The sequence below is a fragment of the Vulpes lagopus genome, chromosome 2 (genome assembly GCF_018345385.1).
Source record: "Vulpes lagopus strain Blue_001 chromosome 2, ASM1834538v1, whole genome shotgun sequence".
Lineage (NCBI taxonomy): Eukaryota > Metazoa > Chordata > Mammalia > Carnivora > Canidae > Vulpes > Vulpes lagopus.
In genome coordinates, this window is record NC_054825.1 from 174,466,684 (window position 1) to 174,521,894 (window position 55,211).

The following is a 55,211-nucleotide window of genomic DNA, read 5'->3' on the forward strand; positions in this document are numbered from 1 at the left end:
ACCCCCCCCCCCCCAACAAGGAATACAGGCCAGGGATGTGAACAGGCACTCGCAAAGGAAATGCATATGACCAATAAACATTACAATGTGTAATCAAAGAATTGTAAAACCGTGCTTAAGTCCTTTTCACCTGTGAATCCAGCAAAAGAAAAAGTGTGGCATTCCGTGTGGTCAAAGGATAGGAAAACAAGCACTCCCGTAGCTATAGGTAAGGATTCTTTTTTTTTTTTTTTTCCAAGATTTTAATTTATTTATCCATGAGAGTGTAACAGGCAGAGGGAGAAGCAGGCTCTATGCAGGCAGCCGGAGGTGGGACTCATCCTGGGTCTCCAGGATCATGCCCTGGGCTGAAGGCAGCACCAAACCACTGAGCCACCCAGGTTGCCCAGATAAGGATTCTGAAGCAAAGCTTTCCTAGAGGGTGTTAAAATATAAACTGAGGCATATTTTTAAAATGTGTTTATTGGAGCAAACCTCAATTCCAATTGAGCACCATTCAACCTAGGAGACAGAAAAGAGCTCTGAGGAGCGGTACAAAGACTTTCATGGCTGCAAGGGAGAAGGAGCAAGGAAGTCCTACAAGTATGGGGTCTGTTACTACAAGGTTACTTTCCTTCTATCAGGTAATTACCTAACTTTAAAAAATTTTAAATATATATTTATTTACATAATCTCCACACACAATGTGGGGCTCAAACTCAACAACCCTGCAAGACCAAGAGTCACACAATCTTCTGACTGACGCACCCAGGTGCCCCTGATCAGGCGATTCCTGATTGACTGGTTTAAGATTCCATTTCTGGGAGAGCCTGAAACTGTAAGTAAGTCTGCTTGGTGATGTGAGACTTAGCCTAACCAACCCAATTTTGGGCTTGTCTTTTTTTTTTTTTTTTTTTTTTAATAAGAGTAATTTGGAAATATTCAAAAATCATCACAACATAATGCAATATAATGTTAAAAGATACAAAACTTTATATGATTAAATTTTGTAAAAACAAAAATATATTAAAAAGCAGTTAGAAAGTCAGTTAACATTTTTCTGTATCTGTGTGTGGTTGAATTGTGGATAATTTTATTTCTTCTGTAGGCTTTTTTGTATTTCCAGATGCTCATGCTCCTCAAAGAGAATGTTACTTCTAAAATTAAAAAAAAAAAAATTATCCCAAATACTAAAGAGAAAGATAATTATGTAATGTGATAGAGGTACCTGTAAAAAAGAAAAGGCTAAAAATGGAGTCACTTGTGCTAAGCCCCAAACGAGCAAACCAAGAGATAATACCTAACCTAATTGCAATTTTGGCCTTTCCTAGGAGTGGAATTTTAAACCAGTCTGGAAATTCCCCATCAGCACTAGTGATTTCATCTGGCTGATAAGACCCTCATAGGAAGGTTAGGTAACTTCCTGCCCCACCATCCTTCTGCCTATAAACACTTCTATTTTGAACAACTCAGAACTTTCTACTTGCTAGATGGGATGCTGTCAGACTCATGAATCATTGACTAAAGCCAGTTAGATCTTTACACTCAGTTGAACAGTTGAACTTTGTTTTTTTAACATGCTAAATATTGCTACAACAGCAATCATCTCACAATATGTAAATGTATGAAGTTAACACATAGCACACTGTACACTTACACAATGTTATACATACAAAATATATTCAGTAAGAAAAAATTATTGGAAAAGGTAAAGAGAAAACAGGAAAATGCTTTTAGACTTCTGTGGTCTTTCTCATCAGCTGCATGGCTCACCACCCACATGCCAAGTTGGTCTGGTCCTTGCAGGAGTGCAGGAAGTGCACGGGAGGCACCCCTGCAAGTGGGCTGCCGATGTTGCTTCCCTACACAGGGTTAGCTTTTACAAAGACCCCATCATGGCAGTTAAATCTAAAGAAGACCCTTCCCAGGATGCTGATCTTACTTATCCCTCTAGACACTCAGTGAATGGGAACCACCTTTCCTTGCTTCTCTGCCTCACTTCTCTTCCCCTAGGCCAGGCTGGGCCAAAAATTACCTAATTTTGAGGGATTTATCTTTTTCTTTGTGGATTTGTGTGTGTGAGTATAAAGTGTAAAATGCCTGCATGCCTTAACAAATTCAAATAGGATGCAAGTGCTGGAAGTGAAAGCTCTAAAGGCCCACCCATGCCTAATCCCACTCCTCAGGGCTCTTGATGGCCTTTGTCTTTTTATTTTTTTGTTTTTAAGTAATCACTACACCTTGTGTGGGGTTCAAACTCAACCCCAAGATGAGATAAAGACTCACATACTCTTCTGGCTGAGCCACCCAGGTGCATATCCCCTCTCCCCCCACACACCTCTTTCTTGATCTATGTCTCCTAAGTAAAAACAGGCAGTTTTTCTGTTTATTTTTATTTATTTATTTATGATAGTCACAGAGAGAGAGAGGCAGAGACGCAGGCGGAGGGAGAAGCAGGCTCCATGCACCGGGAGCCCGATGTGGGATTCGATCCCGGGTCTCCAGGATCGCGCCCTGGGCCAAAGGTAGGCGCCAAATCGCTGAGCCACCCAGGGATCCCCAAGTTTTTCATTCATTCATTCATGCATTCAATTCCTTTGGTTTTATTTAAGTAATCTCTATACCCAATGTGAGGCTAGAACTCAAGAGCTTTTCTGACTGAGCCAGGCAGGCACCCCCGCAGTTTTACATTTGAATGGGTTCATGTTGGACTTACTTTCTCATTATCTTCTTTCCCTGACAATATTTAACAATGCTATCCTTGTTTGCTATGTGTTGCCTGATAACTTCTTGTGACCGGTCTGTGCACCCCACATCTCTCTTTTGTCTTTAGCTGAAGGTGGTATGTGATGTAATAGCTCGGGCCATTTTGAGAAGGTACTCGGTTTTGCTGGATATCTCCCATCTATATAGGAGGTATACATATACTTCTCTTTTTCTTCTGTCAATCTGTCTTTTCTTACAGATTCTCAGTAAGTACCTAGAAGGGTAAAGAGAAAATTATTCCTCTTCTCCTATGTGCTGAAAGCCTCACTGCCAGCAAGTTCAGTTTGAACCCAGCCAGCCACTTTCCTCCAGGTGCCCTGGGAGGCAGGACCAGGTGGCGTTCCCACCAGTCACACACTGCCCAGGAGAACCCCACGTCATGATAATCTGGACCTAATGTGTTATTTGCCAGAAGTAGCAATTCAAATTGTTTATACCAGTTTCCTCATCTCTGCAGGCAAATAGCAAGTCTGTACACAGTCGGTGGGCATGTCTTCATACCGCTGTCAAAGTAGGAGAATGGAGGAGTTGACATAAAAACTAAAAGGAGAAAGGAGACTGGAAAAGTGAACATCTGAAAGGAGGGACAATAATCCGAATAGAGAAAGGACTCCTTTGCTGTGAAGCTGCACGGGCAGAAGGTAGGACAGGGTAAGGGTGGGGAGGATGCCAGGCCGATCTAAACAGTAAGTGTCACAGGGTAGGGGCCTTAAGAAACTGGGGAGAGGCGCGTGATTTGATCAGCATGCAGGGACTGCAACAGAGCGCAGTGGGAAGAGGCTGACAGCTGCCCCTGGCTCTTCAGCTGCTCTCCTTCCTACAAAGCCCACTAGGCTGCCTGTGCAGGGAACACCTGACCTCTGGGCTGGAGAGGAGCCACGCTTGGAGCAGTCACTGTGGAGAAAAGCAACTGACCCTGGGAGGAGAGCCCAGCTCACAGCCAGAAGGTTCTAAATCTTGCTGTAGCCACAGCACAGGTGCCATACAGCAAAAAGGAAAGCAATTAAACAGTTAATAATCTGTGGGTCAAAATGAAGGAAAAATACACAAATCCACACATTAAAATTTGTTTTAATTTATATAAATAAAAGGAAACGCTCTACTTAAATAATGATTCATCTGGGTCTTCTTGTATAATACAAAGTTCTTCCATGGGAGTCTGATGATTTTGAGGCCAGCAACTCTTCTCACATGTGTAAATTAGAATTGTTCCAAATTCTACAGAAAGACCTGAAAGATACAACATATTCAGGAGTCTAACAGAGAAAGTGTTAGGAGATAATCAATATTTGAAGGTTTCCTTAGTGGAAAGAGCCCAGAGTCTGGAGTAAGACTACCTGAGTTAAAATCCCAGCTCCACCACCCGACCAAGGGACTTCACTGCTCTGTGATAATGACTGTATTTATCATGGTAAGATTACTGTGAAGAGGATTAAATAAACTAGCACAGGTAAGATACTTAGAACAGAGCCTGACATATCTTAAGTGCTCATTATAAAACAAAGAGGTTAAGCAATGAGAAGATAATAGAAGGAAGGAGAAAGATGATGCAGTATCAAGGTAGCTTGTGTTGCTACAGGAGTGATTTTACCTGATAAGCTGAAAAAATAATTAGGAAAAGCAAAACCAGTGCTCACTAACTTTTGGTCACACTCTTTCCCACAGTAATGGGGACCACTGATGATGAAAAGCAGACTTAACAGGAAAATATACTTTTAAGTCTTTATTACAACTGTCTAGGATACTGGAAATCATTTAAAATATATCATGGGGTGGGAGAGGCTGCCTGGTGGCTCAGTTGGTTAAGCATCTGACTTGACATCAACTCAGGTCTTGATTTCAGGGTGGTGAGTTCAAACCCCCTGTTGGGCTAGATGCTGGGGGTGGAGCCTACTTAAAAAAAATTGAGGGGACGCCTGATGGCTCTCAGTCGGTTAAGTGTTCATCTCTTGATCTTGGCCCAGGTCATGAACTCAGGGTCCTGAGATTGAGCCCTGCATTGGGCTCCATGCTCAGCGTGGAATCTGCTTGAGATTCTCTCCCTCTCCCACTGCCCCTTCCCCTGCTCTCTCTCAAATAAATAAAATCCTTTAAAAAAAAAAAATGTCATGGGGCTCTTGGCTGGCTCACTCAGTAAATTTAGCATATGACTCTTGATCTCGGGATTGTGAGTTTGTGACCCACATTGGGTATAGAAATTAAACAAATACACTTTAAATAAATAAATGAATGAATAAATAAATGCCACGCTAATAGAACACAACACTATCTTCAAGCGTGCGCGCGCACACACACACACAATCCTAAGAGCTGAGAAGAATAACACCAAGAAAACAGGATCAACAAGAACTCCTACTGATACCAGAATAGGAAAACTAGAGTCAATAGGAGGAGTTGGACAACAGGTTTGGAGCAACAGAGGAAAAAACACCTTGAAAGGAAAATGCAGGCAGGTATAATGGAAAAAAAAGCATCAAAAATAGAAGCAACAAGGCCAAAATAGAGCTGACCTGGGAGGAATCACCTGGCAAATCTGAGGTAGTTTCCAACCAGGATGTGCAACATGCAGTTTGCCAATGATCAGAAGGCTGGGGTCTTGGAACTGGTAGTCACCAGGGTAGGAAAGGAGAAGAGGCAAGGAATCAGAACAAGATACCAAAGAGCAGAGTACTGTACATGAAGCCTGAGCCCAGGAACCTAGCACAGCAGAAGGGCGAGGAAGGGGCAGGAGAAAGAGGAAACTATATATATATAGGTCAAGGGATCCCTGGGTGGTGCAGTGGTTTGGTGCCTGCCTTTGGCCCAGGGCGCGATCCTGGAGACCCGGGATCGAATCCCACGTCGGGGTCCCAGTGCATGAGGCCTGCTTCTCCCTCTGCTTGTGTCTCTGCCTCTCTCTCTCTCTGTGACTATCATAAATAAATAAAAATTAAAAATATATATATAGGTCAAAACAGCCCCATTACAAATCTAATGAAAAACAGGGATGTTTGGGTGGCTCAGCGGTTAAGCGTCTGCCTTTGTTTGGTTCAGGTCGTGATCCTGGAGTCCTAGGATTGAGTCCCACATCGGGCTCCCTGCATGAAGCCTGTGTCTCCCTCTGCCTGTGTCTCTGCCTCTCTCTCTCTCTCTCTCTCTCTCTCTCTCTTTCTCTGTCTCTCATGAATAAATAAATAAAATCAAAAAAGAAAAGAAAAACACCAGAAGCCACAAGGAACGCAAAAGACAGGTGAAACCTCATTACAAGTAGAAAGGAAAGGCTTGAGAGAATCTCAGCAAATGCAGAAGGAAAGAGGAAAGATGTGAGCACAAGAGAGGAAAAAGGTGACCAACGCAACTGCTACTGCTTCAGTAGAAAAGCTACAAATGCAACAGAAAAAATATTCAGAAAATTAAAAAAGAAAAAAAAGAAGTTTACAAAAGAAAAGAAAAATTAAATGCAGGTCCGAAAATCCACTGTGTCCCTGGATGAAAGAATTATGGAACATTACAATAGCACGCCATGTTAGTTCAAGTGACTGGACCTCACAAATAAAGAAAAATCTACAGGTGCTAGCACAAATGTTAGTGGGAGGGAAATCAGGCCAACCTCAGACTTCACTCAATGCCAAAGGTATCAATATAAAAGATCTTAGGGATTTGGAGAAAAATGTACTTGCCCATGAGACGGGGGCTCTGGGCAATAACAAGAGAACCAGAGGGGCTCTCACTGTGAGGGGACCATAGCATCAGGTCTACCTACCATCATTCGGAAGAAAGAAAGTACGACCTCAAGATTTCATACTGGGTTGTCCTTCAGTTCAGAGGCAGACATTCAGAAGTAAGAATAAGCCTTATAAGCCCTCCTTGAGGCGATATATCACTTGACAGACTGTAGCTACCAGAGAAAAATCAAAATAAAAGATTCAGGAATGGAAAAGCTCACAGAAAAGAATAGTGTGAGCACACGAACCATTTAAACATAGAACAAAAGCTTATCAGCTATGACAATCATGGTGACAGAGTATAGACTTACAGACCTCAATGAAGTAAAAATAATACTAAAATGGGGCACCCAGCTGGTTTAGTTGGGGCAGCATGGGACTCCTGATCTCGGGATTATAAATTCAAGCTCCATGATGGGTGCAGAGATTAGTTTAAGAAATTAAAAAACCTTAAAGAAAGTACTAAAATATTTGGAGGTGGAACAAGGCATAAATTTCCTTACTTACAGTAAAGAGCCAAGTACATATAATCTAAAATTGAAAAATGGAATGAATATAATTCTCCTAGCTTCATGAGGATCTTTTAGAAACTAGGTAAAAAGAATCCATTCCAGCATCCCATTTTTCTAGCCATCTATCTAAACTTTTTATCTGTATTAATGTCAAGAATGATGACTAAACTTATGTTGAAAAATGCTGTAATAGTGATTTCCAAAGTTCACCAGACATTTACCAAAAAACTCCAACATAATATTCGAGGATCAGAGAAATTGCAGAAGGGATGTCTGGATTCAGTCAGTGGAGCACACAACTCTTGGTCTTGGGGCTATAGGTTTAAGTCCCATGTTGGGTATACAGATTACTTAAAAATAAACTATTTTAAAAAATTGCAAAAAATAGACAATGTAGGTAATAAGTGAAAACTAAAAAAAACAAACCACTTCTTTTTTGGGGACTTGAACTCATGACCCTGAGATCAAAACCTGAGCTAAGATGAAGAGTAGGACACTTGACTGACTGAGCCACCCAGGTGCCCCTGGACCACTTCTTAAAGATATGAAAGAAATCATAAAACAAAACAAAACACAACAAAAAGATGGAATGAAAAAGTTTCAGAGAACAAGGAAGAGCTTTTGAAAAATAAAAATTGAACAGCCAAACTAAATTCAAAAGAAGGGTTAGAAGATAAAACTAACAAAGATGTAATGTTAAACAGAAGCACTCAGGCCCAAAAGTCACACACCATAGGATTCCATTTGGGTGAAGTTCCAGGACAGGCAAAATTCCTAAGAGAACAGTGGAGACTGATAACCTCAGAGAGGGAAGCAGACCCAAGGGGCTTTCTGGGACACTGCAAACACTCTCTATCTTGGTCTGGAAGGTGATTACAGGAGTGTATTTACGTAAAAAAAAAAAATTTTTTATGTAAAAATTAATCAAGCTGTAGGCTTAAGACTGGATACTTTACTGTGTGCCTTTTTTTTTTTTTTTTTAAAGTAAATGGGGGCACCTGGGTGGCTCAGTGTTTGAGCGTCTGCCTTTAGCTCAGGTCGTGATTCCAGGGTGCTGGGATCGAGTCCTGCACTGGGCTCCCTGCACGGAGCCTGCTTCTCCCTCTGCCTATATCTCTCCCTCTCTTTCTGTGTGTCTCATGAATAAATAGGTAAAATCTTAAAAAAAAAAAAAAAAAAGGAAAAAAAAGGAAGCAAATGGTAAGAATTTCCTGAATATGAAACCAAAGCACAGGTAACAGAAGTGAAAATAGACAAAATGGAATATATCAAAATTAAAAACTTAGATGAACCAAGTGATACAATTAACAGTGAAAAGGCAACCTACAAAATAGAAGAAAACATTTGCAAATCACATCTGATAAGGGGTTCATATCCAGAATATAAAAAGAACTCTTACAGCTCAACAACAAAAAGTCAAATAACCTGACTACAAAATGAACAGTAAGACTTGAGTAGACATTTCTCCTAAAATGATATGTAAATGGCTAACAAGCAATTCATATGAAAAGGTGCTCAACATCATTAATCATTAGGGAAATGCAAACTGTAACCAAAATAGATACATCACATCCATTAGGATGCTTACTATAAAAAAACAAAACAAAACAAAAACAGAGAACAAGTGTTGGTGAGGATGTGGAGAAACTGGAATTCTTGTATACTGTTGACTAGAAATATAAAATGCCGCAGTCACTATGGAAAATGTTATAGTGGTTCCTCAAAGAATTAAAAATAAAATGACCATATGATCTAGCAATTCTGTTTCTGGTATATATATATATATATCCAAAAGAACTGAAAACAGGATCTTGAAGAGATATTTGCCATATGCATAGCAACAATATTCACAATAGCCAAGAAGCAGCAACCCAAGTGTTCAACAAATGAACAGATGAACGAAATGTGGTAGATCCATATGAAAGACTATTATTCAGCTTTAAAAAGGAAGGAAATTCTAACACATAATACAACATGGATGAACCTCAAAGACATTAGGCTAAGTGATATACGGCATTCTCAATGGGTAAATTCTATGATTCCATTTATATGAGGTATCTAAAGTAGCCAAATTCATAGAAACAGAAGGTAGAATGGTGGTTGCCAAGGGCTGAGGAAAGGGGGAAATGGGGAGTTACCACTTATAGAGTTTCAGTTTTGCAAAAGAAAAAGTTCTTAAAGACTGGCTACACAACAATGTGAATAAACTTAACATTACTAAGTTGCCTAATAATAAATGATTAATATGTTAAATTTTATGTTATATATTTTTTAACCACAACTAAAAAGATGAATAAAGAACAAAGTTGAAGAAAATTCCTAGCAAGTTAGGCAAAAATCAGAACAAAAGAGAACAGAATCAAAACAGAAGTTCCCATAAAGGGGGATCCCTGGGTGGCTCAGCGGTTTGGCGCCTGCCTTTGGCCCGGGGCGCAATCCTGGAGTCCTGGGATCGAGTCCCGCATCGGGCTCCGGCATGGAGCCTGCTTCTCCCTCCTCCTGTGTCTCTGCCTCTCTTTCTCTCTATGTCTATCATAAATAAAAATAAATAAATAAATAATAAATAAATAAATAAATAAATAAATAAATAAATAAATAGAAGTTCCCATAAAGGCACAACAAGAAAAATGGAAGAAAATCATCCTAGTAGTTGAAGGACAGGAGTTTCTGAACTGAAAACACCACCTACTAAGTACTTAGCACAATATATACAATTTCAGAATAACAAAGAGAAAGTGAAGATTTTAAAAGTAACCTGGAAGCAAGGAGGTTCTCATTCAAAGGACTACCAGTCGGAACGAGACTGCTTTCTATAGCAACACAGGATGCTAATATGGGGCATCTGGTGGGCTCCGTAGGAGCAGCATGCAAGTTTGGATCCTGGGGTTGTAAGTTCAAGCCTCACATTGGGTGTAGAGTAGTTTAAAAAAAAAAAAAAAAAAGAATGAGGTGAAATCTTTAAAATTCTGAAAAAAAAAAAAAAAAACTATTAATGGCTTAGGATCCCATATCTGACTATATTATGAACATAAAGATAGAATAAATATATTTTAAGACCCATAGGATACTTTAATTATCTATCTCCCATGATCCATTCTCAGGAAACTACTAGAGGAAGTGCTATATCAAAACTGAAAGGACAAGCTGAGAAAAGAGGAAGATAAGAGTCCTAGGAAACAGGGGGACTCACTTGGCAGGGAGCCAAAGAGATACCAAAATAAAGGCAGAAGGTGACCCAGGATGACAGCAATGCTAGCGGTGTGGGTCTAGAGCTCAGACTAGTTCAGGAGAACCAGGCACACAGGAGACGTCTTCAGGGAAATAAACATGGAGCCAGGTCGTTCAATTGTGAGGAAAATAATATTGAGAACCTTCAGGAGGGTGTGAGAACTGGCCATAAGAATCAAACAGGTAGGGATCCCTGGGTGGCGCAGTGGTTTAGCGCCTGCCTTTGGCCCAGGGCGCGATCCTGGAGACCCGGGATCGAATCCCACGTCGGGCTCCCGGTGCATGGGGCCTGCTTCTCCCTCTGCTTGTGTCTCTGCCTCTCTCTCTCTCTCTCTGTGACTATCATAAACTAAAAAAAAAAAAAAAAAAAAAAGGAACAAGGTAGGGATCCCTGGGTGGCTCAGTGGCTGAGTGTCTCGTCTGCCTTGGGCCCAGGGCATGATCCTGGAGACCTGGGATCGAGTCCCACATCGGGGTCCCTGCGAGGAGCCTGCTTCTCCCTCTGCCTGTGTCTCTGCCTCTCTCTGTGTCTCTCATGAATAAATAAAATCTTAAAAAAACAAAAAACACAAAGCACAAGCCTATTAAGCAGACAAAAGAATACACCAAGATAAAATTTCTTTTTGCATGTGTCAGAGAAGTTTGCTAAAAACTTCATATCCTCTATTTTTTTTTAAGATTTTTTTTTAACTTGTGGGATCCCTGGGTGGCGCAGTGGTTTAGCGCCTGCCTTTGGCCCAGGGCGCGATCCTGGAGACCCAGGATCGAATCCCACGTCGGGCTCCCGGTGCATGGGGCCTGCTTCTCCCTCTGCCTGTGTCTCTGCCTCCCTCTCTCTCTCTCTCTCTCTGTGTGACTATCATAAATAAAAAAAATTAAAAAATAAATAAAAAAATAAAAAATAAAAAAAAGATTTTTTTTAACTTGTTAATGAGAGACAGAGAGAGACACCCTTTTTTTTTTTTTTAATGTAAACTTTGCACCCAATGTGGGTCTCAAACTCACAACCCTCAGAGTAACAGTAACATTCTCTACTGACTGAGCCACTCAAGTGCCCCTAAAAAGTTTATACCCTTTGGTAAAAAGATTCTACTTCTAAGATTCAACACTGAAGAAATACTCAAAATTACAAAAAAGACTTTATAGAAAGGGTACTAATTGTCATTTATGCTAAAGAAAAATTTAAAAAGAAACAGTTGAAATGTATAAACTTTGGAAATCGCTAGATAAAATGGAAATTCCACTGGACAAAGTATTCAATGACGCTGGAAATTCTGGAACAAGTATAAGAACAAGAACAATTTTATCCGACTTTTATCTCTATGTGTATAGAAACAAGAAGAGAAAATAATGGGTATCAGCAGCAATAATCTCTGGGTAACTGGATTTCTGAAGTAAGCATTACACATACACTTTAAAAAATATTTTTAAAGGGGTGCCTGGGTGGCTCAGTCAGTTGGGTGTCTGCCTTTCGCTTGGAGTCTGGGATTGAGGCCCAGTCAGACTCCCCACTCAGTGGGGAGTCTACTTCTCCATCTCCCTCTGCCCCTCCCCCGTTCCTACACTTGTATGCTTGTGTGTGCTCTTTCAAATAAATAAAATCTTAAAAAGAATAATATATTTTGACTATAATATGCTATGAAAAAAAATTTTTTAAGTAAGTAAACTTTACCCCCAATGGGGGCTTAACTCATAATCCTGAGATCAAGAATCACACGATCCACCAAACTAGCCAGGCAGGGACCCCTGCTATAAAAATAACTTTAAGGCTAAAAAATAGCTTGCTTGCTTGCTTGATTTACTTATTTAAGATTTTTATTTATTTATTCATGAGAGACACAGAGACAGAGAGAGAGGCAGAGACACAGGCAGAGGGAGAAGCTCCTTGCATGGAGCCTGACATGGGACTCGATCTCGGGTCTCCAGGATAACGCCCTGGGCTGAAGGCTGTGCTAAACCGCTGAGCCACCTGGGCTGCCCAATAGCTAAGCTTTAAACCAATCAAATGGTATCCATGATTGTTATGATTGATTGGATTATAAATTTCCCCAATTTTCTGTAATATGCTTCTATTTGATAAGTAAACAGAAACAAAATGAGAGCCTTTCCTTTTAAAATAATTCCATTGGGATCCCTGGGTGGCTCAGCGGTTTAGTGCCTGCCTTTGGCCCAGGGTGTGATCCAGGAGTCCTGGGATCGAGTCCCGCATTGGGCTCCCTGCATGGAGCCTGCTTCTCCCTCCGCCTGTGTCTCTGCCTCTCTTTCTCCGTGTCTCTCATGAATGAATGAATGAATGAATGAATGAATGAATAAATAAATAAATAAATAAACAAACAAACAAATAAATAAATCCTTTTAAAAAAATAAAATAATTCCATTACTGGTGCAATAGGTCCACAAATTCAAATTTAAAAAGGGCTTATTACCTAAATTAGTGCTTCTGAGCATGCTGACCAGTGCTGGCATAAGCTGAAACTCAAATGTCCTTCGGCCTCCACAGTGGCTGCAGGCTGGGAGCTGAGTGACTTCTGATGGAGGGCAGGTCAGAAAAAGTGGTTCTCCACTCCAGGAATACCTAGGGCAAGGAAACAAAGAACCCTAAAGGACCACATACAAATCACATTCCAACACCAGAGGCCATGCTTTGCAAACTTTGTTTCCTTCTTACAGAGTACCAGGAGTAAAACCAGAGAGCAAAGAAAATCCAAAGGCCCAAAATCTAGTAGCAAGCCTGTAGAGCTCAGCTGAAGTCTTGCTATCAGCTCAGCTGAAGATATCTGAAGTCTTGTCAATGTTTGATTCAAAGTCTGGATGAAGGGACACCTGGGTGGCTCAGCAGCTGAGCATCTGCCTTTGGCTCAGGACCTGATCCAGGGTATGGGGATCAAGTCCTGTATTAGGCTCCCTGCAAAGAGCCTGCTTCTCCCTCTGTGTCTCTGCCTCTCTCTCGAATAAATAAAGAAAATCTTAAAAAAAAAAAAGTCTGGATGAACGTACTAAAGCCAATGCTGAACTGAATCTAACTAAAATTGCAACAAAGTCCAGACTCAGCTCAATCACAGAGTAAGCTCATTACTAGCCTTACAGAAGAAGGGGCATACCCTTCTAAGGAGTAAATATTTACTTCAGTATCTACTGTTCTTCAACATACCATCTCTGGTAAACAATAAAAGAAACAAAATACAGGCACGCCTGGGTGGCTCAGTCGGTTAAGTGTCTGCCTTCAGCTCAAGTCATGATCCCAGGGTTCCAGAAATGAGTCCTGCATCAGGCTCTCTGCTGGGAGTCTGCTTGTCTCTCTGCCCCTCCTCCTGAAGTTGCTTTCTCTCTCAAATAAATAAATAAATAAATAAATAAATAAATAAATAAATAAAATCTTTTAAAAATACCCACAGATAAGATAATGGAGGTTATCAGAAAAAGACTAAAATATCAGTGGAGGGAGAATAAAACAAACAAAAAAGTAACAGAATATCAATGATAAACATATAACAATCAAGCAGAAAAGGTGGACGTGCATAAACAGACCAGGAAGTTAGCACAGAAATAGAAACTAAAAGATCAAAAGAGAAATGCTAAAAACAAATAATGCTGTAGCAAAATAAAGAACTTCAGTCAATAAAAGTTAACAGTAGGTAGGAAACAACAACAAAAATCTGTGAATCTGGGCAGCCCCAGTGGCTCAGGGGTTTAGCACCGCCTTCGGCCCGGGGCAGGATCCTGGAGATCCAGGATCGAGTCCCATGTCAGGCTCCATGCAGGCTGGGAGCAAAGGCTGCTCCCTTTGCCTGTGTCTCTGCCTCTCTCTCTGTCTCTCATGAATAAATAAATAAAAATCTTAAATAAATAAATAAATAAATAAATTGAAGCTATTTTTTATCCTTAAAATTATTTTTATAGCAGGAGTCCCTGCCTGGCTAGTTTGGTGGATCATGTGATTCTTGATCTCAGGATTATGAGTTAAGCCCCCATTGGGGGTAAAGTTTAATAATTTTTTTCATTGGCAAGTTCATAAAGTAGCAAACAACTGTGCATAAAATACAGTAAATCAAAGATGCACATTATAATCACTTGAGCAAACACTTTTTATGGCAACAAAAAAGACATAAAATCATCAACTAAAAATATTCAATTCACTGAAAAAGAAGGTTAAAGGAAAAGAGGGACAAGAAAACTAAAAAGGAAAAATCCAATACCAGGATGATAAAATTAACCCACCACTACCAATAATTACATTAAATGGGCTCAAGAGACACTGCAAAAAGCAGTCTGGATAAAATAAAGGCAAGATATATATATATATATATATATATATATATATATATATATATATGCGCTCTTTAAAAAGTATACTTTAAATATTTTATTTTTTTATTTTTTTATTTATGATAGTCACACACAGAGAGAGAGAGGCAGAGACACAGGCAGAGGGAGAAGCAGGCTCCATGCACCGGGAGCCCGACGTGGGATTCGATCCCGGGTCTCCAGGATCGTGCCCTGGGCCAAAGGCAGGCGCCAAACCGCTGCGCCACCCAGAGATCCCCTAAAAAGTACACTTTAGATATTACCTCACACCCATTAGAATGGCGATTATCCAAAAGACAAGAAATAACAAATATTGGCAAAGGTGTAAAGAAAAGGGAACCCTTGTGTACTGTTTGTGGGAATGTAAATTGGTGTAGCCACTACAAAAAAACAGTATGGGGATCCCTGGGTGGTTCAGCGGTTTAGCGCCTGCCTTTGGCCTGGGGCGCGATCCTGGAGTCCCTGGATCGAGCCCCATGTCGGGCTCCCAGCATGGAGCCTGCTTCTCCCTCTGCCTGTGTCCCTGCCCCTCTCCCCCATGTCTATCGTGAATAAATAAATAAAATCTTACAAAAAAACCCCCCAAAAAAACAGTATGGAGGTTCCTCAAAAACTTGGGAACAGAATTACCATATGATCCAGCAATCTCATTTCTGGGTATTTACTCAAAGGAGACAAAAACACTAACTCAAAAAAGATACCTACCCTCATGTTCACTGCAGCATTATTTACAATAGCAAAGACACGTAAGTAACCCATGTTCCATCGACAGATAAATGGATAAAGTGTACTGTGCATGTACGTGTGTTATATGTGTGTGTGTATGCATATATACAGAATATACATAAACAACAGAACACTCAGCCATAAAGAAGGAAGTCTTGACATTTACAACAGCAGGGATGGGATTCAAGGGCATGATGCTAAGTGAAGTAAGTCAGAGAAAGACTGTGAAATTACTTACATGCAGGACCTAAAAAAGCCAAAAACCAAACCAAACTCATAGAGAAAAAATTAGTGGTTCCCAGAGGCTAGGATCAGGGGTGGGAGAAATAAGTGAACTGTTTTTTTTCTTTTTTAGTTTAAATAAATCAAATAATTTATCCAAAAAATCCCAAACAAACCCACTTTATATTTAAAGGAAGAGTATAAAAATCAACCATACAAAAACTAAACAAAAGAAAGCTAGTGTGGCTATACTGACATCAGATCAAATACACTCCAAGGAAGGAGTATCATCAGAAATAAATAGGAACATTTATTTATAACAGGATCGATTCTTCAGATAAATATAATAATCCTGCACATGCATACATCTTAAAACAGTACTAAAATGCATGAGACAAACTTTAAGAAGGAGAAAATGACATATCTATAATCATAGTTGAAGGTTTTAACACTCTTTTAATTTTAATTTTTTTTAAAGATTATTTTTTATTTATTCATGAGAGACACAGAGTGAAAGAGGCAGAGACACAGGCAGAGGGAGAAGCAGGCTCCCTGCAGGCAGCCCCATGACTCAATCCTGAATCACGAGATCATGCCCTGAGCTGAAGGTAGACGCTCAACCACTGAGCCACCCAGGTGTCTCAACAGCCCTCTTCTTTAAAGATTTTATTTATTTGAGAGAGACAAAGAAAGTACATGCATACACATGAGAACGCACAAGCAGAGGGGAGGGGCAGAGGGAGAGAGAGAAGCAGACTCCTCGCTGAGCGGAGAGCCCGATGCATGGCTCTGTCCCAGGACACTGGGATCATAAGGCAGATGCTTAACTGACTGAGCCACCCAGATACCCAACACTCCCCTCTCAGTAAATGATAAGCAAGACAAAAGTGATCAGTAATAGAAACTGGTGTTGCCACAACTGGATATTCATACAAAAAAAAAACCTCAACCCTCATATATTATATACAAAAATTAACTCAAAATGGATCACAGACCTAAATGTAAGAACTAAAACAGAACTCCTATAAGAAAACACAGGAAATCAAATGCAGCAAATTCTGTTACCTTTGGTTAGATAGAAATTTCTGAGGAAATTAAAAGTTGAACTACCAAATAAAAAAAACTGTTCAGTTGGACTTGATCAAAATGTAAAACATCTCTTCAAAAGACCCTATTAATAAATGAAAGGCAGGGAAGCCTGGGTGTTTCAGTTGGCTAAGTATCTCTAACTTCAGCTCAGGTCAGGATTTCAGGGTCCTGGGATTGATTCCCATGCCAGGCTCCATGCTCAGTGGGGAGTCAGCCTGGCCCTCTACCTCTTACCCTGTGATCATGTGCTCTTTCTCTAATAAATAAAATCTTTAAAAAATAATAAAAATCGGGGCGCCTGGGGGTGGCTCAGTGGTTGAGCACCTGTCTGTGGCTCAGGTTGTGATCCCAGGGTTCTGGGACTGAGTCCTGCATCGGGCTCCCTGCAGGAAGCCTGCTTCTTCCTCTGCCCATCTCCATGTCTCTCATGAATAAATAAATAATATCTTAAAAAAAAAAAATCAAAATAAAATAAATAAAAGGCAAGCCACAGACAGGGAGAAAATATGGGAAAAGCATAGATCCCAAAAAGGACCCATATCCTTGGGGCACCAGAGTGCTTTAGTTAGTTGGGCCTCCAATTCTTGATTTTGGCTCAGGTCATGATCTCATGATCATAGGATCAAGTCCAGCATTGGGCTCCCTGCTCAGCAAGGAGTCTACTTGTCTCTCTCTCTCTGTTCCTCCCCCCGCTCATGCTCTTTCTCTCTCTCAAATAAATAATAAATAAAATCTTAAAAATAAAATAAGAACTTATATCCTGAACATATAAAGAATTCCTCTTAGTAACAAAAGATAAACAGCCTAATAAAAATGTGGGCAAGATTTGAACAGACACACTCACAAAGATGACAGATATAGATGGAAAACAAGCACTTGAAAAGATGTTCGTCATCACTAGTCATTAGAGAAACACAAACTAAGACCACAAGGAAATATTGCTACTCCACATCTTCTAGAACGGCTAAAATTAAACACTGTATCCTGTACTGCCAAAGGCACAGAGGAACTAGAACTCTTACACACTACTGAAGTGAATATTTTTTGTTTAAAGACTTATTTATTTATTCATGAGAGACACAGAGAGAGAGGCAGAGACACAGGTAGAGGGAGAAGCAGGCTCTTCACAGGGAGCCTGATGTGGGACTTGATACCAAATCCCGGGATCACGACCTGAGCCGGAGGCAGCCACCCAATGGCTGAGCCACTCAGGTGTCCCTACTGAAGTGAATGTTACCAGTACAGCCACTTTGAAAACCAGTTTGGCTGTTTCTAAGAAGTTAAACACATACATATCATAAGATCTAACCATTTCGATCCCAGATATTTACCCAGGAGAAATGAAAGCATATGCCCATACAAAGATTTATGTATATAGCACTAATGTATATAGCAGCTTTATTTATAATAACCCAAACACCCATCAACACGTGCACGGATAAACACGTGAATGGATAAACAACTCGTGGTATATTTATACAACGGAATATTACACAGCAGTAAAAACCAATAAACCACTGACACACACAAGGATGAATCTTGAAATTATACCAAGTGAAAGAGACCAGACGCCCCCCACCAAAACGTATACCCTTTATGATTTCATTTATAGAAATTTGTAAAAAAATACACTAAGGTATAATGACAAGAAGGTCCGTGGTTGCCTGGGGATGGGGAAGACACAGGGTGAGAAGATTTACGTATGAGTACAAAGAAACTTCTGAGGCGGGGTCCCTGAACGGCTCAGTTAAGCATACAACTCTTGATTTCAGCTCAGGTCATGGTCTCAGGGTTTTGAGATCGAGCTCCGCTTCAGGCTCCGTAGTGGATATGGAGCCTGCTTAAGATTGTCTCTCATCCTCTCCCTCTGACTCTCCCCACCCCACAGAAAAAGAAAAAAAAAATTTTCGGCAAGGTATGCGTGTGTGTGTGTGTGTGTGTGTGTGTGTGTGTACAAATAAGTGTGTGAGCTAGATGCTCATTACCTTGATTGTGGCAATGTTTTCATGGGTGTACGCATATCAAAACTTAAAGTGTACATTTTTAATATGGGCTGTTTACTGTATCTCAACTGCACCTCATCAAAGGCATTTAAGAATGGATGTACATGGGCAGTCCCGGTGGCTCGGCGGCTTAGTGCCGCCTTCGGCCCAGGATGTGATCCTGGAGACTGGGGATCCAGTCCCACGTCAGGCTCCCTGCATGGAGCCTGCTTCTCCCTCTGCCTATGTCTCTGCCTCTCTCTCTCTCTGGATCTCTCATGAAAAAATAAATAAAATCTTAAAAAAAGAGAAAAAAGAAGATATGCAGATGCCAAATAAGTACATGTAAAAATGCTTAACGTTATTAGTTATTAGGAAAATGAAAATTAAAACCACAATGAAATACTACTACCACCTATTAGAATGGTTAAAAATTTTAAAAGTGACACTATTTTTAAAACTAGCACCAGGGGGACTCCTGGTTGGCTCAGCAGTTGAGCACCTGCCTTCGGCCCAGAGCAAAATCCTAGAGTCCCGGGATCAAGTCCCGCATCGGGCTCCCTGCGTGGAGCCTGCTTCTCCCTCTGCCTGTTTCTCTCCCCCTCTGTGTATCTCTCATGAATAAATAAAATCTTAAAAAAAAAAAAAAAAAAAAAAAAAAAAGCACTACCACCAGGCTAAGCCTCTTTGCTGTCAATCACTCTTGAACTCAATGTACTTTGCAGATTTGGTTCATATTTCATTTGTTGGAGGAAATTTCCTATTTTATCTCTGAATACTGTTTTTGATCCATTTGCTAGGTTCTCTATTTTGGACACCAATTATCCTAATAGTAATGACTTTTTATCAACCTTCCACAGATATCAGCTCCTGATTGCTTAGTCTTTTTCTTCTGGACTCACTGGATTATTTCAAGTCTTTTCTCTGTGGCAGTGCTTTGATTTTTAGCTAAGTCTATTATGTTCCTTATATTCCAAATTTATTAGATCTGTAATGCTGTACACAGCAATGCAAGTTTCTTCTGACATCTCATAGTTATTTTCTCACCTTTGAGCTCTAGGTTGCATCGGATTCATTTTCTTATGAAGTTCTTATCTTGAAGAATCTCCTGGGAATTAGGTGTTCCTGAGAACACTGAACAGCCATGGGTGGCTCAGTGGTTAAGCGTCTGCCTTTGGTCCAGGGCGTGATCCTGGGGTCCCGGATCGAGTCCCACATTGGGCTCCCTGCATGGAGCCTGCTTCTCTCTCTGCCTATATCTCTGCCTCTCTCTCTTTGTGTCTCTCATGAATAAATAAAATCTTAAAAACAAAACAAAACAAAAAGCACACAATTCCTGGGGCACTGGGATGGCAGTCTGTGAAGCCTCCAACTCTTGGTTTTGAGTCAGGTCATGATCTCAGGGTCATGAGATCGAGCCTTGCATTAGGCTCAGTGCTCGGCATGGAGTCTGTCTGAGATTCTCTCTCTCCCTCAGCCCCTTCTGCTCATCCTCTCTCTCCCTAAAGTAAAGAAATAGGGATGCCTGAGTGGTTCAGTTGGTTACATGTTTGCCTTCAGCTCAGGTTATGATCCCAGATCTTGGGATCGAACCTCATGTTGGGCTTCCTGCTCAGTGGGGAGTCTGCTTTTCCCTCTCCCTCTGCTGTTCCCCCTCGCTTGTGCTTGATCACTCTCTCTGTCAAATAAATAAATAAATTCTTTAAATTAATCTTTAAAGCACAAACAAAAAAAACCCACATAAGTCCTACTCACATGATGTATCCAAATGCATAAAAAATAGGTGAACATAATATATCAAAATCTTAGCCTCTAGGTTTGTGGAATATTACAGGTTTTGGTTTTCCCATTATATTTCCCAGTATTTTCCAAATACTGGATTGCTTTTATAATCAAGAAAACCAATAAAAGAAAATATGCTTTTGGGACGCCTGGGTGACTCAGTGGTTGAGTATCTGCCTTTAGCTCAGGTTATAATCCTGGGGTCCTGGGATCGAGTCCTCTCCCTCTGCCTGTGTCTCTGCTTCTGTGTGTCTCTCATGGATAAATAAATAAAATCTTAAAAAAAATAAAAGAAGAAAATATGTTTTTTTTAATTTTTTTAAAATTTTTATTTATTTATGATAGTCACAGAGAGAGAGGGGCAGAGACACAGGCAGAGGGAGAAGCAGGCTCCATGCTCAGGGAGCCCGATGTGGGATTCGATCCCAGGTCTCCAGGATCGTGCCCCGGGCCAAAGGCAGGTGCCAAACCGCTGTGCCACCCAGGGATCCCGAAAATATGCTTTTTATAATGAAAAAAACCAATAAAAGAAAATATGCCTTTACCTCAAAATCTGCTCCTGACAAGCGGCAATTCTCTTCATGAATTTGTAAAATGTCTTATCTCCACTTTTAATTATGGTCTTCTCATATTTTTCATCACCATCACTAGGAAGACTGAAAAGCAGAAAAACACTTTTGAGTGTCTATATCCAGAGAACTACAATTAGAAGAGCAAACAAGATATTTAAAAACTATCAATTTAAGCAGTGCCTGGGTGGTGAATTTAAATGCCTGACCCTTGGTTTCGACACAAGTCACGGTGTCAGGATTGTGGGATCAAGTCTCGAATTGGGCTTGAAACAGAGTCTGCTTGCAATTCTCTCTCTCCCTCTGTCCCTTCTCCCTTCTGCCTTGCTTGGTTTAAAATAGATAAACTTTGGGATGCCTGGGTGGCTCAGCGGTTGAGCAGACGCCTGCCTTTGGCTCAGGGTGTGATCCTGGAGTCCCGGAATGGGGTCCTGCATTGGGCTCCCTGCATGGAGCCTGCTTCTCCCTCTGCGCCTCTCTCTCTCTCTCTCTCTCTCTCTCTGTGTGTCATGAATAAATAAATAAAATCTTAAAAAATAAATAAATAAATAAATAAAACCATCTGATGAGACAGACAAGGGAGGTATCAACACCACTCTCACTTCACTGGTGACACCTGAGGTTCTGGGCATGTCTCTGACATCCCAGGCCAGTTTTTGAGCCACAGCCAAGAGACAAAAAAACAAATGGCATTTCTCCAACTTGTCTGACCTATATCTTTAAAAACAGAAAATAAAGTTAAAGAGATATTAAACACATGTTCTTCTGTAAAAGTTGTCACCACTAACTACTTTGCTCATTTTCTTGAGGGTACGTAAAAACAGAGCAAAGGGTTTTCAAGCTGACTCAACGGTGGCTGATAAGATCCCCTTGTCTGTTTTCCTTTCTCATCCAAGAGGAGCAAAGGAGAAAGGGTCCAGACATACCAGTTCTGCCTGAAAAGGTTTCCCCGAGTACTAGAGTCAAACCAAAGGGTACCTACTGTGGCAGCCTACTGATCAAGTCCCTTCTCAGACTCAGCAGCACACATTCTCACCTTTGAGAAAGCAACTGGTCCATATCCATTCCTTCTTTCTGTTGATATTCCCTCAGAAGGCTATGTGCGTGATCCAGACTGACAAAGTCCCTGTAATCCTCCTCCTCTACAACACAGATGTAGTAGGGCAGGAACTGTGGCACCACAGAGGGCAAGGCCATCTCTTCACCAGGAGAAACACGAGGAGCAGCGCCCAAGACAGTGTCCTGCAGGTGGAGATCCTGGAGCTGGGCAGTAAAGTCTCTGTCTTTGGCTCCGATGGAATCATTCCCAAAATCCAAGGTAAGCTGTGGTGGTGGTGCGGCCTCACTGTCACTTCCCCAGTCATCTGCACCTTCGCACCAATCGTCAGCTGCAAGGCCATTTTCCTGTTTCTGGAAGAACATCCAGTGAATGAAGTCCAAGCACACTTGGGTGCTCTCACTTATTCCCTTGGCTGGAGCTACTCATTCCTTCACCTTCCCCAGGGAGCTTTCATACAGCACCTTCCTCCCTTGCACACTCTGATTCACCTTTCTGGACCCCGTGTACTCAACCATGTGGGAGGTAACAAAAATTCCCTTCCCTTTGCAAGGGCAGCGTGGCAAATGTAATACAGTGGTTTCTTCAAACATCTATTCTAAACTCTTTCAGGGGATCCCTGGGTGGCGCAGCGGTTTAGCGCCTGCCTTTGGCCCAGGGCGCGATCCTGGAGACCCGGGATCAAATCCCACGTCGGGCTCCCGGTGCATGGAGCCTGCTTCTCCCTCTGCCTATGTCTCTGCCTCTCTCTCTCTCTGTGTGTGCGACTATCATAAATAAAAATAAAAATTAAAAAATAAAAAAATAAACTCAGATGTGCTTCACGTATTACATAAGCTAGCAGGACAGAACTACATTTCCCAGACGCCTTAGCAGCTAGGCCGGCAGATATGATCAACGGCTGGCTAATCAGGTCCACCAGGGAGACAAACTTGAGAAACAATTTTTCTGTTGTGATACAGCAAAAGTCTATAGGTGGGTATCAAGCAAGGATCTGGAACCACAAGATCTGAAAAGGGCAGCTTCCAGTTTACCAGATCACATGTCAGCTCTCTGCAGGTGCGGTGGGTGGTGTAACAGCTCTTTGACAGGCCAGTTCACTCTGAGGTGTGGTTCTGAAGGTCATTCCTGGAGTGGCCCCCTCCAACTTTTTTTTTTTAAGATTTTATTTATTAATGAGAGACAGAGAGAGAAAGAGAGGAAAGACAGGCAGAGGGAGAAGCAGGCTCCATGCAGGGAGCCTGACATGGGACTTGATCTGGGGTCTCCAGGATCAGGCTCTGGGCTGAAGGTGGCGCTAAACCGCTGAGCCACCTGGGCTGCCCGGCCCCCTCCAACTTATTCAGTGTCAGTAAAGTCCTAATTTGAAGTCTGTCTGGGCTTTATTTTTTTTTTTAATTTTTATTTATTTATGATAGTCACACACACACACAGAGAGAGAGAGAGAGAGAGAGAGGCAGAGACACAGGCAGAGGGAGAAGCAGGCTCCATGCACCGGGAGCCGGACGTGGGACTCGATCCTAGGTCTCCAGGATCGCGCCCTGGGCCAAAGGCAGGCTCCAAACCGCTGCACCACCCAGGGATCCCTGTCTGGGCTTTAAAAGATCAGTGCTTTTCTATTATCTGCAATGGAACCCTGAGAAATACAGGTACACACCTGTGCCTTCAGCTTTTCATTCCTGGTAACAGTAGCAGGGTAGCAGGCACACGTTAAGAGCTCAGTGTACACAGAAGCCAACATTCACAGCCACAGGGAGACCGAGTTTCATTCTGCAGCTACCAACCTGCCCAACTTTCTAATTCAATAAATTCTGATTCTTTAATTAAATGCTAGACACATGAACACGTATCACATGAACTAGATTTACTATAACCATATTTATCTGTCACACACAAGCGCGGACGTGTACACATCCACACTTTTTCCCAAACAGAAACACCAGCGAGTTATGTGCCTCAAGACCTTCAGTATATATATACTTTTAAGGATTTTATTTATTCATGAGAGACACAGAGAGAGAGAGGCAGAGACACGGGCAGAGGGAGAAGCAGGCTCCACGCAGGGAGCCCGACGTGGGACTCGATCCAGGGTCTCCAGCATCATGCCCCGGGCCGAAGGCGGTGCTAAACCGCTGAACCACCAGGGCTGCCCCCTTCAGTATATATTAAAATAAACAAACGAAACCTTAAGGAGGCAGCCCTTCACCGTTCAGAAAAAAAAGTGCAAAACCCATTCCAACGTACCTCCAAGGTCACGGCTTAAGGTCTACGTTAGACAACAGTCTGGAAAACACTCTCAAATCGCAGCAAGTCCTAAGAAGCTAACTGCAACCGGTTTACCTGAGCATCGTGCGCCCCCGTCTCTCGCATCTGCAGGCACTGGGAACGGAACACCTTCCAGCTGCGGGGTGAAAATAAAGGACAGTGAGGCTCCGAGCGGACCACCGGGCCAGCCGGCAGGGCCCCTCCCGGGCGGCCCCCAGCGCGCGGGCTGCCCCGCCTACCTGCGCGCCCCGGCCGCCGCCGCCGCCGCCGCACCCGGGCAGGGGGCAGGCGAACACGTGCAGGAGCCGGTGGAACCGGGAGCCTTCCAGCGGGCAGTACACCTGCACGACCAGGGCAAGAGGCTGCCTGCAACGTTCACACGCCGGCCTCGGCGCCGCCACCGCCGGCAACGCGTCCTGAGGGCGAGGGGGCGCGCTCAGCGGGCGGGCGGCTCGGGGGCCTCGCCCGCGCCCTCACCCCGGCCCCCGCCCCGCCCCGCCGCCCCCGCCGCGGCGCCCGCCTCACCGGGAGGCCGCCCAGCTTGCTCGCAGTCCAGGCGCCCGGCCCCGTGGGGCGGCCGCGCACTGCGGCGTCCCGAAGCCCGAGCAGCACGGCCGCCCGAGCAGCCGCCATGCCCACGAGGCCCCCGCGTGCCGCGGCGGACTACGGCAGCCGAGAGGCCGCGCCGCTGTGCGCACGCGCGCCGCCCCCTGCCAGACGGCCCCGCCCCCTTAGGGTCCTCGGGAGGAGTTAGGGCCCTGAGGCGCGCGGGCGGCCGCTGCGGGCGGGAGCTGCAAACCCCGAGCCCCGGATGCGTGCCTGGGACCGCGCGAGGAAGGAAGGGGGCAGCGTCTGCTGTGAAGTAGTCTTGCCGAAAGGCTTTACCCGAAGTGGAATAATGATTAAAAAAAAAAAAGTTTGATTTTTATAGGTACACGTCAAAATGCTTACTTAGGAAATTATGGAGCAAAAAAAATAAAAATAAAAAATAAAAAAGGAAATTATGGAGCAGGGCATGAGTTGATCACTTGAAATTTGGCATCAAACAGCAGACATCAGGGCAGCCCGGGGGGCTCAGCGGTTTAGCATCGCCTTCAGTCCAGGGCGCGGTCCTGGAGGCCTAGGGTCGAGTCCCGCATCGGGATCCCTGCATGGAGCCTGCTCCTCCCTCTGTGTCTCAGTCTCTCTCTCTCTCTCTCTGCATCTCTCATGAATAGATAAATAAAATCTTTAAAAAAAAAATGTAGACCTCTTTTTTTTTTTTGTAGACATTATGCTACTTGACTTATACATGGTTGGAATTTTCTGTAAGGGAACTTCTTTTTTTTTTTTCTTTTAATCTCGCACAACCTAGGTTTATTTATTTTTTTAAAGATTTGAAAATCTTTAGGCTCCCTGCAGGGAGCCTGACGTGAGACTAGATCCCGGGACTCCAGGATCACCCCCTGGGCTGAAGACGGTGCCAAACCGCTGAGCCACCAGGCTGCCCCTTTTTTATTTTTTTAAAGATTTTATTTATTGAGCTTTCAAAAAGTTAATTGCTACCACATTCTGGAATTCCAGAGGCAGTAGGACATCATATTTGAAACTACCATTATTGTGGGGTCCTTGGAATAATGTTAACAAAAATGTGCTGGCGTGTGTGAGATTTGAAGCATTCCACTTAATTTTATAGGTTGGACTTCCCGGACAAACTCACACAAATCATCAAGTTGCTAATATTTATTTTTGTAAGTAATCTCTGCTCCTGATGTAGGGCTTGAACTCACGACCCAGAGATCAAGAGTCACATGTTCCTCTGACTGAGCCAGCTAGTTGTTTCAGTTTGTGTTGAGCAAGTACAGAATGAAGGTGTTGAAAGCTGTTTTACTCTCACAGTGAAGAGCTGTTCACGATGGTTTATGTACCAACTTAACAGGGCTAGGAGGTGCCTAGATAGCTGGTGAAACGTTATTTCTCAGATTGTCTGTGAGGGTGTTTCCAGAAGAGAATAGCATTTGAATCAGTAGACTGAGAAAAGAAGGGTGCCTGGTTGGTTCAGTTGGTTAAGCACCTGCCTTCGGCTTGGGTCTTGATCCCAAGGTGCTGGATTGGAGCCTCACATTGGGCTCCCCCCTCCACAGAGAGCCTGTTTCTCCCTCTCCCTCTGCCACTCATGAATAAATAAAATCTTTAAAAATCTTTTTTTTTTTTTTAAAGATCTGCCCTCAAAAAAATAAATAAAAATAAATAATAAATAAATAAATAAATAAATAAATAAATAAATAAAAGATCTGCCCTCACCGGTGTGGATGGGCATGATCCAGTCTGTTGAGGGCCCTAAGAGAAAGGCAGAGAAGGGGTGAATTCTCTCTTCTTGAGCTGGGATATCCATCTTCTCCTGCCCTCAGATATCAGATCTTGATTCTTAGGCCTTCAGACTTGGGGACTAACACCAGTGACCTCTGGGTTCTCAAGCTGAACCACCTGTCTCGGTTTTCCTGGTTCTTCAGCTGGTGGTAAACAGTGTATTGTGGGACTTCTCAGCCTCCATACTCACATTTGCCAATTCTCCTGATACATCTCACATGTATCTACATCCTATTGGTTATGTTTCTCTGGAGAACCCTAAATAATACTGTTCCAGAATTTGCAACAAGTGGAAGCCACAAGTGATAGTGGTGGTGATGGGGGGAGCGGAACAAGATAGGGCCAAGGGATGTGTGGCCATCTAATTGACACGTGCCAGTTCCTCCTGCATAAGGCAAGACAGGAGACTTGGCAGCTGGCCCAGAGGAGCAGAGGTCCCACTCCTAAGAAAGCCTTCACGTGAAGCTCAGCTAGTCACAGGGGCTCTGCTACCTAAAATTTTTCTCTCTACAGTTTTTTGTGTGCTTGCTCTTTTGTAAGAGGAAGTGCTTCTAATAGGAAAAGACCTTCACTTTTCATCAGCTACATTAAGAAAGGAGGTGGGTTGGGGTGCGTAGGGGACGCAGTTGGTTAGGCGTACAACTTGGCTTCAGCTCAGGTCATGATATCGAGCCCCATGTAGGGCTCTGTGCTCAGCAGTCTTCTTGAATTTCTCTCTCCCTCTCCCTCTGCCCCTCCTGCTCATGTTCTCTCTCTCTAAAAAAAAAAATGTTTTTTAAATGTAGTGAGGAAAGGAGGGGGGTTACCAGGAGCCTCAACAGAGCCTGACTGTGGAAGAACATCTTTATATCACGTCTGCCAAAGTGAGAAGTGGGCATTTGTTTTTGGAATTCACACAGAGAAGTGCTAACAATTTCTGAGTATTATCTTAAGCAGACATTTACACCTGTATGGTCACTTTCTGTAATTAGGATATTCCTAATTAGGGTGAAGGCAGCTGTGATGGTGGGGGGGCAGTAGGGCTTTGTGAAAGGGGAGCAGTCTTTCTGTCTAGATTCTGTATCATGATCTAGGGTGTAGATCCTGGGAGCTCAGCCCTCTAGTCTGCTCATCAATTCTGCTCACTGACTTTTTGGAATAAATTTCCCTTTCTGCCAAGTTGGCCAAAAATATTATTTAGGATCTTGAATAGACAATAAATGGGTGGTCTGTTCAAAATCCTCTTTTTTTTTTTTCAATGTCTCTCTTAGGAAAGAATTACTTGAGCATCTGGCCAGAAAGATGATCACCACCCTTGATCCAGACTGGGTGTTCACCTAAAACAGACATATTCTAATGCAGCTTTTTAGAATTATCCAGTGAATAGAAGTGTACAATTCCTCCGAAGTCACAGGAGTGAGGAGTGGACAAAGGAGAAGGGGTTTGCTTACAGAAGCCAAGTTCCTCTTGTGACTTTGATGGTGCCCCACCTCCCTCCACCCTCTCCTCAAGGGAGCGTCCTGCATTCTGGACCTACTCACCACTTACAGTCAAGCCTCAATCAAGGCACATCACTCCTACTGGGCACCTAACTCGTGTAGAGCACTACTTCTGGAGATTAGAAGAGGCTGAGCCTACAACCTCTTTGTGGCATCTTTATTTTTCTATCTGGTACACGAACAAAGCGAACACGGTCAGAAAAATCAGCTGCACTGGAACACTTCAGCCAATCGTAAAACAGAGGGCACATGGACATGGATGGGCAGGGGTGGCAATTCCAGACCAGCTTCCCCCAAAGGGCTTGTGCTCCAAGCCCACAACCAGAGGGTGCTCTGGGAAAGACTGTGCAGCGCATCTCTGGTGAGGAGAGACAAGGACCAGTTACAACAGGGACTGCAGCCGGGCATGAGTTTATTGGCTTCTGGCCTCACGTTCCTGCTTGATGAAGTTGATTAGCCCGTTCGTGGAAGAGTCGTGAGAGGTGACTGGGCTACTGCCATCAAGTTCAGGCTCAATTTTCTTGGCCAGCTGCTTTCCCAGCTCCACCCTGCCAGGACAACAATGAACAAGAATTGTAAGAGGAAGGTTCCAGCATTGCTAGTCAAATCCACAAGCCAACCCACAGGCATGCTCTACCCTCCCCTTGAGGAGCAGCAACTCACCCCCACTGGTCAAAGCTGTTGATGTCCCAGATGACACCCTGAACGAAGATCTTGTGCTCATACATGGCTACAGAGGTGGCAGATGGGGCACATTAGGGCTTGACCAGCCTTATCCAACCTACCCCAGGCCAGGACCTTCCCTGCTCACTCACCAATCAAGGCTCCCAGAATGAATGGCGTGAGCTTGGTGAACACAATAGAGTTTGTTGGGCGATTTCCTTCAAAGACCTTCAGAAAACACCCAGGAATGTCCCCTGGTTAGTCATAATTCCCCAATCCTCAGAAGGGATGTGCACCCTGCCCCAGAGGCTGGGATATGCAGATCTGTAGGGACAGTCCCTCCTACAGGAGGGACCAGGCACACCATAAATCCCTACCCTGATCCCATAACTTTATCTTTCCAATGCCAGGATGCCATCCAAAACCACTTTAGGAGAAGTGCTGACCTTGTGTGGCAATAGCTTCTCTAAGTCCTCTGGACTCTTTCCTGCGGCCTGCAGCTCCTTCCGGGCCTCCTCTGTCGACTTCCCCTTCATCAGAGCCTCAGTTTGGGCCAAAAAGTTGGCCAGGAGGATCTGACAAGAGAGACACCCAGTTCCACTTGGAAGTACTGCCTGAGCTTCAGGTAGAGGGGCAGGACTTCCCAGCTGCGGTTAGTTTCAGCCTAGGTCAGGCTGCTGGCCCCCCATGTAGAGTTCAAGTGGAGCTGGGGGGGGCGGCGGGGGGGACGACAATGGCAAGTCACATCGGGTGACATAGCAAAGCACGTAACAACAGTAACTCCCCTTTAAGGAATACCTGTGACTTGCCAAAGACCCTGCTAAGAAATTAGCATTATCTATCTTTTTCTTTTTCTTTTTTAAAGAATTTATTTGAGAGAGAGAGAGAGAGAGAGAGAGAGAGAGAAAATCCCAAGCAGACACCTCACAGAGCAGAGCCTGACTCGGGGCTCGATCTTATACCCCGAGATCATGACCCAAGCCCAAACCAAGAGTCGAATGCTCAACCGACTTCCCATTTGCTGCTGTGGTAAGCACGATCTTGGCTCCATGCCCTTAGGTGGGCCCAATACAATCACGTGCCCTTAGACACAACGAACATGAAAAATGAGTCGGTCAGAGAGATGCAACAGAAGAGGCAGGACAGAATCGAAGCTAGACAGCACCGCAGGCCAAGGCTTCTCAAAACTGAGAATGACCCCCAGCTGCCATCAAGGAAACTGGACCTTGGTCCTACCCTCAGCAGAGACGCAGTGGAGGCTGCTAGATTTTAGACGCACAGAAACCAAGATAAAAACTGGGTGTTGTTGGGGATCCCTGGGTGGCTCAGCGGTTTAGCGCCTGCCTCAGCCCAGGATGTGATCCTGGAGTCCCGGGATCGAGTCCCGCATCAGGCTCCCTGCATGGAGCCTGCTTCTCCCTCTGCCTATGTCTCTGCCTCTCTCTCTCTCTGTGTGTCTCTCATGAATAAATAAATGAAATCTTTAAAAAAAAAGATTGGGTGTTGTTTTAAGCCACTGAGTCTGTGAAATCTATTACACAAGAATAGGTAACTAGTGTTAAGCTCCCGACTAATGCATCGGCTATTCAATAGTCTGCGTGTAATGTGCGTGAGAAAGTGTGAGGAGAGGCTGGACCGGGCTCTTACCTTGTGATGCAGACCCTTCCTTATCGGGTGCTGGGTCTGGACCGGGATGAGGAAGTCACAGGGTATCATCTTGGTGCCTGTAAAGGGAACAGTGGTCACCCAAGCGCCTACCCCAGCCCATGGGAACCACCTGCGAGAGAAGTCTCTGCGGGCGGCCCACCACGTCCACTGCAGCACCCGTGCCCAGGCCAGACGGGCCGTACCTTGGTGGATGAGCTGATAGAAGGCATGCTGGCCATTGGTCCCTGGCTCCCCCCACACAATGGGGCCTGTCTGGTGGTCCACACGAGTGCCGGACTTGGTGATGTACTTCCCGTTGGACTCCATGTCACCCTGGAACAGGGACAGAAGCCCAGGCCTCTATCTGTAAGTCTTGCTTTGCTTCATGCACCGTGCCCAAATCCTGCCTAGGATGCACCAAGCGTACCTGCCCCCTGCCCTGTGGGCATCCACAGGCATGACCCTTTTATCTCCCCTCACCTATGAGGACACAGGCTTGTCTCTTTCTGGCTTAGGCCACTGTCGGAAGGACCCATGGCTAGAAGGTGGATATGGAGGTCTGAGGAGAACCTCCCTATGAGCAGAAATCAGTCACAGTATCTTTAACTGATGTCTTTTCTCTAAGTTTATTTATTTAAGTAATCTTTACACCTCATGTGGGGCTCGAACTCATGACCCCGAGATCAAGAGTCACGTGCTCTTCTGACCGAGCCAGCCAAGTGCCCCTCTTTAACTGATGTCTCAAGGGAAAGGCTGGCTGGGGTCCAGGGTGTACAGCCTCTGAAGTCTGTCCCACCAACGAGATGCTGGGCTGTGGGGAGCCCTGGCCCCCCTCTTCTGTCACCTTCAGGAGTTGGTGCAAGTCCGCTGTGCCTGCCCAAGGGCTGCAGGGCAAAACTAGGGTCGTGCTAGAGAAACCAGGGACATATGGGGAAGGGCTGCCTGAAACAGAATCTGGACTAGGAGAGGGGCTGCTTGGTCCCCAGAGGTTCTAAAGATTTGAAGGGGTGCAGAGGGCAGGAGTAGCTCAAAGAGGCACCACAGACTGGCTGTGAATTTGCCTCTCTGGAGGGACAAAGGCAGTACAAGCCCCAGGGGTGCCAGCTGGTGGCCCTGCCCTACCACAGGCACACAGAATGGTGGCCAAGGAAGAAATGAGCCAGCAATGACCCAGGCTGAGCCAAGCCTGGGCCTCACCGCTCACCACCATAACCAGTCATGCCCCTCCCGTTAGTCAAACTCTGCTAACACGTATCAAACAGACCCTGGGAACGGAGATCCATCCTGAGACTGGGAACGGAAGTGGGCCTTGGCCATGCCCAAGTCGGGGGAAAAGCCACTGGAGGGACAGGAAGCTGGGCACCTGGGCTCCTGGGCCTCCCAGACCCCCCACAGGCTGGCTCCAAGGCTGGGCCCAGCAGCTGGTACCTGCTGGAAGTAGGCAGCAAAGCGGTGCAGGTACTGGTCGTAGGGCAGCACGGCCTGCGTCTCACACCCAAAGCAGTTGATGTACCAGATGCCCAGCAGAGCCAGCAGGACAGGGGCGTTCTTCTCCAGGGGCGTCGTACGGAAGTGCTGGTCCTAAAACCACAGCAGCGTAGGTGGGAGCTGAGCAGCTGCCCGGGAGGCAAGGAAGGGGGGAGCTGGACCAACCAAGTGTCTGGCAGAGAGCGTAAGCCTCAGCACTTACCATCCAGTGAGCCCCTGAGAGCAGCTGCTCGAAGTTGTCAAATCCTGCGACACAAGAGCAGCGTCAACAGAAACGGTCATGCCTAGTGCCCTCGTGGCAGTGGACACAGCTTCTTCTGGAACCATGGAAAGGCTGATGTGCGGCCAGAAGAAACAGGACCTGGGAAGACTTGGGCCTACAGAAAGCCTCTCTAACCAGAGTCGGCCCTGACGCAGGGCAGATCTAAGCTCACCTACCGTGGGAACAACAGGACAGCAGCTGGGAGGGGCAGAGAGACCAATCTGCGAACCCCAGAGAAAAGTCAGGCCTGCCCTCCTGACCCGAAAGAAATGTTCCAGCCAAGGGCGGAGAGGCCGGCGGCCTATGGGGTCAGAAAGGTGTTCAGGGACAGGAGCCGCCCACCCAACTGCAGACTACAGCACGGTCTCCCAAAGACCGAAACACACTCACCCACGTGCAGTGCAATGGAGAGTCCAATGGCTGACCACAGCGAGTAGCGTCCTCCCACCCACTAGGAGAGACAGGAAAAGGTGCTGAAGAAGGGTCGGCACACCCCGCCCCCCTCCCTCCTGCCACAAAACTTGCCCCCGGGAGCAGTGCTCTTCCACAGGTGCAGCATGGAGGGCCTGGGCCCAACCCACCTCTGGGAAGCAAGACAGCAGGCCAGGCGCTGGCAACTCTGTGCTGACCAACAGGGAGGCTACGGGGACCTCAACTGAAGACCTTACCATGGCTGGCCTTGTCTCCTCAGACAGACAGACAGACAGACCCAGCGCCTCATACTCCATACTTAGGCCAGGCCCGGACACTTTCTCAGACACACAGACCCAGCGCCTCATACCTGCGCCAGGCCTGGCCTTCTCCTCAGACACATAGACCGAGCGCCTCATACCTCTGCCAGGCCCGGCCTTCTCCTCAGACAGACAGACCCAGTGCCTCATACCTGTGCCAGGCCCGGCCTTCTCCTCAGACAGACAGACCCAGTGCCTCATACCTGTGCCAGGCCCGGCCTTCTCCTCAGACAGACCCAACGCCTCATACTTGCACCAGGCCCGGCCTTCTCAGACACATAGACCGAGCGCCTCATACCTCTGCCAGGCCCGGCCTTCTCCTCAGACAGACCCAACGCCTCATACTTGCACCAGGCCCGGCCTTCTCAGACACATAGACCGAGCGCCTCATACCTCTGCCAGGCCCGGCCTTCTCCTCAGACAGACCCAACGCCTCATACTTGCACCAGGCCCAGGCTCCTCCTTACACACATAGACCGAGCGCCTCATACCTGTGCCAGGCCCGGCCTTCTCCTCAGACAGATAGACCCAGCACCTCATACCTGTGCCAGGCCCGGCCTTCTCCTCAGACAGACAGACCCAATGCCTCACACTTGCGCCAGGCCCAGGCTCCTCCTCTGACAGACAGACCCAGCGCCTCATACCTGTGCCAGGCCCAGATTCCTCCTCAGACACATAGACCGAGGACCTCATACCTGTGCCAGGCCCGGTCTTCTCCTCAGACAGACAGACCAGTGCCTCATACCCACACCAGGTCTGATGTCCTCCCCAGACCCAGCGTGCCTCATACCTGTGCCAGGCTTCACCTGCCCCTCAGACAGACCCAGTGCCTCAGACCTGTATCAGGCCTGGCCTCCTCCTCTGACAGACAAACAGACCCAATGCCTCATACCTGCACCAGGCCTGGCCTCCTCCTCAGACAGACCCAGTGCCTCATACCTGTGCCAGGCCCCATTTCTTCAGACACCGACAGACCCACTACCTCATACCTGTGCCAGGCTGAGTTTCCTCAGAAACAGACCCAGTGCTTCATACCTGGTACCAGGACCCACTTCCTCAGACACCAACAGACCAGCATCTCATACCTTGCCAGGTCCAGCCCCCTCAGACACTGATAGATCCAGTGCTTCATACCTGTGCCGAAGCGTCTTCAAATACTGACAGACCCAGTACCTCATACCTGTGTTTGGTTGTGCCTCTGTGGGACACTGACAGACCTGATGGCTCATACTTGTGCCAGGCCCCACCTCCTCAGACCCTGACAGACCTAGTACCTCATACCTACAGGCAGCCTCTTGCACCTGTGCCTAGCCCACCTACCTGGACACCAACAGGTCAGAATCCACCCGTGCCAGGCTCTGCACCCTCAGACTCCCGGACCCAATGCCCCATACCTGTGCGCAAGCACACTTCCTCCAACGATGAAAGCTCCGGCACCACCTACCTGGGTACCTGCCTCCTCAGGTACCAACATAGCTGGGCTTGGCCTTGCCCCTTCTGACACTGACAGACCCAGTGCCTCTCAGGCCAGCGACAGGCCCAGGGCTCAGACCCGATAGGTCTTCTCAGCCTCAGCCCCAAGACATACCTCGTCACACTTGCAGACTCCACTCCGTGTCGCTTACATCCTCAGAAATCCATTCCTGGGCTCCTAACGGCTTCTTACGGGGCGCCTAGCACATTCCCAGCACAGGCAGCAGCAGCAGCCGCCCATGGGCGCTCCCCAGACACGTAAGTGAAGTCATCGTGCCAATAAACGTGGAGTGAGATTGGGGCTTGGGAGAAAGGACCGCGGCAGTGCGCTCAAGGCAAAGCGCCCCCGAGGAGCGCCGGAGCCGCTGCCGGAAAGCACCGTGGGCGGGGGGGGGGGGGGGGGGGGGGGGGGGGGGGGGGGGGGGGGTATCCCAGAGCCAGCACAGCGCGGCACAGCACGGCACAGCACAGCACAGCGCGGTCCTGCGGCAAGAGCAGCCGTTCTCAATAGCGAGGGGATGAAGCCCCTCAGAAAGTGCTTTAAGTGGCTTCAAGAAGCGAATTGAAATTCTCCCAAGGAGGCTCCAAGTCCCTGCCCTCCCAGAGGCCGGGAAGAGAGGCCGATCCTGGGGCATCGGGGCTTAACTCTCTACCGGAAGCCCACTGAGAAGGCTGGGCAAGAGGAGCCACAGCACGTTCCGGATGAAGGGAGGAGGAGGAGCTGGGAGGCGATGCTGGAGAACGAAGCAGGGAGCCCCAGGGGCCATCAGGACACGAGGCCACCCTGGACGGGGAAGGCGGACGACGGCCTCCGGAGCTTCAGGCAGACAGGATGGAGGGAAAGAACGAGAGAACGAAGTGGGGCCCAGAGGTTTCTGGCCGGGGGCATGAGACGGATGGCGGGGCCTTCACCTGGAGAGTCCAGGTGTGGGGGGACCTTACCACACAGACGCAGTCCCAGGAGCCATAGGCTCTCAGGTCTCACCAAACAGACTCAGTTCTAGGAACTGGACTGGCAAGCTGGTTCTGGCTGCACCCAGGTCCTTAGACTTCACTCTGGGGAGCCCAGCAATGGCGGCGTCTCGCTTGGGCCTGAGACCCCCACCCACAGACGCGGTCTCCAGAACTCCCTCGACCAGCAGCGGCCCTTTCAGCTCCCACCTGGAGAGACGTGGCTCCTCAGTCTGCTCGGCATCCCGGGCCTCACCTTCACCGGCTACTCCTCTCCTCCTCAGCTCAGTGACTCAGACCGTCTGCCACCCAGACCCCCGTGCCACAGACCACACGTCGGCCCGGCGACAGGGTCCCAGGCCTCCGCACAACCAGGGGCTCGGCCCGTCACGCCTGGGCAGGGTCCTGAGCGGCTCCGCCTAAGGCGCTCTGCCTCACGTGATCCTACGGGTTCTCGAGAGCTCCCCAGGCCGGCCCCGGTCCACGTGCCTACGAGGACTCGGGCCTTCCCCTGAGGACAGCCCAGGCCCGGCCCTGCCACCCAGGCCCCCGCCGCACCAATGTGGTCCCGACCCACCTTCTCACGCCTCCCCCGCCACACCCGTTACGCAGGCCTGGGCCAGAGCGTTACCTATTCATTTCACCCAACAAGCCCAGGGATGCCAACCTGTACCTGATCCCAGGTGACAGAACCCACCTAAGGCCCCACGTATACACCCCACGTGACTCGACGTTCCTGGACCCCCGACAAAGCCGACACGGAGGGCTTCGCCTGCGAGGGCAGCTCTGCCGCCCGTGTCCTCCAGGACCTGCCTGCGGGCTCACTCGCCTGTCAAGGGCGCGCTCCCCACGGCCTGGATGCCCCGGGCTCCACAGACCCGTCTGTACCTGACCCTGACTCCTCACGCCTCAACCGACACACCCACGGCCCCCCCGCCCCCCCGAGCCCCGCTCAGACTCCGCACACGTTCCGGAGACCCAGCGCGGCCAGGCCCGACCTCAACCCCCAGCCCTCACTGGAGAAAGCGAGCTCCTCGCCAGCGTGACGCGGCTCCTGCCGTCCTGCCCACGGATCCACGCTACCCGCCGCGGCCTGACCTGGCACCGACACCTCGCCGGGCGGCCTCAGCTCCGCGGACACAAGTACCTCCGCACCTGTGCTCTAGAGAGCCCCGAGCCCGCGGCAATGCGGTTCTCCCACCCTGGGGCGAACCGGCTCTCCAAGCCTCCCCTCTCGACCCTGAGACCTGGGTCAGCGCACCTGAGCCAGAGCCACGTTCCAGGGACTTCGCCAACAAGACCCGGGTAGGGATCTCTGGCTCCAAAGGCCGTGCCCGAGAGAGCCACGGACTCACGTCCAGCTGAGGCCTCACAGGCCTCCTCTGAGCCCACAGGGCTCTGCCCACTGAAGACCCCAGTGCTGCGGGGGACTCACCTGGGGCCGCTCCACCCGCCCAGGCCTAGGCCTCCTTCCTCAGGCCTGACCACAGAGCGCCAAGCGTACGCGCCTTTGCCTGAATCCAACACCTAAAAGCCAGTCCACCCCGCTCCGCCTCTGCGCTACACCTCAGTTCCCTACCTCGACCCTAACCCCTCAGGTCTCTCCATTACACTTGGCCAGGTGCCTCCTGGCCTCTGACCCTGGCGCCTCGGAGCACACCTGCAAGGCCAACTCCACCTGCCTCTGCTTGACCCTGGGTCCTGGGCCCACACCTGGCAGGGCAGTGCTGCCCACCGTACGGGCCTGTGGCTCCTCATGGTGCAGCTGGTGGGCCAGCGCTACCTACCGACACGTGACCCTGGCTCCTCATGCTGTACCTAGCAGGCGAGTTCCACCTACCTGTGCTTGACCCTGGCTCCTCAGGCCTCACCTGGAAGGCCAGTTCTACCTACCTGTGCTTTACCTTAGCTCCACAGATCCTATCTGCTGGGCCATTTCCACCTACCTGCGCTTGACCCTGGGTCCACAGACCAGACCTGGAGGGTTCCTTCTTCCTACCTGTGCTTGTCCCTGGGTCCACAGACCAGACCTGGAGGGCTACTTCTTCCTACCTGCGCTTGACCCTGGGTCCACAGACCAGACCTGGAGGGCTCCTTCTACCTACCTGCGCTTGACCCTGGGTCCACAGACCAGACCTGGAGGGCTCCTTCTACCTACCTGCGCTTGACCCTGGGTCCACAGACCATACCTGGAGGGCTCCTTCTACCTACCTGCGCTTGACCCTGGGTCCACAGACCATACCTGGAGGGCTCCTTCTACCTACCTGCGCTTGACCCTGGGTCCACAGACCAGACCTGGAGGGCTCCTTCTACCTACCTGCGCTTGACCCTGGGTCCACAGACCAGACCTGGAGGGCTCCTTCTACCTACCTGCGCTTGACCCTGGGTCCACAGACCAGACCTGGAGGGCTCCTTCTACCTACCTGTGCTTGACCCTGGGTCCACAGACCAGACCTGGAGGGCTCCTTCTACCTACCTGTGCTTGACCCTGGGTCCACAGACCATACCTGGAGGGCTCCTTCTACCTACCTGTGCTTGACCCTGGGTCCACAGACCATACCTGGAGGGCTCCTTCTTCCTACCTGTGCTTGACCCTGGGTCCACAGACCATACCTGGAGGGCTACTTCTTCCTACCTGTGCTTGACCCTGGGTCCACAGACCAGACCTGGAGGGCTCCTTTTTCCTACCTGTGCTTGACCCTGGGTCCACAGACCAGACCTGGAGGGCTCCTTCTACCTACCTGTGCTTGACCCTGGGTCCACAGACCAGACCTGGAGGGCTCCTTCTACCTACCTGTGCTTGACCCTGGGTCCACAGACCAGACCTGGAGGGCTCCTTCTACCTACCTGTGCTTGACCCTGGGTCCACAGACCATACCTGGAGGGCTCCTTCTTCCTACCTGTGCTTGACCCTGGGTCCACAGACCAGACCTGGAGGGCTCCTTCTACCTACCTGTGCTTGACCCTGGGTCCACAGACCATACCTGGAGGGCTACTTCTTCCTACCTGTGCTTGACCCTGGGTCCACAGACCAGACCTGGAGGGCTACTTCTTCCTACCTGTGCTTGACCCTGGGTCCACAGACCATACCTAGAGGGCTACTTCTTCCTACCTGTGCTTGACCCTGGGTCCACAGACCAGACCTGGAGGGCTACTTCTTCCTACCTGTGCTTGACCCTGGGTCCACAGACCAGACCTGGAGAGCTACTTCTTCCTACCTGTGCTTGACCCTGGGTCCACAGACCAGACCTGGAGGGCTACTTCTACCTACCTGTGCTTGACCGTGGGTCCACAGACCATACCTGGCTAGCCAAAGCTACCTATCTGTCTCTGACTCCAGCTCCTTTAACCATACCTACTGGGACAGTTCTGCCTACCTGTGCTTGACCTTGGCTACTCAGACCATACCTGGTGGGCCAGTTCTACCTACCTGTAGGTACACCACTCCTGGCAAGCCAGATCTGCTTACCTGTGCTTGACCCAGTTCCTCAGACATTACCTGGCAGGCCAATTCACCTATCCATGCTTGACTCTGGCTCCTGATAGACTAATTCTCCTGAGAGATACACTGATAGACCAAGTCTACCCACCTGTACTTTGGTTCCTCAGACCATACTTGGCCATCTAGTTCTGCCTACCTGTGCTTGACCCTGCTTCCTCAGCCTTTACCTGACTGATCAGTTCTACGTACTTATGCTTGATCCTGGCTCCTCAGACCACACCTAGGGTCCAGTTCTACCTACCTGTACTTGACCCCGGCCCCTCAGACCGCACCTAGCAAGCCAGATCCACCTACCTATGCTCGACCTTGGCTCTTCAGACTTCACCTGACAGGCCAGTTCTACCTACCTGTACTTGACCCCGGCCCCTCAGATCACAACTAGCAAGCCAGATCCACCTACCTATGCTCGACCTTGGCTCCTCAGACTTTACCTGACAGGCCAGTTCTACCTACCTGTGCTTGATCCTGGCTCCTCAGACCACATCTGGTGGGCCAGTTCTACCTACCTGTGATTAACCCTGGTTCCTCAGACCTCACCTGAAAGCCAGATCTGCCTACCTGTGCTTGACCTCAGTTCCTCAGACTTCACCTGACAGGCCAGTTCTACCTACCTGTGCTTGATCCTGGCTCCTCAGACCACATCTGGTGGGCCAGTTCTACCTACCTGTGCTTGACCTCAGTTCCTCAGACTTTACCTGATAAGCCAGTTCTACCTACCTGTGCTTGACCCTGGCTCCTCATGCCTCACCTGGCAAACCAGAACTACCTACCTGTGCTTGAACTTGGCTCCTCAGCCTTCACCTGCAGACCGGTTCTACCTACCGGTGCTCGACCCTGGCTCCTCAGATCCCATCTGGTGGGCCAGTCCTACCCATCTGTTCTTGACCCGGTTCCTCAGAGCTCACCAGGAAAGCCAAATCTTCCTACTTGTACTTGACTCCAGTTCCTCAGACTTTACCTAATAAGCTAATTCACTTATTTATGCTTGACTTTGGCTACTCACATCATACCTGACAGTCCAGTTCTACGTACCTGTCCTTGATTCGGGTTCCCCAGACCTCACCTGGCAGGCCATATCTACCCACCTGTGCTTGACCTTGGCTCTTCAGACCTTACCTGGTAGCCAGTTCTACCTACCTGTGCTTGACTGTGGTTCCTCAGACCTCACCTAGCAAGCCAGATCTGCCTACCTGTGCTTGATTGCCAGTTCCTCAGACTTCACCTGATAGGCTAGTTCTACCTACCTGCGCTTGGCCCTGGCTCCTCAGACCTCCTTTGGCAAGCCAGATCTGCCTACCTGCGCTTGATCTTGGCTCCTCAGACCACACTTGGTGGGTTAGTTCTACGTACCTGTGCTTGACTCTGGTTCCTCAGGCCTCACCTGGTGGGCCACCTCCACCTACCTATGCTTGACCCTGGTTCCTCGGATCATACCCGGTGGTCCAGTTCTACCTACCTGTGCTTGACCCTGGTTCCTCAGACCTTACCTGGCAGACCAGCTCTGCCTCCCTGTGCTGTATCTTGGCTCCTCAGACCATACCTGGCAGGCCAGTTCTACCTACCTATGCTCGACCTTGGTTCATCAGACCTTACCCATGCCAGCTCTGCCTACCTGTGCTTAACCTTGGCTCTTCAGACCTTATCTAGTGAGCCAGATCCACCTACCTGTGCTCGACCCTGGCTCCTCAGACTTTACAGACAGGTCAGTTCTACCTACCTGTACTTGACCCTGGCTCCTCAGGCCTCACCTGGTGGGCCAGTTGTACCCACCTATGCTTGACCCCGGCTCCTCCGACCTCACTTACCAGGCCAGCTCTACCTACCTGTGCTTGACCTTGCTTCTTCAGACTTCACCTGGTGGGCAAATTCTACCTACCTGTGCTTGACCCTGGCTCCTCCAACCACACCTGGCAGGCCAGATCTACCTACCTGTGCTTGACCTTGGTTCTTCAGATCTTATCTGGTGAGCCAGTTCTACCTACCTGTGCTTAACCCTGGGTCATCAGACCTTACCGAGGCCAGCTCTGCCTACCTGTGCTTGACCCTGGCTCTTCCAACCACCCCTAGGAGGCCAGATCTACCTACCTGTGCTTGACCGTAGCTCCTCAGACCTCACCTGATGGGCCAGTTGTACCCACCTGTGCTTGACCCTGGCTCCTCCGACCTCACCTGTCAGGCCAGCTCTGCCTACCTGTCTGTGCTTGACCTTGCTTCTTCAGACTTCACCTGGTGGGCGAGTTCTACCTACCTGTGTTTGACCCTGGCTCCTCCTGCCACACCTGGCAGGCCAGATCTACCTACCTGTGCTTGACCTTGGTTCTTCAGACCTTATCTGGTGAACCAGTTCTACTTACCCATCCTTGACCCTAGCTCCTCAGACCTACCTATGCTTGACCCCTATCCTCAAACCTTACCTGGCAAGCCAAATCTGCCTACCTGTGCTTGATTCCAGTTCCTCAGACTTCACCTGATAGGCTAGTTCTACCAACCTATGCCTGACCCTGGCTCCTCAGACCTCACCTGGCAGGCCGTATCTACCTACCTGTGCTTGATCTTGGCTCTTCAGAGCTTATCTGGTGAGCCAGTTCTACTTACCTGTGCTTGACTCTGACTTCTCAGACCATACTTGGTGAGTCAGTTCTGCCTACCTGTGTTTGACGCTGGCTCCTCAGACTACACCTGGCAGGCCAGATCTACCTACCTGTGCTTGCTCCTGGCTCCTGACACTATACATAATAGGCTAGTTCTGGTTACCTGTATCTCCTCGCAGTTGCTTACATCTCATCCAAGTTCGGCTCCTACTTGGGCTCAACTATAACTTTTTAGATCTCATTGGACATACCTAGTGTTATGAACATCCCTGATCTTGGCTCCATAGACCTTACCTGACAAACCCTGCTGTACTCACCTGGGCTTAACTCATACTGGCAGCCCCAAGAATATAAACTCCTACCAGATACAGACTCCGTAGACCTTACCTGAGAACCTCAATTCCATATACCTGTACCTGACCACAACTCATCAGCCTTGCAAGACAGCTCTACGAGATATGCAGAGATGCAGTTCTATCTGCGTACCTTGACCTTAACCTAGAGATCCAGATCTAGTCACTTGTACTCAATACAGGCTCCTGAGATCTCACCTGAGAGACTGAGCCCTCCCCTGATTTCACTTCAGATCCTCAGAGATCATCTAAGAGATAGAGTTCTTTCTAGATCTGCCTCCTTAGGCCTTACCTGACAGATCTGGTCTACCTACCTATATCTAAACTCAATGGTGAGACAAAGTTGAATGAACCTAACCAGGGCTCTTCAGGTCAACTTACCTCTGCTCACCCTTGGTTTCATAGATGTTACCTGAAACACTCAGCTCTACCCATCTCAGCTCCTCGGGTTCAGAATACAAACCAGAGCCTGACCTTAGTAACTTAGACCTTACCTGTTCAAGACCCAAAAGTACAAACCTGAATTTCACCTCACCCCTCAAGCCCCAGCCTGACAGACCTGTGTTCTACATACCTGAGCCAGACATACACCTTCCAGGTGCATGCAGTTTCCCATCACTCTAGCTTTTCAGTCTTCCCCAGAGGACCCAGGACCACCTCCAGGATCAACCTGGCATCACCAGAACCGCTAGATGTCACCTGAGGACACAGTTCTCACCTGGACCCAATCATGGATTTCTAGTCCTCACTTGTCAGACTCTGCTATGTCTGCCCTTCTCGGCTCCAGTGTCCTTACCTGAACAACCCCCTTCTACGTATGCGTGCCTCATCTTGGCTCCTCAGGTCTCCCTAAGAAACCTAGTTATAAACACTATGTCTGATTCCAGCTCCTAGGACCTCAGGACCTCAGACGAGATCCTACAGGCCACTGCTGGCGGACTCCACTGTCCAAACCTAGCCTGAACAGACACTCCCCTCAGGCCAGACACTCCTGGCTGCTTACCTCAACCTGAGGGAAAACTGGTGGGAACCTCTCGGTGCCTGAGAGACTTGGGCCTCGGACATCTCACCCTGCAGACGTGATTCTCTAGGCCTTTATCTACCCTGAGCCTCTCAGACTACACCTTACCAACGTGGCTTCAGTCCTTCACCTGCCCTCATTCCCTACTCCTCACCTTTTTGTAACTCAGCATATTCCTACTTTTCACTCATCCGGGCCCTTGGGCCCCACCCCAGCCGGAACCCTGTGCCAGAACCTTGGGCTGGTTGTGGGTCCTCAGAGGCCTCTGCAACACTGGAGCTTTGCTTATCACACCTGGTCAGGATGCCAAGAGCCAGGTTGCTGACACGGCTCAGGGGACTTACCTAGGTTTGCCTAATTCTGAGTTTTAATCACCTCACCTGTGATCAGACACCCATTACCTGATACTTTGCAGAACCAGTCAGAAAGACCCGATGTATGCACCTGTCCCACGCCAGAGACTTCCAACTCCCAGATCCAGGTTAAAGTCTCTATACAGGACTCTGGCTCCACAGGCCTTACTTGATAGAACCATCTCGAAATACCTGTGTCTTCCAGAATTCACAGCCCTCATCAGTACCTTTACCTGTCTTGGCTCCTCCTCGGAACTCACCTGTACCCACCTTGGCTCCTCTTCAGACCCCACCAGCCAATGTTAGCTCTCCAGTGACTGCTAGCTCTGGCTGACCCCGAGAACCCCCACAATTCACCACCAGATCTCTGCTTGATCCTGACACAAAGCTACCCCATGAATGACCATAACTGACCAAACCTCACCACTTATATGTCCCCGTGCCAGACTGGCCACGTCTCATCTTACCTCAGAGCCACCACAACATCCCTATGTCTGTCCTGACCCTCCATCTCACCTGAGAGATACTAGCTCCAGAAATTTCACCTGCCCCTGGCTCTTCAGATGTCACCTTCTTGATTTAAAACAATATACATCCTTAGTGACCCAGACAGGTCCTCCTTCCAGCCACTGCATATGTGGGTATGCCCGGCCCGGGAGGCCTTCACGGAGGCCACCTCAGCCACTCAGGCCTCACTCCCCAGGCCCAGCCCCATGTTCCTGTGCCCAACTGTCATTCCCAGGCCTTACCTGGGAAGCCTAGGCCTCACCCTAAGCCGCACCCCCCACCCATCATGTCAGCATGCTGGGCAGTTAAGGGCAGTGAAAACCTACACGGGGTTTTGGCTAACAGGAGACCCCCTTGTCCCTGGCCACCCACTGTCGAGGCTCCAGATCCCAGAAAAGAGGTAGAAGGTGCCTTTCCTACTTTGAGACATGCAACATTTGTTAGAAGCTGCCCAATCTCTCTCGACCAGGGTTCCTCATCTGAGCCACAGGACGCAGAAAATGATTTGAGTGACTTCTCAATTCTTCCAAGGATGGTACATAATTAGTCCCATTCTAGAAAGAAGTTAACTCATTACACACAACAGATGCCTCAGGGCGTTAGAGCTTTATTTTCTCCCAGACTCCAGGGCCTTTAGGGTTTTCAAAGGCGATTCCAGCTGCCATTGTCGCCACCAAGCAAACAGCTTCCAGTCTAAAAGCCTGGAAACAGCCCCAATGGGAACGCCCCCAACTGGACGATGCCCTCGTAGCTGCGCCTGCCAGTGTCACGTGTTAGAATAGCGCCCACTGCCCCCACACCGCAGCTCGCGCCCCAAGCCTTCCCTGCATCCCACAGCCGGAGCCCTTCTCCCACCAGGGCCACGCTCAGGCAAGCCGCAAGCAAAGGTCCTGCTCGCTGCTTGGCACCAGCTGTGGCTGGAGCAGAGAGGAATCCACTACCACCCGCCGCTAGACCAGCCTGCAGCTCGGCCACTCAGGCACGGTTTGCTCTGTGAGACGCCTGACAAGGGACATGCAGGCCCCAGGCCTGGCGCCTCCTCTGCCACCTTCCAGCTGCTCCTGACCGGGCCTGCCCCGTCACACCTCCTGCCTCACCCTGCCCCTTGGCCTTTACAGACTGCGGTGGCAGTTCGGAGAAAGGTCATCGCTGAGAATAACTCACAACCTCAGTTTAGTGAAGGCGGGTAGGGGTGGCTCCAGTTACCCCAGAGTGGGTGCTGCTGGGCAGGCACCCAGAGGAGTATTAGCCTGGCCCTGCAAGCTTAGCCCGCCCGCGGTGGAAATGGAGCCCTCATCCTGACCTCTAAGCCTTTCCCAGAGCCAGACATGCAGCAGGTACTCAATAAATGTTGACCTGACCTCACAGGCCCCTCATCTGTGGCACGGTGGTCATGCCTTGACATAGGACACATAATTCACCCAGCGCAAGGAAGTGCTTTTACTTACATCCCAGAACTCGAACATGTTTTGAGGATCAATCCCAAACTCCTTCACTTTGGTCTAAAAGGGGCAAAGGCAGAGAAGCAAGAAAACCTATGTTAGCTGGACGAGAACAGGAGCTCCAGGGTGCCAGGTGTCACACTGTCCAGGCTATGGACAGAAGGGGGCAAGGAGGGAGCGGCCTGTCAGTCCAGGACAGGAACCAGCAGCTGCCACCCCCAGAACTGGATATGAGGCTCACATCTAGCAACAGCAGCGGCCTGGGGCCTGTGAAGCCCTCCTGCTGAGGGAGGCTGCACACCCAATGACCCGGGCCCACAGGCTGCCCTGCAGGAGCTACCTCCTGGACCTGTCGGGGTGCAGACACTTGACCTATCCAGAACATATGGGTGACTGAGCCCAGGGCTGGAATCTGAGCAGAGCAGAAGCCACCTCCAGGCCAGGTGTCACACAGCCAAGACACCCATCCAGCCCTTCCAATATCAGAGATGGTGACTCTACCCTAGGAAGTCCTTAGGAGATAACCAATCGTACCCCTCAGGTGCTCTGTCCCCCACGCACATAGGGTCAGCACCCCCTCATGCGGTCCCTAAAGAGGAGACGCTCTACCAGCCAGCATGAGCCCTGGCAGGAGGCAGACAGTGTCGTGCGGTTAGCCAGCCGGAAGATGTCCTCCCGTCTCCCCTCCGTGGACAGGTCAGCACTGGAGGCAGAGGCGGGGGTCGGATGAGATGGGAGGGAGAGGATTGGGACAACCTGAGTGGGGTTTCAGCTCTGACACAGCCCACGACACAGCAAGAGCTTGCCAGGTTTGTTACTCTGGGCTCGCAGCTGCACCCCGCCCCTCTACCCCACCCCATCCCTCGCACAGCCTCAGGCCCGGCGGACTGCGAACTGGCAGGCAGGAGACCGTGTGCTCATCCCGGCCTCACTGACTCATGCAGTCACTGGGCAAAAATCCTTCGCTGGGGCCTAGCCTCCTTATGTAAGAAATGGGATGCACCCCAGCTCCTACCCCATATACCCCATGAGGGGCAAGGCCAGTGGCAAGGTGGTAGAGGCCAAAGGAACGTGTGTGGAACGTTCTGGATATCAGTTAGGCCTGCGAGGTGGACACAGCCAACAGGATCCCTCCTTGGAGGTACAGAGATTTCATGGGAGGATGCAAAGGGGACAGTGTGCAGCTCACATCCCTCACAGCCGACAGATCCTTCTAGGCCATGAGCCGAGCCAAGGTCCCCAGACCCGTGACCCACAACCGGACCTGAGTATTCTGATAGGCTGTGCCCTTGACGTGATCTGGGCCCTCCGGGAGGATGTCCAAGAGTCCACACGGGCACTTACCGTGTTGGTAGACAGGGCGACAAAGTGCTTCGCGACTGCAGAAGGCTACAAGAGACACAGCCAGGTTACACCAAGCCCATCCCGGGGGGCACCCGAGGGTAGGGAGCCTCCCATCTCTACACCAAGGCCCTGGGTGGGACTGACAATGCCCAGTCCTTGGCCCCGTGGCAGTTAGAAGAGCCCCGTGTCAAGGTCAGAGGACAGAGGAGTCAGAGCCCATCCTCCCTCACAGGCACACAAGGCCCGGGATCCCTCCCTTGTAATGTAGGTGTGGCCCGGGGAAGAGGCTCCTCCAGCGCCCGGAGACCTTCAAGTGCCTTCAGCACGTCAGAACAGGTTCCGGCAAAACTGACATGTCTGGGACCGGCAGAGCCAAATGTCTTAAATGGAAAGGACAGGCGCCAAGAGAGGTGGCCTCCTGCCGCCAACTTCAGGAGGAGACAGGGCTGGAGCATTAGGCTTGACAACTCAGGTGGGTGGGTGCCCCCCCCGGGTGCCCCCCCCCCGCCCACCCCTCCCAAAGCACGCACTGCCCACTGCCCACCCCAGCACTCACATCCTTGGCCGACAGGAGAAACCACTCCTTCGCCGTCTCCGCATTTGTAATGGTCTCCTGGGTGGTAAAGGTCTGCAGCCAGAAAGTACAGCAGTCGGGCCCCAGCTCAGGGTCAGGGTGGCCTGGAGCCAGGGCTCAGTGGCAGAGGCCATGTGGGTGCCCGCTTATCACAACCAGGGACAGTCACCCCATATAACTTCCCCCCACCTGTCCACAAAGCCGGGGGTGGGGGCCTGGAAGTAGCAGTACCATCATCCTGTGATTTCCAGGATTTCACAACCAGAGGAAGAAGAATCCGAGTACAAGCCACGACCCCCACTTGCACCCCACTCCTCCACCACAGGTCAGAGGCCAGAGTATCTTCCAGGAAAGGGGCTGTGGCCATGCCAGGGGCTCCCTTCAGCCCAGGCTGGAATTCTGAATATTTTATGTGCACTGATGTGAAGTAACAGGGCATAAATAACAACAAACAAAACCCTTACACTGTTCTGGGCATGGCTCTGGGATCAGAAAGGAGCAGATATTAAGCACAGATGCATCAGAAAGACTAGAACAGCCCCAGGCTGGGCAGAGATCCCATAAAATAAAAGGATGTGGCCCTAGGATAAAGGTTCTAACTGACCGATCAGGGCTTCCATCAGGAAGCCTGACAAGGAACAGCCTGAGGGCAGCTGTGCGGACCTGATCCACAAAGCATGGTGCGCTCAGGAGGTCCGGTGCCCCGGACAGTGGCAAAGCCTTCAAAGCCTCCCCCCGTCCCCACCCCCAACACGCACTGGGCTGGGGAGCCAGGCCAGGTCCGAGGCCCGTACCTTGGAGGCAATGATGAACAGAGAGGACTCAGGGTTCAGGGTGGCCAGGGTTTTGGAAATGTGGGTCCCGTCGATGTTGGAGACAAACCAGACCCGGGGTCCTCCTGAAGAGTACGGCTTAAGGGCTTCAGTCACCATGAGGGGCCCCTGAGAGGGAGACAGGGCATCAGAACACAAGCTTCCGGGCCCCACCGAGGCCCCACCCTGGAAAACCAAGGCTCTGGGCTGGACCCCCACCCCATCCCAAGGGAGTCCTCACCAGGTCAGAGCCGCCAATGCCGATGTTAATGACATCCGTGATGGGCTTGCCCGAGTACCCCTTCCACTCACCGCTGCGGACGCGCTGGCACAGAGCAAGGAGACACGTCAGCCCAAAGCCCCAAGTATAAACTGCTGCTCAAAAGCATCCCTATACCTCAGGCCCAGCGTCCAGGTGCTCGCAGGGGCCTACTGAGACCACACTGGCAGATCCCTGCCACGCTCACCCCCAGCTAGACTCTATTTCATCATTGGCAAAGTTGGGGTCACCCCCACCTCTTCAGAATTTGCAGAACAAGGGTGAACTCCCAGCAGAACCTGACATGTAAGAGACCAAGAGACGTGAAATGCCAGCCACTAGGACTGGTCTGTGCCTGAAGCAGGCTGGGAACACACTACCTTTCAGAATGAATGAAGGCAAAGCCCAAAACTTTGAGAAATGATTCCTAACCACGCAACCGCCAACAGATGTCCTGTTGGATCTCAGAAGTGTTCACACCAAGGACTCTCGTGTTCCTCCCATTCCCCTCATTTTTTTAAAAATTTTTATTTATTTATTCATGAAAGACAGAGAGAAAGGCAGAGACACAGGCAGAGGCAGAAGCAGGCTCCTCGCAGGGACCCCGATGTGGGACTCGATCCCAGGACCCTGGGATCACGCCACCAGCTGAAGGCGGACGCTCAACCGCTGACCCAGGCGTCCCTCCCTCCCCTCCTCATTTTGAAAAGGAGTTTCCCTATGTTATTTACTCTAAGCCTACCTCACCGCTGTGTGTTGGGTATGCAGCATGTAAATAAATTGTGTAAATAAATTGTTTAATTCACAAGTCTTCACATCAGAAGGAAGTGTGTTTGTGTGGTCTTAAAAGGAAATGCAGGAACTACTATACCCCTCCCGAATTTATGTGACGAGACTCTTGTCTTCTGGCTGATACTGTAAAGGGATATGGCCTTAGAAGGTGAGGACATTCTCCACGTGGAAGGAACATGAATCACTAGGGGCCTGAAGGCAGACTCTGTAGCCAACTTCTAAGCTGGTTCCCAGTGGTCCTCACCTCTCGGCATTATACTGGTGTCCTTGTGCTGTCCCCTCCTACCTTGATCAGAAGTGACCTGTACAGCCCACAGGGTACTACAGAGATGGCAGGTGTAATTTCTCATGCTAGCTCAAGGTAATAAAGGACCTTACGGCACTGTCTTGCTCTCTCTTGGATCACTCATTTGGAGAAATCAGCTGTCTTGTTATGAGGACACTCAGCCTGTAGAAAGGACCACAAGGCAAGGAGCTAAAGCCTCCCAAACGCCAGCACTAATTGCTAATGAGTCATCTTGGACGCAGATCCTCCAGGCTCCAACCATCGAGCCCTCAGGGGAATGCTAACCTTGGCCAAAATCTTGTCTCCAGCCTTATGAGGCCAGAAACAGCCAGCACAGCCACTGCAAATCCTGATCCACAGAAGTGTTGATTGTTGCTTATAGACGATAAGTTTTGGAGCAACTTATTCTACATCGACAGAAAACTAGTATATATATCTTTCCCCAGACCAGTTACATGCAGCAACTTTTTTTTTTAATAAGGCAACTAATTGCCATGAGAAATTTTCCATCGACGCAGAAATAAAGTTGGTCACTTCTTAATCCGTAACGTCACCATTCAAGTTTTGTTGCAATAAAGCATCCCAGAGAAGAAAAATTATAGGTCTTTAATAAGATTATACATACCCTTTCTTTGACCAGATGGGGTTTTACGACATGCCAGTTCTGCAACTATCATTTTTAACGTATCCTGAACAGCGTGGCAGGTCAATGTAACCACAGCTCCCTGATACCTAGTGGCACCTGAGACTACAATATATGAACATAAACTGATTTTACTAATCAATCCTCTGATAAATGGACTCCTGCTGTTTGTTTTTTAATTAAAAAATAAATATTTTTTAAAGATTTCTAAGTGGGACGCCTGGGTGGCTCAGCGGTTGAGCGTCTGCCTTCGGCTCAGAGCGCGATCCTGGAGTCTTGGGATGGAGTCCTGCATGGGGCTCTCTGCATAAAGCCTGCTTCTCCTCCCTCTTCTTATGTCTCTGCTTCTCTCTCTCTCTGTCTCTCATGAATAAATAAATAAAATCTTAAAAAAAAAAAAAGACTTTTAAGTAATCTCTATACCCAACATGGGGCTCAAATTCATGACCCTGAGTCATATGCTCCAACAACTGAGCCAGAGGGGTGCTCCAGGCTTAGGCTGTTTCTGATTTTTGCCACCATCCTTAAAATCCTGGTGAACATCCTCAACCCAACCTTGGTAAACTTCTAAGAGCCCAGCCATGGAGAGTGCTCCTTACGTGCAACTGCGGCCACTCAGTAGCTTTTTCTGAACTATAAATACCCCACCAGTCTGAGTCAGGTATCCTGCAGCCAGCTCTAAGGGAGGGCTTTCCTGGAAATAGCTTCCCAGACGGCCAGGACCACACTCTCCACACAGCAGACCTAAGAGCACATGCTCGCTGAACAGAACACCGGGCTTCTGACGCACATCAGCTCCACCACTCGCCGCTGATGGCCAGAAAGGCCCTTCCCTACATCCAGAGCCCATCACAAGCACCAACCACTGTTAAGGGATGTTCTGGAATCCAGACTCCCAATGGGATACCTACCCTTCCTCTCCTTGGAAGTCCCACTCACTTGGCTGTCAGGGCTCCAAGACTGATGGCCAGATCACTCCTGCCATCTGAGGTCTGAAATGGCTCTTAGCCAGAGCAACGCGACTTGGACCTGCCACAGGTGGGGGCCGCTGCTCTCAAGGACAAGCTGATCAGAGCCCAGACTGTCACTCCCAGAGCATGCATAGCCCATACGTACAACACGCACACACACATACACATCACCCCTGTACCCTACCCTACGCTTGAGGATGTCCACTAACCCTTGCAGAATCACCCCTGGGACAACAGACACTGAGGCAACAGTGGTTGATGTGGGGAAATCTGTAGCTGGTCTGTGAGGCAACCCCTACACCCTCACCCCCCACAGGAAAAGGGGGCACAGTTAAGTGCATCCATCAACATGGACACACAGACATTTCTTACTTATTTCTAAGTATAATCAAGCTACAGAAGAGCAGGTAATAATGAACCCGTGTTGGGATCCCTGGGTGGCGCAGCGGTTTGGCGCCTGCCTTTGGCCCAGGGCGCGATCCTGGAGACCCGGGATCGAATCCCACGTCGGGCTCCCGGTGCATGGAGCCTGCTTCTCCCTCTGCCTGTATCTCTGCCTCTCTCTCTCTCTGTGACTATCATAAATAAATAAAAATTTAAAAAAAAAAAAAATAATGAACCCGTGTGCGTACACGTGTGCAGATGTGTTTCAAAGAGACCAATGTATGTATGCGTGGCACACGCACAGGAAGCTTTCAGAAGACTTCACAGGAAACGCTGTTATAAACGCTGCCTCTGGAGAGCTGGCTGCAGGCATGATCAAGGAAATGTTAAAACATCGATTTTATTTAGCTCTAGCCTAGAAAAGGAGGGTGGATCGCTAAAAAGATCAGAAAAAGCAAGATAGATAGATAGATAGATAGATAGATAGATAAATAGATAGATAGATGATAGATCAGAAAAAGCAAGTCTCTCCTCCACTATCCCACCACTCAGGGTGGATTGCTGCCATGGCCAGACTGTCCCCACGAGCCACAGGCGTCTAGAGTTTAGCAAGGAGGCTGCTCTGTGGCCGCCAACTGTAAGTTCCCTCCCCTCAAGGGCAGGGAAATTCCCTCAGAACAAGGGGCGATCACACAGAGCGCCTCCAGTGAGGCCATGGGTCCTCTCCACGCGGAGTGGAGGGGCGGCCCATCAAGGCGCTCAGATTCCCAAAGGCGTGCACACGCACAGCCTAGGGCAAGCCCAGCGCACAGCTGCTTACCTGGCAGAAAGACTTCATCTTCTCCAGGACCCTGTTGACCTCCGGCATCACATCCTTGCCATCCACCAGAATGGGTGTGTTTGACCGGTTCCGCAGGGCCACATGCAGCACCGCCCGATCCTGGAGACGACAGTCAGTGTGGGAAGACCCTCACCCAGGGCAGCCACGCCAGCCGGGGAGGGTTGGGAGTCAGCCCTTCCTCTGCTGGATCCACCAGCCCCGAGGCCTGGTAACAACACCTGGTACTGAGAATCCACCATGTGCTTATGGGAGCAGGGGGCAGGCACCCCAGGACCTACAGGAGGCAGGGCACGTGCCACTGCCTTTTGTGCTGACAGCCACAAGGGGAGGGAGCCCAGGAGAAGCTCAGCACAAGGCCAGGGGGCCTCTAGGTGTTCAGGGCATGAGAAGCCAAGAAGAGAGGACCAGAGTGAGCAAAGGCAGAGAATGGTGACACTACAGGACAGACATAAACAATAAGTGGCTTCAGAGCACCAGGGCTCATTAAGGGCAGTCTCATCTTCTCCAGGAGAGTACACCTGGCACCTTCTAAAAAGCACCCCCAGCCCCTTGGATGTGGAGCAAAGCAGGCAACTCAAATGTCCCTCGTCAATGAGCCCCATGATGCGAACTGCCAGAAACCACAGCCTGTGACAGGTGCTCAGAAGCTGGCCTCGTCGTGTGAGATCAACAGTCCCATCAAGCTGAAGCCAGCAGAGGGGCCCTTGAAGGAAACAGGTCTCAAGAGCCCAGGTGGGTAGGCAAGGGGTGTCTGGACTCCAAACTAAGGGGGCGCCCACTAAGGGGGAGAGCTTCATGCCACTCTGCCCACCCCCTGCCCAACCTCACTCCTGCCTCACGTTCCATAGGAGAACGCGCTCCTCCAGGAAGCCCTCCTTGACTGCAGCCTCGCTCAGCCTAGCCCAGCAGCGAGACAGGCTGAGTGTGAAACCTGTCTCTTACAGACACGACGTCTTGGATAAGTGACTTGCCCTCTGAGCCTCAGCTTCCTCGTGTGTAAAAGGAGGATGCCAACCCTGTGAGGAAGAGACTCTGAGCGCTGGGTGATCATCACACCTCCAGGCTTCCACAGCAATCAGGAACAGGGCCCGCAAGCCCTGGCCTTCCCGCTGCTTCTTACCGACTCCTGCCACTGAGGAAGCTGGGCTTATGTCCAAATTCCTGTCTTCACTAATAAAACTGACAGCAAAGACAGACCAGAGTTAAGTTCTCTAAAGCAGAGTAGCCTGGGGAAGCTGCCTCCCTGCAGGCTGGAGACGTGTTTTCCCTAGGCAGATCCCAGGAGCCGTTCTGGGCTCACCAGACTCAGATAGCCAGTCCCAGGGACGATGCACCCCACCCGCCGCCCTGCAACCCACTCAAGGAAATGGGCTCTCGTGCCACTTGTGAAGCAAAGATGTTGCTTAAGAGGAGTGGTGAAGACACAGTGTGATGCTATCAGCCAGATGGACCCCAGAGGGAAGGAAGAGGCCCCGGAGGATATGCAGAGTCTGCTGTCCCCAGGCCAGCTCACCTCCGTGAAGTTGATCTTCTCGCCACTGAACATGCGCTCCCGGGCAGCCTCCACACCCCTGGACTTGGCCTGCAAAGAGGAGATACTAAGGCTTGATCCTGTCCACACTGGCGACCACGAGCCCAAGCCACCAAGCTCTGGGCTGGATGCAGCACCCAGTGGGCCTGACAGGTGGCTGCAGCCTGGTGCCCTCCCCCACCATCTGTGCAGGAGCCCCTGGGCTGCTGCTCGATCCTGAGCCAGGGGGCAGGAGCCCAGAGCCTTAAACGTCGGCACAGAGGCACGAACTGAGGTTCACTGAGAGGAGGAAATAAAGCTGCTCAAACACCCGGGGGGCTCCCAGGAGGCCAGCTTGCCTGCCAAGCCATGGGTCACAGGTCAAGCCCCTCAAAGCAGAACATTACCAGGTCCACCAGCATCTGCATCACGGTGTCCGTCACAAGGTTCTTGGAGTAATCCACCAGAATACGCCCATGGTTGGTGTTCAGGTTCAAGCTGCAAAAGGATGGCAGAAGCCATTGACCACACCCCAGCTCTCCCCAACCTATTCCCTGACCAGCGCTGCGGACAGAAAAAAAAAAAAAAAAAACACCCTCCTTGAGCCACGCCCCAAAAAAAGCCTCAGCTGCTCTGCACAGCGGTGGTGTCTGTCACCGTCTGCCCCCCAGGCTGACCTGCAGCAGCAGCAGCAGCAGCACAGTGACCCGGAGGCGCAGACCCTTCCTGAGGAGCCATTTCTCTGCAAGAACCGGGAAGACAACCCGGGGGCCCTGCTCCCGCCTGGCCTGGCCTGGGGGGGGGGGGTGACCGTTCACTCCCTCCCAGAGCTTCCCACTCTCGGGAAGGCCTCGGAAGGCAGGGCTGGCCATGGGGCCTTCCAGTCCGGAGCCACAGACCTCCCCGCCCCGGTCCCCAGAGCACCCCGAGATTCCTGCCCCCCACGCCAAGGCTTCCTCCCCCGGATCCCTTCCATTTCCTGGTCGCCCGTACGTCTCCACGCCGAGCCTCTTTCGCAGAACTCACGCCCCCACATCTGCATCCTCCCTGCACGCCCCGCGGGCCCGCGCACCCCGATCGCACCCCGCGGGCGGGGGGAGGCCCCTGCCCACAGCCAGGGGCTGGGGGGGCGACGTCCCCGCGGGGGAGCCCGCTTCGCGACCAAGCAGCCCGGGTCCCGAGCCTCCGGCGAGCGCGCGGCCCCCGAACCTCCTTCAAGGAGGCGTCAAGGACGAACCGGGGCCTGGGCCGGGCCCGAGGCGTGGCCGGGGCGGCCGGGGCGGCCGGGGCGCTCCCCCCGCAGGGCCCCGGGACCCCCGAGCGCGCCGCCGGCCTGCCCCGCCGCCCCGCCTGCGCCGCGGGGCGCGCACCTGAAGCGGTGGAAGCGTTCCTTGTCCCCCTCGAAAAGGCGGCGCAGGTTGAGGTCAGAGCCCTGCTCGCGATGCCACTTCTGCAGCTTCTGGAACTGCGGGTTCTGGGTGAGCGCGGCCATGGCGAGGGCAGCGGGGCGCACGGGCTCCGACCGGCTCGCGGGAGGAAGAGGGGGCGGACGGCGCGGCTGGCGGGGGCCCGGCGCGCGGCGGCCTTTATGGCGCAGGCGCGGCGCCCGCCCGCCCTCGCCCCGCCCCTCGCCCCGCCCCTCGCCCCGCCCCTCGCCGTCCGCGCCCTCGGGGCGACCTTGGCGGCGCGGCCGCGGCTCCCGGGCCTGAGCTGGTCCCTCCCTGCGGCGGGGCGGCCGCGGGGTCAGCCACCGTCCGCCCGGCCCTGACTGCGGTGAAGCGGCCGAGCTCCCCACGCC

The 55,211-nt window shown here is 49.7% G+C and overlaps 2 protein-coding genes across 2 annotated transcripts; both read right to left on the reverse strand.

Moving 5' to 3' along the window:
• Window positions 1–3,798: 3,798 nt before the first annotated feature.
• Window positions 3,799–28,270, reverse strand: PDCD2L (programmed cell death 2 like). Its single transcript, XM_041734791.1, has 8 exons — window positions 28,190–28,270; window positions 24,712–24,896; window positions 24,426–24,602; window positions 24,262–24,322; window positions 21,901–22,274; window positions 20,841–20,951; window positions 12,616–12,764; window positions 3,799–3,975 (listed from the first exon to the last, which is right to left on the reverse strand). The coding sequence occupies exons 1-8, from the start codon at window positions 28,268–28,270 to the stop codon at window positions 3,845–3,847; spliced, it is 1,269 nt and encodes a 422-aa protein (XP_041590725.1). The 3' UTR covers window positions 3,799–3,844.
• On the reverse strand, window positions 28,156–54,990 carry GPI (glucose-6-phosphate isomerase). The gene is made up of 18 exons (XM_041742123.1): window positions 54,784–54,990; window positions 53,821–53,911; window positions 53,417–53,485; window positions 51,883–52,002; window positions 47,969–48,052; window positions 47,710–47,856; window positions 46,898–46,969; window positions 46,342–46,386; window positions 45,004–45,057; window positions 32,464–32,524; window positions 32,014–32,057; window positions 31,752–31,904; window positions 30,527–30,656; window positions 30,324–30,400; window positions 29,123–29,251; window positions 28,829–28,904; window positions 28,677–28,743; window positions 28,156–28,561 (listed from the first exon to the last, which is right to left on the reverse strand). The coding sequence occupies exons 1-18, from the start codon at window positions 54,903–54,905 to the stop codon at window positions 28,426–28,428; spliced, it is 1,677 nt and encodes a 558-aa protein (XP_041598057.1). The 5' UTR covers window positions 54,906–54,990; the 3' UTR covers window positions 28,156–28,425.
• Between the last annotated feature and the right edge of the window lie 221 nt (window positions 54,991–55,211).

What these genes read in the sequence shown, in the direction of transcription:
- PDCD2L (XM_041734791.1), bottom strand. Translation starts at nt 28,270, where the DNA reads ATGTCCATGTGCCCTCTGTTTTACGATTGGCTGAAGTGTTCCAGTGCA. An exon ending in GCAAGCTGGGCGGCCTCCCG is followed by an intron (nt 24,603 to 24,711) that starts GTGAGGCGGGCG and finishes CCTCGCCCTCAG; the next exon opens with GACGCGTTGCCGGCGGTGGC. An exon ending in CGGGGGCGCACGATGCTCAG is followed by an intron (nt 22,275 to 24,261) that starts GTAAACCGGTTG and finishes ATGTTCTTCCAG; the next exon opens with AAACAGGAAAATGGCCTTGC.
- GPI (XM_041742123.1), bottom strand. Translation starts at nt 54,905, where the DNA reads ATGGCCGCGCTCACCCAGAACCCGCAGTTCCAGAAGCTGCAGAAGTGG. An exon ending in AGATGAAGTCTTTCTGCCAG is followed by an intron (nt 48,053 to 51,882) that starts GTAAGCAGCTGT and finishes GCTCTGTGCCAG; the next exon opens with CGCGTCCGCAGCGGTGAGTG. An exon ending in TCGCCCTGTCTACCAACACG is followed by an intron (nt 45,058 to 46,341) that starts GTAAGTGCCCGT and finishes TGCCCCTTTTAG; the next exon opens with ACCAAAGTGAAGGAGTTTGG.